Source organism: Panthera onca, chromosome D2 (assembly GCF_046562875.1).
Source record: "Panthera onca isolate mPanOnc1 chromosome D2, mPanOnc1 haplotype 2, whole genome shotgun sequence".
NCBI classification, from domain to species: domain Eukaryota; kingdom Metazoa; phylum Chordata; class Mammalia; order Carnivora; family Felidae; genus Panthera; species Panthera onca.
The window spans coordinates 55,017,894-55,088,140 of NC_138349.1; the positions used below are offsets into that span (position 1 = coordinate 55,017,894).

At 52.1% G+C, this 70,247-nt stretch overlaps 1 protein-coding gene and 1 long non-coding RNA gene across 4 annotated transcripts; one reads left to right on the forward strand and one right to left on the reverse strand.

Moving 5' to 3' along the window:
* Positions 1–8,946: 8,946 nt before the first annotated feature.
* CHST3 (carbohydrate sulfotransferase 3) lies at positions 8,947–46,460 on the reverse strand. Of its 3 annotated transcripts, none has more exons than XM_060642487.3 (4): positions 45,473–46,208; positions 16,686–16,912; positions 12,607–15,214; positions 8,947–11,270 (listed from the first exon to the last, which is right to left on the reverse strand). In XM_060642487.3, exons 2-3 carry the CDS (start codon positions 16,823–16,825, stop codon positions 13,915–13,917), a joined length of 1,440 nt encoding a protein of 479 aa, XP_060498470.1. In that variant the 5' UTR covers positions 16,826–16,912; positions 45,473–46,208; the 3' UTR covers positions 8,947–11,270; positions 12,607–13,914. The 3 variants fall into 3 exon arrangements, with proteins under 3 accessions (XP_060498470.1, XP_060498469.1, XP_060498471.1); XM_060642486.3 differs by having other exon boundaries at positions 12,575–15,214; XM_060642488.3 differs by lacking the exon at positions 45,473–46,208 and adding an exon at positions 46,253–46,460 and having other exon boundaries at positions 8,947–15,214.
* Positions 34,611–42,265, forward strand: LOC132685309 (uncharacterized). Its single transcript, XR_009613040.2, has 3 exons — positions 34,611–35,175; positions 35,437–35,495; positions 41,864–42,265. It is a non-coding gene; the product is annotated as an uncharacterized LOC132685309 (long non-coding RNA).
* Positions 46,461–70,247: the final 23,787 nt, after the last annotated feature.

Genomic DNA, 70,247 nt, shown 5'->3' on the forward strand with positions numbered 1-70,247 from the left:
CAAGTCTGACGTTTAACCAACCGAGAGCCACCCAGGCGCCCCCAGAGGCTACACTCTTAAAGGTCAAGTGACAGATGCGACGAATACATGCTTGTTAAAGAAATTGTTGAAAACTCAGATAAGTAATTTACTGTCCACGGTTTGGTTTATGTGTTTCCAATCATTTCTCTGTGCAAACGTGTTCATGTTATAGAGAATATTTTCTGTAAGTCGAGTCATATGGTTGGTACTTGCTGTTTTACAGATTACTTTTGTCATGTAATTTTCCTAAACATCTTTGTCATTAAAAAAGTCTTCTGCATGCTCATTTTAGTGGCTGCAGAGAATCCCATTTATATGTGCAACCACAGTTTATTTGACCAATTCTCTCTTATTCAACACTTAAGTGGTTTTCCGGGTTTTCACCATTGTAAGCAATGCTTAATGTCCAACAACATTAAATGTTAGCATTCAGCCATAGTTATTGCCTTAAGATAAACTCCTGTACTGAATCTGCCGGATGAAAGTGTCAGAAAAAAGGTTAAGGTGTTTGATACATATCTCCAAACTTTCCTCCTACAGTCTCCCATGGGAGGAACGGATGTTTCTCCCCACCTTCTCCAGCACTGGGTTTTTACTATTTAAAAAACACTGTTGCTGGGGTGCCCAGGTGGCTCAGTCTTTTGAGTGTCCAACTTCGGCTTAGGTCATGATCTCAGGGTTCATGGGGTTCGAGCCCAACGTCGGGCTCTGTGCTGACAGTGTGGAGCCTGCTTGGGATTCTCTCTCTCCCTCTCTCCCTGTCCCTTCCTGACTTGTGCTTTCTCTCTCTCTCTCTAAATAAATAAAGAAACTTAAAAAAAAAAAAAAAAGGAAAGAAAATAAAAAACATTGTTGCCAATGTAAGAGGTCAGTGTTGTTTTGGTTCACATTTCTTGGCTCTGCTGTTTGAGACTTATTCCTGTGTTTGTTATGGGCTGGTTTCTGGAGGGCAACAGTGACCTTTCATCTAGGAAACCTGCACGTGCTATTTCCCTGTGTCAGCTCCACGCCGCTGGCATGAAACGCCGAATTCTAGAGACTCTGGTCCCACTGCCTCTTTCTTGCCCACGTCAGGATCCCATGAGCACTATTCACACAGGCAGACAACATCTGCAGGGATTGCCCAAGGCCCTAGACAACCGGGCCAATGAATGAGTCCCTTTATTCATCCTGTCACCAAAGAGAGGGATGAGCAGGCTGACGGCCCTGCACTCACAGATGTCCCCACAACGGTGCGGCACAGCTATTCTGAGGTCAAGCTCTAGAGGCAGGAAGACCCGGGTCTGCAACCTGGACGTGCCGTCGCGTCACCCCCGCGAGCCTTAAATTCATTCAGCAGTAAAACGGGTGATAATCGAGTGCCCGTTTCACAGGTTGGGAGGGGCGGCCGGTGAGATCCTGCAAGGTAGGCACCGGGCACACTGCTAGCAGAGAGAACATGCTCCAAAATCTTCATCGTTATGATTCTCAGTCAGTTGTATCTGCGGGGGGCAGGGGAGGGGGCTTCGAGGGAGGTTTCTGGGTGAGAAACAATAACACAAATGTTCACTTGCTTGAAATGTTCACGGACACTCCATCAACCTTGTCATTTCTGGGAAGAGAACTCATTAGAAGTCCTTTTTATGCTCTTTATTCCCACCTGTGACCAGGCTCTTACCGTAATGGGTGACATTTACGAGGCCTTCCTATGCGCCTGGCCCCTTACCCATAGGACTTGACTTAATCCTTACAGTAACCCCATGAGGTACATACCATCCCTTTCCCCATTTGACAGAGGCGGAAGCTGCAGCACAGACAGGTTGAGCGCTTTGCCTGAGGTCACACAGCATGGCAGAGCCAGGATTTGCGGACAAGCAGGTTGGCTCCAGATTACGCTCTTGTCCTCCAGGCTACCCGGATGCCGATATTTGCAAAGATGGTGGCATCTCTGACTATTTGGGAAAAAGCGCCCAATCTCACTTAAATTCCACTTCAGCGTATGCTCCCAGAGTTCACACGTGTAACTGCCGGTAGCTCCTGGGACAGGCACTAAACCTCCCGCAGCCTGAGAAAAGACACACAGGGATGGGCTCTGAGCCCTCCAGCTCCTACCACTTTGTGCCTCTCTGCTGGGTCCTGACCGGGGGGGGGGGGGGGGGGGGGTTCAGTGACCAGAAGTTTTGGCAGGGTCCTGCATGAGCCTTCTCCTGCTTATGTCCTCGGGATGCCACGCTGTCCCCACAGCCACATGACCACGGGGCTCTCCAGGCACAGTGCTGAGAAATCACTAAGCCAGCCACAGGACTGGGGTCTGGTTACTCTGCTTCTGTGTCTGAGATAAAGTGCCCTGCAGGGGCGGTCCTGGACCTCTTGAGAAGACCTGTAAAGCTCCCTCGGGAGCCGTTGGTACAGATGCGGACTGAGTAACGTACTGCTGTCAATGGCAGAAAGTTGCTGGTGAGTTACACTTGAGCCGGCGAGGCCCGGCCGCTTCAACTTGGACATTCCCGTCAGTCGTAGGCGGCGGGGTGGGGGAGGTACTGACACAGACATGGCGTATTGATGGTGGGTTTTATTTTTCCCTGACTGGGAATTTTTGGGTACAGATGGTTACAAAGCCTCACTGGAGCTGTCAATGAATTTCTTTTATTGGAAAGTATGAAAGCAAGTCATACTGGGGCACCTGGGTGGTTCAGTCAGCGAAGCATCTGAGTCTTAGTTTCAGCTCAAGTCATGATCTCGTGGTCTGGGAGTTCAAGCCCTGCGTCAGGCTCCACTGACAGCATGGATGGAGCCTGCTTGGGATTCTCTCTCTGCCTGTCTCTCTGCCCCTCCCTTGCTTGCTCTCTCTCTCAAAATAATAAAAAATTAAAAAAAAAGAAAATAAAAGAAAAGAAAAGTAAGTAACACCGAGTCTGCCCTGAAAAGTCGGACGTGGGATGTCTGTCCCTGTGGGGATGGGGACTGTGCTTTCAATTTTCTACCCTGCAGTCCGGCGTGGGGTCTGGCACACGGCGGGCACGCAGCCCACATTTGTTGGGCTCCGCTATTTCTATCTCAGCAAGGTCCTTAAACCTTGCCGAGCCTCAGTTCCTTTATCGGTGAAATGGGGAGATAATTCCCATGTAGTTGAGAGCACTTAGGAGGGTTCAAAAGGAGATCATGAGCAGACACCCAGAACAGGGCCTGGGTCATAGCAGGTGTGCAGGAAACGTTTATCAAATGGAAGTGCTACCAAAAGTTGGAAACGGCCCGAGGGGGCCATTGACGGATGAACGGATAAACAAAACGGGGTCCATCCACACAGCGGACTATTCTTCAGCCTTAAAAAGGAAGGCAGTCCTCACGCATACTTGGATGAACCTTGGAAACATGATGCTCAGTGAAAGAAGCCAGATACCGAAGGCCTCATAGTGTATGGTTTCATTTACATGACATGCCCAGAGCAGGCAAATCCATAGGGACAAAAAGCAGATCCATGGTTACCAGGGAATATGGGGCTTCCTTCTGGGGTGATGAAAACGTTCTGGAGTGAGAGAGTGGTGATGGCTGTACCTTAGGCATGTACTAAGTGCCACTAATAGTAAGTTTGATGTCATGTGTATTTTGCCACAATAAAAAAAAAATGGAGGCGTTTATTCTAAGTGCTTCTTAAACTTCATCACCATTCATTCATTCATTCCGCAGTCACTTGCGCAGGGTCAGGCCCAGTGGGAGCCGATGCTGAATGAAGCCTTTCGCTGAGGCTTCATCACCCGTGAAGGACAGGAAGCGGGCGGCACACTGACATCTGCAAGTAAGCTATCGGGAGCGCTGCCCTGTAATGGGTTCCTTGGACTCTGCTTCCATGGGCCAGGCTTGACACACGTCTTCCCAACCGTTCCTCTGTTCCCCAGCCAGGCGGGACACATGTCAGGAGCAGTGGGCTCCAAGCTGAGTGTGAGCACGCCTCTATTTGGGGCCGGGGCAGTGGGGAGCAGCACCCACCGGGCACTGTTCTGAAGGCATTGACTGAAGCCCAGATCTTCTTGGTTCCCTAGCCTCAGTCTCTCCACTCACCCAGACGGAAGGCTGAGGCCATGTTCTCCCGGAAGGGATGCTGCTTGAAGAAGTCACCACCGAGCAGGGAAAAGAGAATGTTAAGGCACAGAAGGGGAATTCGTGAAAACTTACAAGAGGAAACAGGACCCACCCCTGTTCACTTACCCAAACTCTGAGAGGTGATCCGTGGGGCATCTCGGGATGGGTCTCTGAAGCTCAGCACTGGTTTTCAGGATTTGTCCTGCGGACAAATGATAATCTCTAGTTAGGGCTCCCTTCCAGCCTTCATAACATCGGTCTATTCACTGACTAACTGAGGCACTCAGCAGAGGGCGGGCATGGGGTGAATGGCCTCAAGTAAACGCAGTAGCTGTTTGTTCAGCGCTCGTCATGAACCGGGCACATGACATGCATCCCTGTCTCTCATGTTGATATTGTCCCCATTTTACATGTGAGCAACCTAAGGCCCAGAGAGGACAATGCACTGGTCCAAGGTCACACAGGCAGGACACAACACTGCTATTCAAGCCTGGAGAGCAGACTCAGGGGGCAGACTTGGAAAAGTGGGCACTTAGAAGAGAGGCCGGGCTTGTTCTGTGTGACCGCAAGGAGAAGTCTTTGGTATTGTGCTTGTGTGTCCCTGGCATTTACGTGGCCTGTGGGGTCTCAATGGATAGAAGCAGGAGACTTGAGGCAAAGGATGGGACAGAAGGGTCTGTGGGGGTGACAGGCATGGATTCACACACATCCTGACACTGCTGGTAATGTCAGCTGTCTGGGCCTCCCTCTTCTCATCTGTAAAATGGGATACAGTGATCACAGCAAGCCCCTCTGCTTCACTCTGGCTTTCAGTGGCTCCCTAGCTTGAAGGATCAAGTCCAGTCCCTTCTTACTGTTGGCCTAGAGGCTCCTGCACATTCCGGCCCTGCTCTTCTCCTCAGCTGCCTGTCTCATCAGAAGCAAGCTGTCTCTTGGGCCACAAACACTCCAAATCCTCTTTGTCCTCCGGGCCCTTGCACGTGCTGCCTCCTGGGTTAGTCACTCTGTTGAGCTTTCCTGGGTGAGAGAGAACGGGGTGGCATTTGAACCCAGGCACTGGGGATTGCCACGCTGATCGTTGCAAGAGCATGCCCAGGGGACCCGTGTACCCCACAGGTGAGCATCGCCCACTATATGCACATCTGAGACAAAAAAAGTTGAAACCTTGCCGGGGAGGGCAGCTCTGGTGTGGACTGGACACGGGTGGCCCCATCCGCCCTCTAGGTGGGCAGAACCACCTGCCTTCTTCCTCACTGCTTAGTCTGGCCCCTGTTCAGGTGGGGAGCAGCTGCTCCCGGGCCGGGTGGACAGGAGAAATCCAGGTGGGTGCAGACAGAGAAGGCCACCGGGTAGTTGATTTCAGGGTTCTGACCAGGCAGACAGAGGCCAAGCCCATGGTTTCCAGAATAACCAGCTTATTCCTCAGGTGTAAAGAGTGTTAAGGAGCCCGGGGCAGGCATTGCTGGGAAATGCAGCTCAGACCCCAGCATGCAACCGGGACTTCAAGCTGGAGGTTGAAAACGCAAAGGCCTATGGGTCCCGGGGAGCAATTATAATGAATGGAGTCACAGCAGTGGCCCTGTTGGCCTGCTGCTTTCTCACTTTGGACAGACATGGATACACAGAGATGTCCCAGTTGGAGGTAAAATAGAGCACGTGCTGTGCTAAATGCTGCCTCGGCGTTGGAGAGACCGGGGGCGGGGGGCTGGGCGCGGGCCCCGGCTCTTCTCTCCTTGGAGGGGTGCCTGCCTTCCCCCAGCTGTAGCCCTGTGTCCCTGTGGGAGCGAGGGCCCCACATCACCCTGGAGCAGGTGCTGTCAGATCCCTCCCCACCCCCACACACCTCGCTCTGCATACTTACACTATGCTCTGGAGACCTCCAACTGCCTGCATCCCTGGGCCTGACAGGCATGTTCCAGAATTCTGGAATGCTCTTCCGCCAGCAGGGCTGTGCTGGGGAATGAATACTTCCCCAAAGCAGCCTTCAGCCAAAGACTGACAAGCATTGGTGTAGGAATAGTTCAGGCTCCCTTACCCTCCCCCTCTGGTGGAATTAGGCACCTGCTTTATACCGTTTCCCAGAGGGATTCTGCTCCAATAGCCCAGGGGAGTAGCTGGCCTAACAGGGCGCCCTTCACTGGCTGTCTCGCTCTCCTCCTCCCCTGCCGGCTGTCAGCAGGTCCCGAATAAACCCTTGGCTCTCTAACGCTTGTCTCAACATCAACTCCCGGCGTTACTCAAACCAGGACACCTGATTTTCAAGAGGAGCTAGAAATCTGGTGGGGGTTTTTCGTTTGTTTTTGTTTTTTGTTTTTAAATAAAACCCCTTACTTTTTAAGTGTTGGCTTCTAATGTCAATTGTTAAAGACAAAACCAGACACTGCATGGGCCACATGTCCGCAGGGTAGATTCGGTCCGTGGTCAGCAGTGTGCGAGGCGATGCGTGCACCAGGCCTGGCCTGAGCCTGCACGCCCCCTGAGTTCTTGGACGCCGTGGCCGTGGTTATCCTCATGGGTGTTCTCTTTAGCAACTTGGCTGTCTTCCCCCCCCCCTGCACCTCATGAGGATGTGCCCTCCTTGTTGTCACTCTCCCCACGCCCCTTCCTTCCTCCCTTCTTTCTCACGGCCTGATTTTCCTGGGCAAGCCTCTCCTGCTGGGCCTTTACTACTTGCTTGTTCTTCTAATAAACTGCGCAGCAGCGTTTAGCGAGGGGTTTACTAGCTACTAGAGGATTACATCTCCAGGGAACCTGTTTACTGTTGGTAACCTTTGTCCAGCTGTTTCAGAAACGGCTCCTTTAAGACTTACCTCCAAGCTCAGATCAAGAGTGTCCTGTGGTGTTTATGCGTGGCCTGCTCCCGCAGGGTCCCCACTCTCTGTGGGGGTCACCACACCTTTTGGGTAATGCTGCAGAGGCCCTGCAGGTGTGGGCTGAGTTAAGGAAGCCAAGGGCTAAGGGTTTCAGGTGACCAGGAGGTTTTACAATAGTAGCATGGATGCCTTGGGCCGTGAACTTTGACCCACAGTGCCCTGGAGGCTGCTATGATCTCCACAGACCAACTCTTTTGCTTCTGCCCTGCAGCTCTGTGAGAATGATGCCGAGGTGGGCTGGGGTGTGGTGCCTGAAACTTGTTCCTGAACGTTTTCTTTCCACCCTCTTCACCCACGACCTTCTCATCTGCTTATCATGGCTTTTAGTCCTATATGCATACATTTGCAGGTTTCCAATGGCTACAAAGTGTTCTGTAGAATGCCAGAGTCTTGAAAATGTTGTTTGGTAAAAAAAAAAAGTTTCCATGATGAAAGAATTCCACCCATAAAAATTGTTCTGAGTGAAGTCTGGTAAGCTGGGGCAAAGGAAAGCAGGACTTCTCAGAGCCTTTACTATGTTAATGGGCACTGTAACTTCCTAAGAGCCTCTAGGTGATCACAGTTCCTCCAAACATACTTGGGGACACACGGATGCAGACTCCAGTGCTGGGCCTGCTGTAGGCAGATGACACGGGTCCCTGCTGGTGATCCCACTGCTTCCTGGATGGATCCAGCTGACTGTCACTCCCTCAGAGACTCCCTGGGTATTTGGCTCCTTCCCAGGGTTGGGTAAGTTGGGATGTAGTGGAGGAAGATTCGGGAGCTCAAAAAGGGTCTGAGAGTGGAGACAAAAGATGGTTCCAAGCCTGACTGGTGACTCAGGGGGTGAGTGGGTGGAGAGGTCTCCAGGCTTCTCTGCTCTATGATTATGGCAATTTGTTTCTCCAGGAGGTCATTTGTGGTAGGAAACATAGCCCAGAAATTAAACTAAATATACCCAGTGCCCAGAAGACTGGAGACAGCAATGGCACCTGGCTGGGGCGGGGGGTGGGGGGGGGGCGCGGAGATACTGAGGTTGGAATGTCATGGTACAGGCCTGTATTTTAAGGATTGGGAGGAAAATGGTTTGAGGTTCCCCTCCCCCCAAGGCCTGGCCTGGGTGAAATGGTAGAGGTACATGTCTGAGTTTGGGGGAAAGGGTCCTGTTCCTTCATATTATGCCTCATTCTGTTATGACCCCCCCTCATTCCCCTCCTCTTTGCTCACCAATGCTCAGCCCTTCTCTGCTTCTTCATGGTTGCTCCTGTCCCCCCCACACCCACACAGCTTTACCAGCTCTGTCTTCCTGGGCTCCAAAATGAAACTTCTCCCTTCTCCTTGGGGAAATGCCTACCAGGTGGCTGTTAGAAGACACAAGGGCCAAAGTCTAATTCGCACCGAAGTTATCACGACTGATAGAGCAATGGAATAACAATTTCAAAGGACTTCATTAAATTTCTTAGCTGAAAGGGTCTTTAGCAATGTCCTCGTGTGGGTTTTGAGACCTTGTGAAGGTCAAGGGAATCTTAGGTGCCATTTCAACATGTGAAGCGGGTCAACATGCAGGTGCTCTTTCAGCTGAATTTTGGAACAATTGCTGTAAACCACTGATTACACTCCCCATTCTCAAGGAAACTAGGGCTCAGATAAGGAAAGTGACCTGTCCAAGGTCATGGGGCCAGAAGTGGCAAATCTGGGACCTGTCCCCAGGTCCCCCGGCCTCTAGCCAATGCTCCTGTCTCTGCCCTGTAATTCCTGGGTATTCATGACTCGGACCTCACCCTTGCAGCCGGCTCCGAGCAGTCCTCACCGGCTCTGCCATTCTGGTAACATAAACAACCGTCATCAACCGCCCCCTGCGCTTCGCCAGGCTTCCCTCTGTCTGTCACTCTTGGGGGCTTACCTCTACCCTGCTTCATGTGAGAAGTCACCCCTTTTCCTACTGCTGCTAATTTTTTCTTGTTAATTTTTGATTGCTGCTGAGAACAAATGCAAAAGAAAGGCGGAGACACACTTCAGATTTTGCTCATTGCATGTTTTCATTTTTAATTAAATAAGTCAAGTAAGCCATCAAGTGATGGGTTCACATTCTGTTCCGCAAAGCAGACCCTGAGCGGCGGTGGCCGCCAGCTCTCTGAAGGGCAGCCCCTGCGTTTCCAGGAGACGGCAGATTGTAGCCACGGCAAGGACATCTGGGACACTGATGGAAAGGGGGCGGGAGCAACGTACACACCATTATGTACACAACTTGGCCACACATGGCCATGAAGGGAGTGTCCCGTACCATGTGGCCATGAAACAGGACACAGGGTCGAGGTCTTGGCAAAAAAGACAGAGTTTGCAGGATCCAGGAGGGAGCAGGGGAGCCAGGCGAACTTGGCCTGGAACATACAGACGAGATGGAGACTCCAGGGGTGCCCAGTTCAAGCCCAATGGTAGAGGAAGCAGGGTATTTTCCCAAATGAAATACCTGGTCTACTGTATGAGCTGGGTCCATGGGGCTGGCACTGCATTCATATCCGTGGAAACACATACAACCAATTCGTCCCCCAGGCATATAGTCATGGAATGAGGGGACATGGAGACCAAAGGATCTCAAAGCTCTTAAGACATCTGAATTTGCCAATTCTGCTTTGTCCTTTTGAGGTAAAGAGCAGCTTCCAGTATTCCTGAAACTGTGGGCAGCTGAGAGGCGATACGGTTGCATTCGGGAAGCCCTGGGCCTTCTGCCTCTTGTCCAGCTGGACCACGTCCTGGGAATTTTCGCTAGCAAACCCACCAACCTGGGACCCCTGGATTTCAGTGGGTGCTCCTTTCACTTAGTACAGATCAGCAAGGCCTACTTGGTTTCTGCAGACATGCTTCCCCACCCCCACCTCTCCCCAACCCAGGAATCCATCCCCCCAGGACCTGCCTTTGTTCTCAGCCATGGGATTGGGAGCGAGGGATGGCCTCAGAGATGCAGCCGTCTGGTCTTCTGCTCCTGTTCTCCATAATCCAGGCCCTACAGGCAATTAAAATAGGCCCTAATGTGCAAGAGGACCACCAGGGCTGGAAGAGACCTTCCGGGTCGGGACCAGACCACCTGATGCTTCCATCTCTAGACCAGGCCCCCATCTTCTGGGACAGGGATCCCCTGACCTCCTGTTGGATCTCACTCGTCATCAGACAGGGCAAAGGACAGGACAGAGGTGGTGGGGAAAGATGTCACTGGAATGGGTTGGGTGGGCCCTCTGCTCTCAGGGGTCCGGTCGGCAGCTGCCCCATTAGACCGGCCTTTGGCAGTAGCTTCCAGGCTGAGCATACTGGCAGACGGGGAGTAAACTCTTCAGTAAACTTTTTTTTTTCCTATTCATTTAGTTATTTATTTTCAAGTGTGTGTATCACATGAAGGGACCAAAGGCTAGAATTTGTTCATGTCTCTCAATCTCAGTAATAACTTGGTGATAACCCACTGCGGGAGGTGGGGGTGTGCCACAGAGTTGTGAATCTGCTTTCTTTCCTCTCTGTGGGGACTCAGGAACCCTGCTCCCCACCGACTGTTCCCAGAGACCCCTGCCCCCAACCTGGTGCCCTCATCCTCTCCGAGGCTTACAAACAAGGCCAGAGGAGAAGCCAGGAATAGGCAGCAGTGGTGACAGCCTGTGGGTGTTAGACACTACCCTGTCTCACCAAGGCCTGGAATGTTCTGAACTATTTATATAGGCCGGGCTAAAGAGGTCTTCATCAAGAAAAAGAAAATGAGTAAACACTCATTGCTGAATGGGCCTCTTGTTCCGGGGAAGCCGGCAGCCCCAGAGGTGAGGCCTCAGCTGCTCCCTCTGTCTGCGGGCAGGTGGATGCCATACAGGGGAGAGGCTCCTGATGGAGCAGTAAGAGTAGAGAAGCCCGGACTGGCCTCACTGGAAAAGGAGGCACTGGCCCAGCTGGACCACCTTCTTCAGCCCAGCTGCCTGCTGAAAACCACAAGTGCGTAACTCCAACCGGGCCCCCCCATAGAATAAAGTCAGTAGTCGCCCCCACCCCGTCCTTCCCCAAACCCCGAGGGTTCCCGGGAGCATTGCCGAGTCCCAAGGCAACACTCGCTTGAGTTGTGCCCTGTTTCAGACACCAGGGCAAAGGTAATACAGCAGAAAGGGCCTTAAATGCCGCATCTTCAAATCAACAAGAAGAAACCAAGGTACCTCCCTAAACAACACCCTGGGGCCAGCACAACTCCGTGCCCTTGGTTTTAGTCTTGTGCTCTGAATCGTCTTCGAGTGTCCTTGTGTGTATGGAGTGAGTCAACGGTTTCTAGTATTATTTTGTCTTTCTCGATTTGGGTACAGCTTTGCGTCCCTGCAAAAAATAAGGTATTTTATGTCTCTTCTTTGTCACAAAATAAATAAATTAAGTCAACTTGCAGTGTACAAATTGTCAATGTCCTGAGAAGTCCCAAAGGTCCATTCTCCGCACAGTCCTCGGAGCTCACGGGTGGAGACCTTGGCCGCAGAGGCATAGGAAGGAAGGAAGAAGTTTGCTGTCCACACCAGGAGGGCCCCAAGAAGAGCCCCAGATGGAGGTACCTGCCTCCGTCCCTGCCCCAGCCCCCACCAACCACAGGTGGGGAACCGTGTGGGGAACAGTGTGGGGAGGGGAAAAACAGCTAGTGCTTCCGGGCTTCCAGAAACATCCTGGTCTCTCTCTGCCCCAGGGTCAAGTTTTCAGAGCTGGAGTCCCTTTGGACCCCAAATCAGAGCCAGCTCCCTGCACAACTTATTTCGGGACTGGAGACCCTAGACTGGAGGCCTCCTTGAACGACTTGAAGTTCACGGAGACCCAGCAGCTCAAATGTGGTGATTGTGAGAGACCCCACAAAATGGCTACAGTCCTCACCGTCTCAAACAGCAGCTTCTAGCTGCTGGGAGGACACACTCCTCCCTTCCCCACGGCAGCACCAGCTGGACTCAGATCCTCTCTTTCCCTCGTGTCCATATTACTCAATCCAAAACTCAGCCCTCTGGGTTTGACAACAGGATAGATCTGACATAGAAGTTGTCCAGGAAATCAGAAACAGCCCTAGTGAACTGGGGCAGCTCTTCGAGTTCTGGGGTGGACTGAGCTCTGCTCCCCAGTTTGGGCTGGGGGTAGAAAAGGACCTCCACTGTGGGGGCATCTGCTGCTTGGCCATAGGCCCTGCCCCCCCAGGAAATGCATTTGGACCTGAAAGAGATGTTCAAATCTGGCCTCGTCTCAGGGAGAGGATGAGGGCTAATTTATGTTGCTTCTGGACACACAGCAAAGGACACTGGTGGTTTCTGAGATTCGTTCCACATGGGGTTCAAACAGAAACGCCCGTGGGGCACTGTGGGTTGCCATGTGGCCGCCCAGGCTCTGGTCCTTCTGGGAAAAGGCTCTTCCTCCTCCTCCTCTCCCTCCAGCAAGAGCCAGAGTGCTCCCTGCTGGTCCTCCCAGCCCCCTAAAGCCCAGATTGCTGTCACGCAGCACTTCTGTAGAAACAAAATAAAAAACATAGCCACAAGATACCAAACTATAAATAACTTTAAAAAAAAAAAAAAAACCACCCAGATAAAATACCCAGCCTATCCCAAGTTGAGCAACACTTTTCCCAGGGCCCAAAAGGAGGAATTACAGATACGAACATGTAACCATGGTGACCAACCATGAGGCTGACCTCTGTGTCCTGTCTTCTTGGGGGAGGGGTATCCTGATGTGACTTCTCCCCCAAGGGCACTCTGCACTCTTCTGGGCCCTGCCCCACACGAGGCCTGGATGGAAATGGCAGGACTCCTCAGCGGCCTTTTGCCTCCAGTCAGACCTGAGGCAGCCTTCAAATATGGACTCGCTCTCAGGGAGCCAGTGGAGCTGGGCCTTTGGGCTGCAGTCATGTGAGGACTGGCCACATCATTTCAAAACATCCTGCCTGCCAGCAGAGAGGATGTGAATGGGCCAGAGGAGGTAGCCAGGAGAATCTAAGGCGGGCAGGGGCCGCGGACTCGGAGGTTCCGTATCCGCCGCTCAGTCCTAAACCTGGTCAGAACAGGGTCATGGCCCATGACTGTGTTTCCTTCCATGTCCCTAAATAATTCTAAAACTGTAACTAAAGGCTGCTCTTTAGGTGTGTGATAGTTCAATTCCGTGGGCATAAAGCAACAGGGAAGCCTGTGATGGGTATGTGCGTAGGTGTGTGGACTTGTGTTTCTATGATGTTTCTGGGTCTGTCTGGTATACGTAGGTATCTGTCCTTTACACGTGTAGGTGTGCTTTGTAGTTCTACGCAGGGCTGATGTCAGTGACCCGCACAGCGATTCCATTCATGAAAATACTGAATCATTCTTGGTTGATAAGCCCTGGCTGTCATCCTCTGACATTCTGGGCTGTTCCAGCCCCTCCCCTCCGACCCATGCAGATTCCACACTGGATTGTGTAGAAATCCAGAGACTGTCAGGTGAACAGTGAGTACGGCAGGAGGTCTGACTGTGGCTGGTGGGTGCCCAAAGCCCCTTCGGGTTAAACATCTGGACTCTGGCCCACGGGGTCTACAGGCATTTATGTAGTTTTGGGTGTATGCTTGTGTGTGTGTGTGTGTGTGAGAGAGAGAGAGAGAGACAGAGAGAGAGAGAGACAGAGACAGTGACAGAGAAAAAAAGGCTTGTCAAAATTTCCAGGCCTGTCCAGGCCTGCGGGGAGCCTGCTCAGGAGACCGCAGCCCCTCAGGTCTGGGTCTGGCGGCCCTCACGGACGGGCACTGTCCTGTTCTCGGTGAGAGACCCCGGGCCCAAGGCTGCAGTGGGGGAGCTAGCTGGCGGGGGGCCTACTTCTACGGTGGAAGGGCGGCCTGCCCCGCGCGTGGCCGCCGCCCGGCCGCCCGCCCTCGGCGAGAGCCACCGTGTCACCGCCCGCGGGGGGAGGGCTGGGGGGTGGTGCGAGGAAGGCAGGGCGGGCCTTTCACAAGGAGGGGCGCGCGCGGCCGCGGGCCCCCCTACGTGACCCAGAAGGTTCCGCGCTCCTCCAGCAGGCTGACGGAGCGGTTGGTGAGGGAGGCGGCGTCCCGCGCCAGCCGGTAGCCGAACAGGTGCATGGCCGGGGCGCAGGCGGCCTGCACCACCTGCGCCAGCTTGAAGGGCATGCTGAAGCGCCACTTCTCGAACTGCTCCGAGGAGTTCTTCTGCGTGGAGTAGATGCCGCTGCCGTCCTGGGCCGCCTGCGTGTTCCTCCGGATCCAGTCCTCCACCTGCGCCGTCAGGGGGATGCCGGCGAAGCGGTACATCTCGCGCGCCTTCTGCAGCGGCCAGCGCGCCACGTCCTCGTAGCGCACCAGCATGTAGCGGCCGCGCAGCCAGGCCGGCTGCCGGAGGCCCAGCTCGGCCGACAGCCGGATGCTCTCGCAGTTGCCCCTCAGCCGCTGCACCTCCTCCTCCCCCAGCCGCGCCTGCCCCTCGGCCAGCCACTTCTTCCAGCCCTCGTACTTGCCGGCGAAGGCCACCATGCGGGAGGCCAGCACGGCGCGCGGGTCGCGCACCAGCTGGATGACGCGCAGGTCCAGCCGGGGGTCCTCGGCCAGCGGCTGCAGGAACTCCAGCTGCCGGATGCGCACGGCCTTGAGGGCCATGTGCTCCTTGCGGCGGCAGGCCTCGGCCGCCAGCGTCACGTTGAGGGGCCCGCAGCGGCGGTTCTTGCAGTGGTACTTCTCGAAGACCTTCTTGACGAAGGGCGTGCACACGGGGTCCTCGCACAGGGAGCGGCTGGAGCCGCGGCGGAACATGAACTGGGTCAGGTGGTCCTCCGGCAGGGGGCTGATGAAGTGCTCCAGCACGTACAGGTCGCACAGGAACAGCTGCTTGAGCACGTCGCGGTAGACGAGCGCCGAGCCCGCGGCGTTGGCGCCTCCCGACTCGAAGGACACGGTGCGCTCGATGTGCCACAGCGGCTCGAAGAGGTAGAAGATGTTGCCCTGCTGGTTGAAGAACTCGCCCACGAACGAGGAGCCGGTGCGGGTGGTGGCCATGAGGAGCACGTGGCGCCGCGGCCGGGCCTCGCGGGGTCGGGGTGGCTCCTTGGCCTTGGCCTCCGCCTCCCCCTGGGCCCCGCCGGCGGCCTCCGCTACTGGCTCTACACCCAGCTGCAGACTGAGGTTTCGCAGGCGGCCCTGCAGCTGGGTGAAGGCTGAATCGAGCTCGCTCAGGGACAGAAGGGACGCATTGTCGGCCAAGATGAGGGCTGGGTCGGTGCTGTTGGCGTCTGCCAGGGGTTGTGGGATCTGCTTCAGCCTGTCTGACACCCTGGGGGGACAGAGGGAAATCGGAGTCAGTGAGTGACGGGGACTCCATCCCTTGGGCACCCCTAAGCACCCTGCAGGGCTGATCACCCAAAGCCTGTCTTAGTTGGGTTTCCCCAGAAGCAGACCATGAGGCAAGGGTTTGGGTGTGAGTAGTTTATTTAGAACATGATCACAAAAAGAACTGGCAGAGAGGCAGAGAAGAGGGGTGGGAAGAAAAAAGTCGGTCTAGGGTGAGCGGGCTGTCTCTGTGAGCAAACCAATCCCACTAGGGCACCTGGGAGGACACACCTGAGGATTCTCTTGCCTAAGGGATATGAAGCTCCCAGCTGGCCTTGGCTGAGGGCTGCTCCCAGAGGCATTTACTCCCTGCATTCCTGGCTTGCTGATGTACAGGTGGAGAGAAAGTTCTCTGGTGGAGAGCTGCAGAGGCTTGCAGCAGGATCCCATGGGCACGAACTGGAACAGTTCATGCTGAGAAACCCAGGTGGGGCAGTGACTGCCTGCTGCACAGTCCAGTTCCTAATCTATCCATGTGGCTGATGCTTTCTTGCAGGGGTTGTGCTGGGAGAGCAGGTCTAAGAAATCTTTGTACGTCCAGCAGGCTCACCAGCAGAGGCACTTACTGCACACAAAGGTACACCGCCAACTCCATGCGGCAGCATTCCCAGTGTAGCTGAGGTGAGTGCACACCCCTGGCGTTTAGCAATACACAACCTGAACAACTGCACATGGGAGGCAGCACCTGGTAGGCAGCCCCACCTACCAGGTATGTGTGCCAAAACCCTGCCTTTCCACATGGGCTCACCCTCATCCATGGCTTCAGGCTGGTATAGGAGGTGTGCTGATAATGTGAGGCTTTATCCTAGCCAAGAAGTAAATTAGTAATAACCATGGTCAGCAAATTCTAGATACCAACTGCGTGCAGGCACTGAGTTAATGTTTTACATTTCCTCATTTAATCTTTACTAGGAAGACCCCATTGTTAGCCATATTTTTAAAATATTTATTTACTTTATGTGTGTGTGTTTGAGAGAGAGAGAGAGAACAAGTGGGGAAAGGCAGAGAGAAACACAGAGAGAGAATCCCAAGCTCTGAGCTGTCAGCATGGAGCCCAATGTGGGGCTCGATCCCACGAACCGTGAGATCAAGACCTGAGCCCAAATCAAGAGTCGGACGGAGCCACCCAGGTGCCCCGTCGTTACCCATATTTTGCAGAAGAGGAACTTAAGACAGAGAAAGTGATTTTGTCCAAGCTGTCACAGCTAGTGAGGGCCGGAATCGGGATTCCAACCCAAATTGCGTGAATCCAGAGCCCAAGTGTTACCCCTGAGCAGTGATAAGGACGTACGCAAGACCCACTGCCTGGGCAGGGGAGGGGCCTGGTGATGACTGGTTGAAGAGCTGCCTTTGTAAGACATAGAGCCTCCACCCACCCCTCCCTGATAAGGAAGACGTGTGCTGGCACCCCTCACCTTGATATGATTTTATTTTCCTTTTCAATGAAGACAAAAACCACCACCACAAAAGCCAGGAAAAGGGCATATTTGCTCTTCATCCTCAGGCTGTGCAGAAAGTCCCGGCAGTCCTGGGGGAAAGCGAGTCCTTTCTCCATGGGGAAGGGGTGGGGGGCGTGGGCTCTCAGCTCAGGAGCATTGCTCAGGACCTGGCTCCGCGTCTTCAGGTGGGGGACACCCTTGTCCTGTGAAGAGACAGGTGGTCAGGACACCCTTGTCTGGAGATGAGGAATGAAGAGGGGTTTTCCCACCAACTTCTGAAGGTCGTGGCCCTGCTTGGCAGCCAGAGCCCCAGAGCCACTCTCCCATAGATGAGAGAGCAAATCAAGTCATTTAAAACGCTAGTCAGCCCTTTGATTAATTCCTCCCACTTCCATGAATTTATCCTTTGACCTCACACATAACTCAAGGGCAAGTGCATGGAAGAGTGTTCCATGTACTATAAATGTTTGAAACAAAAGACTACAAATACCAAAAAAAAAAATGATGGAGGTGGACCTATAAACGCTGATGTTAATAGCCTAATATATATATTAGATCCTTCACTTGGGTCCTTCCAAAATCCTTCTCGTGGCCTCAGCCTTTCACGTCTCAGCTTCCGGGAGCAGCCTCCCCCTGACTAGGTTAGGGTCCCCTGGCCCCACTGCCATGCAGACTCCTATTAGTGCCTGAGACTGTCGTAAGGTGAGCCCACTTGTAATAACTTGTTCAATGCTGATCGTCCTTCGTGGAGTGCAGGGAGTTTGTCCAGGCCCCTCATTATCCCTTAGCACTGGGCCAGGCACACAGGACATACTTATGCATGGTTGCCAAATGACAGAGTGGATAAAGGAACAAATGACCCTCAGCGGAAGATGTATATACATTTCTACACACACACACACACACACACACACACACACACACACACATACCTGTCCTGCATCATGAGCCCGATTCCAGCATAACACCCTTCATCCCATAATCTACCCCTTCTCCTTAAGGACCTTCATCCATGGGATACTATCTGCTCCAAGTTTGGAAAAATCTTATGACCTGGTACAGTGCACCCAGGATCATCTCTCTCCCTCTGGAAAAGGTAGATTTTCCCACAGAAGCAGCTGACATTGACGTGAGGGAGAAGGAGGGCAGGAAGGCAGGTCCTAGGGTTGACCTTCATCACATAATGGAAGTGGCTAGAGGGACAGCCAAATCATCTGTCCTTTGGGGAAAACAGTGGGGCAGGGGCTCTGCAATACGAGGAGGCAGATGTGTAGCCGGGCAGCCGAGTGGAGGGCCCTGGCTGCACAGGGTAGAGTGGTGCTGAGGCTTCCTGGATGTGGTTGGGTGAAGAGGGGCCCAGGGGGGAAGAGTGGTGTGGGGTCAGCTCCAGGGCAAGTGGAATACTCCTGCCTCTTCCTAATTCTTCCGGGCCTTTCCCCACACACTCATGAAACAACTATTTCCTGAGCACCCACTATGTGCCAGCCTCCGGTCTAAGCACTGGGGATACAAGCAGTGAACAAGCAGACCTGGCCCACAGCCCTCATGGGGCTTACGCTCTGGTTGGAAGGGCCATCTGGAATGATGTGGTAGCTGAAATTTATTGAGTGCTTACCACTCTGCCAGGTGCTGTGTTAAGCACTTGATTGGCATTTCCTCATCAGATCCTTACAGAAGTCCTATTAGGTAGCAGCTCTCCCATTTTACAGATGAGGAAACTGGGGTTGAGAGAGGTTAAATAACTTGTCGAAGATTCCTCCAGCAGCCGCCCTCATCACCCACCCGAGATCAGGTCACTCGAGCCTCTCAGTGCTCCCCAGTAACCCCCACTGTAGCCCATATGGTTGGGCTTTCCAGCGGATGGTCTGTCTGTCCTCCTTTCCCAGACCCCGTGCCCCTTGAAGTAGAGACTAGCATCTAAAATGGTACCCAGAATATATCAGCTGCCAAAAAAACCCCACTACTGATCAAACCTTTCAAAGTTGATGCCTGGCTCAGTGCCTGGCAGGCTGTCAGCATGAGTGCAGAATGACAGAGCCAGGTTCCTCATACACCCTGTTTAGCCCAGGGTGGGGTGTGAGGCCGCCTGTCGCTCTGGAAGGGTGAGACCCAACAGAGTCTGCAGGGCAAAAAGGACTGAAATCTGACTTTCTGCCCTCTCATCTCTTGGCTGAGAGTTGCCTGTGTCTGATGATGTGAGGGAAGCAGAAGGAGCTGAGACCAGAAGTCCTGGATTTTAGTCTTTCCTGCATGTCTGCCATGCTGTGCAACCTTGTATGAATGACTTAACCTCTCTGGGCCTCGGGTTCTTCACCTATAGCATGAAAAACCTGTACATAAGGCTGCTGTGGGGAATGGAATCTGGGGCATGGTAAGCGTTCATTAAATCCAAGAGGGGAGAAAAGGCAGGGGTGGAGTGGGGGGACTTGCCTTCACTGTCGTCTCCCTTCTGGGTCTTTGGTAAGATTAGAAGTTTGGCTGCCTTGATGACAAAGCTCCTGCATCTTCTCCTCCCCTCCCTACCAAGCACGGTTTCTATTTGAGTTGCCATCCCAGTCCCCTCACCCCCCCCCGGAAAAATACAGGGTTCCCAAGAACCTTCTCGGCATTGCCCTAAAAGGAAGCAATGGTGAGGACTCTCTCCCACACGACACACAAGGCAGACTGTTGGCTCCTTTGCCCTGTCCCAGCAGGCTGGGCCTAGCTTTAGCTTTGGAAGCCCAGTGGATGGTGGGCACGCAGGTGAGAGAGGTTTGGCGGTCCCAGGGGGAATGTGGGAGGTCCCCAGACCCAGGAGTCAGGAGAGGAGGTCCCCAGACCCCCAGAGAGGCCAGGAGGTCATAGGGTCATGAGGGAGGAAGACGGGGCCAGGATGGCGGTCACCTGACAGAGCTCTAGGCAGAGGCCATCGGTAGGAAGTAGGTCTGTGACAGCTGTGAACACTAGTCAAACCTTGGTGCTGCCTCCCTCCCCAAACCCGTGCTGCACCCTTGCTTAGCTCATGGGAAGAACGAAGCAGCTTTTCCTCCTCTTGGGAGATGCCACCTCCCGGGGGAGTACTTGATACCCTCCCCCCACCGCCCCCAACACCCAGCAAGTGATGTGACAGCCAAAGGCAAAGGTGGGATGCCAGCCAAGGTCCCGTTTCCAGGGCACCAGGGCCAAGAATGAAGGAGGCCAGAAGCACGGGCCAGCCCAGCTCTGCCTGGATGCAGCAGGTGGTAGGACAGCTGCCCTTGGCCCTGTTATACCCAGTGCTCAGCTCTGGAGTCCTCCTCCGGAGCCCTTCCCTGACCACCGACCTCACACTGACCATCTCCCCTCCCCCATCATTTCCCTTCTCAGCATCCTGCTTTATTTCCTTCCTGGACCGAAATGTGCTTGTTTCTTGCCTATTTCAGCCCCTGGAGTGGGTTCCATGAGAAGAGAGCTTTGTCGGTCTGTTCCACCTTCGTTATTCTGTGCCCAGAATCCCAGTGCCCTAGTCTGGGTGTGTACTGGGCACAGGACAGGTGCTCCGTAACACTTGTTGAATGAATGGATGAATGGATGAATGCCTTTTCCAAAGCATTTAGCCCAGCGTGAGATGCTTACTCATTCTACGTGGATGGGAAGTATGGAGAAGAGAAAGCAGGTGTTTCCTAAATGAGTGAACCATGCACGTGCTATGAGCATGTGCATGTGTGTGCTGAGTGTGTGCCCTGAGTGTGTACTAGAAGGATGTGCTGAGTGTGTACTACAGGCCAATACTACAAGTGCGTACTATGGGCAAAACTTCAGGCTTTGGGGTTTCACATACATCAGTCTCTGGAATTATCATTATCAATCCGGGATGTCATTTGGGGATGAAGAAACTGAGCCTTGGGGCTTTCAGTTCAAGCCTGTATAGCTATGTGCTAATGATGGGAGGGCAGAAACCTGCCACGAGTAGCCCAGGCAAAGCTTCGTGAGGGAACACGGAAAAGGAAGTGGGCCGAGCTGAGGCCCTAACTCTAGGCACCGGCTTTCCTGCCCTCCTCTTTCCTCAGGGGCCTTTCTGCTCAGGCCTCCCTCCTGCCTGGCAAGGGGCCCTCACTAGACAACAGTTGTCTACTTGGATGCCTCCCAGCCTCCCCCTGCCTCCCCTAGGGGGAGGTGGGGTCCTAGAGTCTGCTGTGAATGGAGCTCTGATAAGGGACGGGCCCTGCCAGGCATTGCATCAGGCAGCAAAACTCCACTCCCCTCACTTGCTGGGCCCAGGAGCGCAGTGGGGGCTGGGCCGCAGCGGTCACAGGCCCCGATCCCACAGCTGCTCCATCAGAGGAAGAGCCACCCAGAGAAGAGAAGCTGAGGGAGGGGGGGGCTCCGTGGGAGCCGTGAAGCCCACTGTGGGGAACTCTACACCAACAACCCGTGGGCCACAGCCCTGGGGGGCCAGGAGGTGCCCCAAGCGTGCCATGCCACCAAAGCCCATAAGGAGAGTTTCTGTGAGTTGTCTCCAAATCCCCCAGAGAGCAGGACAGAGGGCAGGGCAGGGAGGAGGAGTTCAAACGCCGGCCTGCCCATGAGGTAGGTGATCTTTGCTTGGAGAACGCAGAAGCCCAGCCAGGGGCCTGTCCAAGCTAGGTTCCATTCCACATCAGCAAGGATGGCTTGGGAAGGACCAAGGCCCCCCTGCATCTCAAGCTTAGTGTCTAACAGGAGAGTAAATGCCTAGGGGGGCTGTTAGATGCATCAGGGAGTGAAGGAAGAAGGGAAGGAATAAAAGAATGAAGTGAACGAACGTCTGGCTGATGCTCCCTGCTGCAGCTTGGGGCTGTCATTACTCCTCGGGCTTGCTCACATTCCAGGGCTCCAGCTTCCTCTCCCAGGAACAGACCCCTCTGTGACTTCCTTACGGGCGTGCGCTCCGCCTCAGCCAAGACAGAGACAGAGTAGAAGCAGCCAACGGTGAAGGTGTGTATCACCTGAGCGGCCATGGACAGCCAAGAACTTGTGAGAAGCTGAGGGCCACAGCCACGAGGTGGACCATGGGGCTGAGGGCCAGCCTGGTGGGGGCAGGGCTGCCACAGACTCTCGGGGAGCCCGCCCTGTTTCGCTCTGTGGGGATGAGGGGGAACACACGCTCTACCCCCATTTGAGAGTCGCTTCATCAGGGCCTGCTCAGCCCTGTGGGCAAAACATCCTGCGTAAAACCCCAGAGCCTGTGTAAAACAGGTTCGTGAAATACAGGGCTCCAGAGAATGGTCCCAGGCCTCCCTGTCAGCAAAGACACTTCCAGCACCTCTCACACTGAACCTGGGGCCCTGGGCTGGGTCGGAGCTGAGTCCTGCTCTGGGCTTTGCTTCACTTGCCCAGACAGGGGCTCCAGTGGAAGCTGGTGTCCCGGATGTCCAAAAGAAATCTGTCCTGCATACCACCCCATGGATCATGAAAGAACATGGCTCTTGCCCTAAAACTGCAGAATGTCATGACTTGGTGATTTTCTTATCCACCCTTCCTCATTTTTCATCTGTAGAAATTCAGGCTCAGAGAGACCAAGGCATACAAAGTAGATGGTGACAAAACTCGACTACGTAGGTCTCCTGTCTCGCTGGCTAGTGCTGGCCCTGCCCCGCTTCATCGGTCTGACTCTCACAGCTCGGCCCACTTAAGAAGCATCTGTACAGGGATGGCAATACGTGGCACACGTCACCACTCAGCAGCCCTGCGCCCGAAGCAGACATCAGTAATCAATCAACGTCCCCTTTTCAGCTAAGACTGGATGTAGCCTCACTTCTCACTGCAATGCCAATCCATTCGGGTCATCATGTGAGATAAAACCAATTTGCCCTCCCAACTTTACAGGATCCTTCCTGGCTACCAAACAGAATTCCTCACCACCCCTTTGTTTGGCATGCTACGATCTGACATCACCCTGCAATGCCAGCCCAAATTCCAGGTCTCCTCTTACATAAACCTTCTATTCAAGCACATGTGCCTTGTATATCTATCCTCCAAGCCTTTGATTTAGTCCATAAAGCCCTTTACTGAACAAAACACCGCAGGTTATAATTAATGGTGAGGTTACTAAGAATAGTTAAGGCACCAAAATTTGCAAAAAAAAAAAAAAAAAAAAGGCCTTTTGAAAACAACTGGAATGGACGCAAGGTTCTTAGAATTCCACCTTCTCCCTCACTTGGCTTGTGCTTCCATGAACGAGAGTGGAGGCGGAGTTACAGAGAGCCTAGGAAATTGCACAGAACCACTGCCAATCCATTCCATACCACAGCTGGCAAAGATCTTTGCACGGCTAATTTTATATTATTACTCGCATGCCTTTATATGTTTTTATGAATAAGAGCCAAAATTTAAAAAGTCTTAGGGCTTCCCCACAAAATGTTTTTTTGGGTTCTGGGAAAATTGGGGCAAGCCCACTGGAGTGCGTCTTGAATGTGAACATAATCTGCTAGGGGAACAACGGCAGAAAAAGGCTGAGGCCAATTGCCTAAAGCATATAAGGGCAAATCAGAGTAATGCATGGTGCCCGTTTTCTCACATATCAGATCAGAGGACAACGTATTCTGGAATATACTGTGCAGGTCAAAGGATGGGGAAACGACTAGCAGGGACCTGGTGCCCATCACGTGCCCACGTGCCCTCCACCTTCGCCAGCCCGTCGAGGCACATGACCCAGATCGGATCAGTGGGACGTAGGTTAAAGTGACGTGAGCCGCGTCAAGGCCTGGTCCTCCAGATGATCCCACACATTCCTCAGGCCCTCTCTTCTCTTGCTGTGGCAACACGGGAGGCCACATGTTCCAGCTGGCTGAGCACAGATCCTGAGCTGCTGCCTGGAGAGCCCCCCAACCTGAGCCAGATGTAGCGTAAGTGAAAAATAAGCCTTTGTTGGGTGTAGCCACTGAGATCGGGGGTCTGACTGTTACTGCAGCACAGGGTGTTCTGTCCTGATACGTAGGACCCTCTTGTTGATAGGAGTATCCTTTTTTTTTTTTTAATTTTTTTTTTAACGTTTATTTATTTTTGAGACAGAGAGAGACAGAGCATGAACGGGGGAGGGGCAGAGAGAGAGGGAGACACAGAATCGGAAGCAGGCTCCAGGCTCTGAGCCATCAGCCCAGAGCCCGACGCAGGGCTCGAACTCGCGGACCGTGAGATCGTGACCTGAGCTGAAGTCGGACGCTTAACCGACTGAGCCACCCAGGCGCCCCTGGGGAGTATCCTTTTTGAAGGACAATTTGGCAAAACCATCACCAATTTTAAAAAATTTAATTTATTTGAGAGGGAGAGAGAGAATGGGAGAGAAAGGTAGGGGGAGAGAGGGAGAGAGAGAAAACAGGGGGAGAGGGGCAGGGGGGAGGGAGAGAGAGACCCTTAAGCAGCCTCTATTCTCAGCACAGAGCCCAATGCAGGGCTCAATGCCACGACCTTGGGATCATGACCTGAGCCGAAATCAAGAGTTGGATGCTCAACCGACTGAGCCACCCAGGCGCCCCAAACCATTACAGTTTTAAATACGCACTCCTGGGGCGCCTGGGTGGCTCAGTCGGTTAAGCGTCCGACTTCAGCTCAGGTCACGATCTCACGGTCCGCGAGTTCGAGCCCTGCGTCGGGCTCTGGGCTGATGGCTCAGAGCCTGGAGCCTGCTTCCGATTCTGTGTCTCCCTCTCTCTCTGCCCCTCCCCCGTTCATGCTGTGTCTCTCTCTGTCTCAAAAATAAATAAACGTTAAAAAAAAATTAAAATAAAATAAAATAAAATAAATAAATACGCACTCCTTTTGACCGAGCAATACCACTTCTAGAAATTAATTCTGCAGATAACACTTGCAGATACACTGCACAGTTACAAGGATACCTACAACAGTAAACTGTTTCTAATGGCAAAAGGCTGAACATAACCTTAGTGTGTGTTAATAGGCAAAAAAAAAAAAAAAAAAAAAAAAGAAGAAAGAAAGACCCACACCCAAAACAAAAAACTAGTTAGATAAATGATGGTACCTTTATCAGCACAATACTCTGTGCTGATTAAAAAGAAAGAGGCAGCTCTCTATGGGCTGATGTGAAATGCTGTTCAAGATATGAGTGATACAAGCAAGGAGCAAGAACATGTGAGGTATTACTACCATCTGTGGAAAATCGGGGGTGGACATGCGCAAATGCTGGTACACAGAACGCCTCTAAGAGAGAAAAACAAGAAACTGGCAAGAGTGGCTGAGGGAAAGTGGGAAACGGGGGCGGGAATGGGGACCCACTTTTCACGGATACCTTCTCGTATTGCTTGAATGTGTTACCATGTTAATTACCCTTTCCAAATAAAAAAAAGGAAGTGGTTATGAAATAAACTGGAATAAAAAAGAGTATATGGAATTGTGTTCTAATCCACTGCCTGCTACACAGTTAGTGCTCAACATGTACTTGATCGACCAAGTGTGTCTAAGAAGCTCTGGGAGAAACTTAACCCAGCAGGAGGAAGAGGGAGCCCTGACAAAGATGGTGACTGTCCCAGGTTTCCAGTATCTTAAACCGAAGAACGCTGTTAAGCTGAGGACAGCAAATAATTCTCAACCCACGAGCCAAAGCCATGAGCCGAAGATTGGTATTGACTGCCTAGAGCCCTGTGAGAAGACTGAGGTCAAGCTTGTTTTCCATGAGAAAGAATGTGGTGGTTGATTAGTGATGTCTGCCACGTGTGTAAGAGGGGAACGGGGTGACACGTGTGTCACATATTGGCCATTCCTACTTCAGGAGGAGCAGCCTAAGAAGGCTAGGAATCTTCTGGGCCATGGAGTTCTTTTCCTCCCTCATTCCGTATGTGCCCTTTGATTTCTGTTTTTGGTCGTGCTCGTTACTACAAAGGGCTGTGTTCATTTGCGGGTTTGGGGGCTTTTGTTAGTTTTATTGATCAGCAACCTTTCAACCAGAAATGTGTGCCAGTATGTATACACGCATACGGGCACATCGTAGGTGAACACGCTCAGGAGAAGCCTGTGGCTGCAGCGGGGGGGACCGGGGGTGCCCCTCAATATGGTCACACAGCTTTCCCACCTCACTCTGTGCCTTTGTGAAGAGAAGTCCACAACAGCATTTCGGAGATCACCGGGGAGGAAAAACTCTCAATACATAAGCCCAGGACCCCCTTCCTGCTCTATCCTACTTACTGAACTTCCTAACGGGACTCCAGAACGTTCTGTGCCCAGAAAACCTCCAAGTACAGGACAGGATGGACAGAATTTCTTTTGTTCCCTATTCTTCCAACCCTCCTGGCTTTTGTGCAGAAGAAACAGAGTTTGGATCCTCTGGGGTACTTGTAGTCCTACAGTTTCCTCAAGCCCCCATATAATGGTGCATTAGCAGTAGGAAGGGGCTTTATTCCTTGTGACAAAAAAAAAAAAAAAAAAAAAAAAAGGGACCCAGCCTCTTCTCTTTTTCACCAGGGAGTTCTGCCCACCATCCAACCAGTACTGCATCTGTGGGGGGCAGCCAGGGGTAGGAGAGAGAGGGGCAGAGGGGTCCTAGCCCACACTGACTTCTGCTATGGTCTGAGCTGATCTATGGCCACGTCGGAGCCTATCTGTACCCGGCCCTGGGAAAGGAGAGTCTGAGGGTGGGGAGAGGTCCAGGCAGTCAGCTGCCTACTCTGAACACTGGACAGAGGACCCTGGACTTAGAATCCGAGTTGGATCGGGTCCCTCTTCTCCCACTCACTCTGGTGACCGTGGGCAAGGTATTTAACTGTTCTGAGCTGTTGCGAGCATCGGGTAAGCTTGTGGGAGACTCTGCATACAGGCTGGTCTTTATAAGCCAGAGCCTACCACGCTAGGAGTGCTGTTGGTGTGCACTCCCCTTGAGCATCTCTCGCTCAGCTGGGGTGTAGGCTGCTGCAGGGGAAGGGTGCGGGTGGATTCATTGCTTTTCCTGTGGGACCAGCCCAGACAATCCTTGCCTACTGTAGCCGTTGCTGCCCCTGTGACTACTGGTCACTAGAAAGCATTATTGGGAGGGACACTCATGCAATGCACCAGGCCTCAGGCCTGAACATGGCCATCGCCAAATAGTTTCAGGCTTCCCAGCTGGGAGGGCAAGTCAATTTCAACTCCTGGGCCAAGGCTGATAAATTGGAAGTGGCTGCCCAGCGCGCTGTATCTGAAAAAGTACGTCTCACAGGAGAAGAGTGCTATCTGTGATTGCTTGGTGACGTCTGCCATGGCTAGAGGGACAGCATGGCTCTTGGGCCTTTGCTAAGAGTCAGCCTGCGCTCTGCTTGGTAGCAGGTGAGAGTCACCTGGCTGGGGCAGGGGTTTGGGGGAGGGGGTGTTCAGAAGTTACTGAGGCCTGGGTCCCACCCCCAGGGATTATGAGTGAATTAGTCTGGGTATGGCTTGGGCATTGATTGTTTAAAGCTCCGCGGGTGGTTCTAACCTAGAATGGGCAAGGACTGAAAGCCAGGCTTTAGCCCATCCAGCTTGCTTAAGGAGCACCTGCCTGTGGCACCAGCTCAGGAGCAAGACCAGACTGGTGGTTGGGTGGGGGGGGGGGGGGGGCTGGGGGGAGGGAGGGTTGCTGATCCCTTGCTGACCAGGGACAGATGGCCATGCCAGGTGAACAGGTCTGTGTTCCCTGTTTCACTCAGGACACAAGCACTTGGGGGAACTTCTAGGTCTGTGTTGGAGCAGTCCATTTGAAACCAGCTCCCCTAAACCATGGGATACTACTCAGCCATAAAAAGGCATGAACTGGGGTTCCTGGATGGCTCGGTGGGTTAAGCACCAGACTCTTGATTTCGGCTCAGGTCATGATTTCACAGTCATGACTTCGAGCCCCAAGTTGGGCTCCGTGCTGAGTGTGGAACCTGCTTGGGAGTCTCTCTTTCCCGCTCCCTCTGCCCCTCCCATTTCCCCTCAAAATAAATAAACTTAAAAAAAAAAAAAGGCATGGATTATTACTACACACAACTTGGATGCATTCCAGGGGTACTGAGCAAAAAAAAGCCAGTCTCAAAAGGTTACGTACTGCATGATTCCATTTATATAAAATTCTAGAAATGACAAAACTGTAAAGACGGAAGAACAGATTAGTATTGTCAGGAGCTAAGTTAGGGGTGGGGGCGGGAGGGACGTGGTTAGGGCTATAAAAGGCAACATGAGGGATCCTTGCGGGGCTCTGTCTCGACTGTCAGCGTCACTGTCGGCCCCTGCTTGGCCCAGAGCAAGTCTGTGTCGTGATCTTGTGTAAGACTTTTGTACGATGTTACCATAAGGGGAACTGGGTAATGGTTCATGGGATCTTTCTGTTTTACTTCCTAAAATTGCATGTATACCTGTAATTGTCTCAAACCTCAAAAAATTTAAAAATTGGGGACTAAGGAGTAGACTTGTCACGATGAGCACCGGGTGATATACGGAATTATAGTATCACTGTATTGTACACCTGAAACGAATATAACACTGTGTATCAACTAAGTAGACTTTAAAACTTAGACAATTTAAAAAGTTTAATTGAACAGCAAAAGAAAGGAAACTGGCTCTCACCACAGAGGCAGGGTTGAAAGAGGTCTTTGAAAATGCTGCTAGAGGTGGGTAAGAAGCCTGAGCAGAAACGGTCTTCCTGGGGGCAGGAGAGTGAACCGGTTGAATCCAAACTGGAACTCTGAGTCTGGCTTTTTGTAGAACCATGAACTGGTGACCCCCCTGGGATCTATTCATGTGCAAGGATAAACCTTGGGGGCTTTTTGCGGGGCAGGCTGAGTGAGGAAGTAGAACCTGATGAGGAAGCCCCATCCTTACAGAAGGAGAAAGCAAAAGAGGGAGGCAGGACTGGAGGGACTGACATGGTCTGTGACATCCCCCCCACCCCCCCATCAGCTGGAAGGCCTGGCTTCCCAGTGGAAGAGACGCTGGGAACAGGCACAGGGTCCAGGAGAGGCCACACAAGACTCGGTGTGCAAAGAGTGCTGCCACAGGGCCCGGACCCCCGGGAGAGCTTGGCAGGGCCTTCCCAACTGTGTAACACGGGCACTCACGGTTTGTGAGAATTGGGCATGCCCCTGGCTTCTTTAGGGCCATTCTACAGCTCCCAGGCAAGAAGGAGCAGGAGAAGGGTTTGAAGAACTAAGGTAGAACTTGTAACAAGTTAAAAGTCTGGGGAAAGCACCTAGGGAACCTCTCTGGATGATAAAGGCTCACATTGGACAAGTTAATTCATTTGCAGAGTACTTGCTCTGGGCCAAGCAGGGGCCGAGGCACTGGGAACAGAGTGGGGAAGAGACAGCCTGCGCCCCAGGGGAGCTGAATACTAACAAGTTAACCCTGACCAGAAACAAGGCACCTCACACATATGTGTTTAGTCCTCAGGACAACCCTACAGGAAGGTAGGGCAGTACCTTTCTAGGTACTGATCACCATCCCCACCTAGGCCAGGAGAGGCCAAACAACCTGCCCTCAGGCACAAGGGAGAGCTGGGGTTTGAACCCAGGCAGTCTGGCTCCACAGTTCATGAATGCAACCACTATGCTGAATCACTGAACAAACCGGTTTAGCCAAAAGGTGGGAGGCATATAGCAGAGGGCAGCTGAGAGTTCTAGCTGGGACTGGTCTACCAGGACCTGTCACCTACTTGCTGTGTGACTCTAGACAACCCTCTAGACCCTCTGTTTGTCTCACACTCCTCAAAGAGACACACGCGACCTCAAATAACAGGGTTCTTAGAGTCTTGGAAGAAACATCCTTTGAAGGCACAAGGCCACTGCCGGCCTCCCAGGAAATAGGAGCCTGCTGGCTGTCCCAGATAAGCAGCTGGTGCTGGCTGCGGGTGACATTGAGTGGAAGCTGCTCCTGCCCAACCCTGTGGTTCTGAACAGGGGCTGGTCTGCTGTAGTAGGGCCAGATCCTAGAGACTGCGTGACCTTGAAAGATGGTGTCATCTCCTCAGTAGAGGAGACCGGGGACAGTGCCCGTGGGCACCATTCCTCCAGAATCGAACGAAGTTCAAACAGGGCATTCCACTGGGGGACAACCTGGCCCACCCTAGCTTTCCTCCACCCGCCCGCCCACCCCTGCATATATTCTCCCTGGCCAAATGGACCCCACCATTAGCAAAGGACACCAGAAAGAATGGGTCGCAGCTTGGATTCAGACCCATGTCTGTCTGGCTGCAAAGAGGGGCAGTGCAGTGAGGTGGAGAGCACACTGAGTGAGGGGTCCGACACACCTGAGCTCTTCCTGTTCCAGCTCTGTCACCCACCAGCTGTGTGACCCCAGGTGACTGTCTCACCTCCCTGTGTCTCACCTGTAAAACAGGTAGTAATAGCCCTGTATTCATTTCCTATAGCTGTTGTAACACCCGACCATCAACTCGGTGGCTTCAAACAACACCTATGTATTACCTTAAGAGTTCTGAATGTCAGGGGTGCCTGGGTGGCTCAGTCGGTTGAGCATCTGACCTCAGCTCAGGTCATGATCTCACCGTTCATGGGTTCGAGCCCCATTGTCTGGCTTTGCACTGAGAGCACAGAGCCTGCTTCAGATTCTGTCTCCTCCTCTCTCTGCCCCTCCCCCCCGCTCACGAATGCGTGCTCTCTTTCAAAAATAAATAAATGTTAAAAAAAAAAAAAAAAAAGTTCTGAATGTCAGAATTCCAAGGTCAGTTTGGACTAAAATCAAGGTGTCAACAGGCTTTCATTCCTTCCAGAGGCCTGAGGGGAGAATCTGCTTCCTTGCCTTTTCCAGCTTAGCTTCTAGAGGCTTCCTGCTTTCCATGGCCCATGGCCCCCTCATCCATCTTCAAAGCCAGCAATGGCTGGTTGAGTCTTTTTTTCTTGAGGCATCACTCTGACTTTCTCTTCTATACTCAAATCTCCCTTTTTTAAAAAAAAAAAATTTTAATGTTCATTTATTTTTGAGAGAGAAACAGACAGAGCAAGAGTGGGGGAGGGGCAGAGAGAGAGGGGAGACACAGAATCCAAAGCAGGCTTCAGGCTCTGAGCTGGCAGCATAAGCCGACGTGGGGCTCAAACCCATAAACTGCGAAATCATGACCTGAGCTCAATTCGGACACTTAATCAACTGAACTACCCAGGTGGCCCTCAAATCTCCCTTTTATCAGGACCCTTATGCTTACATTGGGTCCACTGGATAATCCAGGGTATCTCCCAGATAATCTCCCTATCACAAAATCCTTAACTTCGTCACACTGCAAAGTCCCTTTACCATGGGGAAGTAACACATCCAGAGTGGGGTTCATGTGTAGACATCTTTGGGGAGCCATTATTCAGCCTCCCACAAGCACCTACCTCATAAAATGGGTACTACAAGTTCAATGCTTAGCACAGTGTCTAACCAATAGTAGGCTCCACTGGGAATGAGAATCACTCTGAGAGCTTTTATAAAACATCAGGGCCTAAGATTCACTCCTGAAAATCCGGGGTGGAGTGAGCTGCACACTGAAATGTTTATAAGCTCCTTGGTGACTCTGCTCGGCAGCCAGGGATGGGGTTGACCATAATAAGCATTGAACCCATGTCAGCAGCTAGTCTCACTCCCCACAGCTACTTAGCACTGAGCCTCCCTGCCCAGCAGCTGTTCAATAGATGTTTGTTGAATCACACTGAACTAAATCACTCCTGGGGCCCCAAACTACCCCTGGGAAGGGATAGGAAGGGTGAGAGGGTCTCTCACTGCTGCATCAGGGCCTGAAGAATGAGGTTCTGTGGGCAGAGGCCAGCACTGGAATCAACTTCACACCCAGAAATGGCTGCCTGGGAGGGGGGGGGGGGGCGCTGGAGTCCTTCCTCCTCCCCAAAGTCCAGTCAAGGGGGCCGTCCTGGGCTGAATCCAGTCATCAACGGGCCATTGTTAATGGAACAGAGGGGCTCTGTGCCCATTTAACACTTCCCTCCCTCACGAGGCTGCTCCCAGCTGAGGGCTGGCTTCTAGAGGATTGCAAGACTGGGGAGGGGGCCCCAAGGCTGTGAAGGGGGAGGATTAGGCGTGGGGGCTGAGAGTTCCCTGGTTGGAGGAGCAGAAGCAGCGTAAAACATTAGGCCAGTCTCAGAAGTCAGCAGGGCTGGGAAACCCCAGTGCTGATGCGCGCTCAGTTACAGTGTCAGGACGAGGTTCTGGTGAAAGTTGGGAATCCAGCGACAGCCAGTGAAACCCACCAGACCCCAACCGGAGTGGGAGGAACAGCTTTCCCCATGGGGTGGTCATGCTTGACTTACCTTCTTCCCTTTAAAAAACCAGAAAGGTGAATTCTGCATAGTAAATGGCACCTTTCATTCCCTATAGAAGAACAGTGTTTTCAAAAGGGCTGGGAGGGTTTTATGTTCTGTGGGTTTGGGATTTAAGAGACAGGTAATTCAACCAGGGCTGGGCATAAATGTCCCTTTGCTTAGCAGACCTTTTCTGCATGCGGCACTTGACATTAATAGAGTAAGCTGGATTTCAGGAGGGTGGCATTTAAGATCCCAAAGATAGTGCCTGACCAGCACCTTCAAAAATGCCAGAGACCTAATTCTCGTGTTAGCCATCGGCAATTCTCATCTGTTGAATAAAGCAAGTCCTCTGGAAGTCTCTGCCAGGAAGCACCTTGCTTTAAAAAACAATCTAGGCTGGTCGGATCTCAAAGCGGGGTCCGGGGCCAGTGGCAGCAGCAGCTGGGAACTTGGTGGAAATGCACATTCTCGGGCCCTTCCCCAGACCTCTTCAATCAGAATCTCTGGGGGGGCGTGTCCAACAAGTTCTGCAGGTGAGTCTGCTGTAAAGTTTGAAAATCACTCTTCTAGAGCAATACTTTTAAAACTCCAGCCTGCCATCACTTTGGTAGGTCAGCAAACTTTTTTGTAAAAAATAAAATAGAACTGTATAGAACCGAAAATATCAGAGTGCACGTGTCATAAAGATACACACGGGTTTCGTAAGAGTTTTGTTTCAGTTCTGCGTATCTTTGAGGTTTTAGTCTGAAGGTTAATAAGCACTCTTCTGGAGCCAGTATGTACCTATTTCAGCTGGCTCCCCTTTTGTAAGGGGTCTGAATTAGGAGGCTTTAAAGATCACAGCGTGTGAGTTCCCTTCCCCCACACAATGCCCTCAGGGAGGCCTTGAACAATAAGAGGGACTGCTTTGGAACACGGCCTCCTTACAACACTGGTCTAAAACTTAAACTAAATTGTGCATTTCCCCATGTTTGTAAAACCTTCTCTCCACCGCCCCCTCTTCCATGTACATGTGCCCGGAGAAGTATGTGGATGAAATAACTAGCTGGGTGGTGGGACTGGTGGCGGAAGGAGCGGGGGGGGGGGGGGGGGGGGGGGGGGGGGGGGGGGGGGGGAGTTGTTGCTTTCTTCTCTGCATTTGTCCATTTTACTTGAATTTTGCACACTAAGCATCTATTTTGCACACGATTATAAAAACTATAAAGTCAGTACTTAAAAAATAACAAAGCTGAGGGTCCATTACTGGGTGGAGACAGAGAAAAGGCATTCCCACGGGAGGGCAGGCAGAACCCAGGGGTCATCCCCTCCCTCATTGTGTCTGGCCAAAGTCTCTCCTAAGGCTGAGGCCAAACCCCACCTGTCCCCAGAGCCCTCCTTGATCCAGCCCCCACAGCCATCAGCCATCATCAGTCCCCCAGAGTAAAAGCACTGCCCCCTCCCACCCCCACACATATGTCACCTTCTCCTCCTTAGAAAGCCTTTCTGCTACTCCTGGTCCTCATGCCAGCCCTGTGCACAGTCTGGATCCTTACCGCCATCCTTGCCTTCATTATCCAGGTGAGAAAGGAAGTTTCAGAGAAGGTAAGCAACTTGCCCAAGGTCACCCAGCTAGAGATGGAAGGCCACGAAGTGAAAGGCGGGGTCGGCTTACAGCAAATCTCTAGCACGTTGCTCTCCTGGCACTATTTCTCTGCCTTGCTCCATTCATATATATTAAAGTTAACGTTCGCTATACAGCACCAAATAAACATGTAAGGAAAGGAGGAGGGATGAAGGGAAGGAAGGGGGAGAGAGGAGGGGAGGGGAGCAAGGGAGGCCTAGGTCACACTCAGTCACACTCCAAATAGCAGTGGAGAAGGGTCGGCCTGTCTATGTGAGCCCCCACGCCCAGGGGACTCTGAACATGCAGTCTGGCCAAGAGGCAGCATGTCCGGTCCGATCACCATGGTCAGGCCCTGACCCCACAGGCCACAGCTGCAGACCCCAGCCCAGCCAGGCAAGAGGGGAAAATGGAGAGGCGGCAGCTGGGAGCACAGAAGAATGCTCCCCTGGAAGCTGAGGGGCCATGCTGGGGCTGGAGGGGATGAAGGACGTGGGAGCCTTTGTGTCTCGTGGGTGGAAGAGTCGAAGGTGACTGCTGGGGGAGGAGGGGTGGCGGGAGGCTGGGATGCAGCAGCCAGCACAGCTTGGGAGGGAGCACTCACTGGCCTAGCAGTGACCCAGGACGGTGATCACACTGTCTGGGGGCAGCTATTCTCTGGGTAGTGCCTCAGTTTGAAAGACATTTCACCATATACCCTTTTGTACCTTTCCAATTTCGGACCATGGGCATGTATTACTGAATTCATAAAACTTAAACTAAAAAAAAAAAATTAAAAGCAGGTACCAGTTTTCTACCTGTAGAGGTAGAGGCAGAGTTCTTTTGAGGTGAAGACTCCCATTTTAGAAGTCATTTTAACAGGCCTCTGTATGAAAATTTAAGCAGAGGCAAAGCCCGAAAGGAAAATTTGGAGGCAACGGGAAACAGAATTGTCCCTACAGTCAAACTTAACAGTCTATGTTCCCCGCAAGAAAAGCAACAACTCTCCGGAAATTGTTACTATGTTGGGGGGGTGGGGAGTCACTGGTTTGGGTCCCCTCCCTTCTAGGTGTGAGGGGGGCGTGGCCACCCCTGAAGCCCGAGGGGTCCTGGGGGCTGGGGGGGGGGGGACAGTGTCAGGAGGACCCACCCTGCAGGCTGTGGAATCCTGGGGGATCCCCACATAGTTGTGGGGAGGGCCATTGGACTTGTGCTAACCTGGGACTTGGGCATTAAAAAGGGGATAGGGACCCCTGAGAATCCAGCACCGGTCGGTTGAGTCACATGCTGGGTAATCAGCACTGGTCAGTTGAGTCACATGCTGGGTAATCACCTAAGCCAGGTGTCTCGTGGAGGCCCTTAGTTTCCAGGGCAGGACTCGGGCGGGGCTGGCTATCTGGTGTAGAAGGAGCCAGCGCTGGAGGCCTGAGGAGGCCCCTGTGGCTTCAAAAGTACTCCTGAAAAAATGGTAACTCATAGCCCAAGGGAAATCTGAGCTTTTCTCTCTCACCCAGAGGGCCATTCTCTCGGCAACACAGGGACGCGGTGACTGCAGAATGAAGCAGAAATGCAAGCCTGAGAACAGAGCTGGCCTGTACTCTCGGTGTCAGAGGGCAGCTGAACTCCTCCCTCCTCTGTCTCCGCAGAAAAGAAGACTTAAGAGTGTCCGTTTCTCCCCTTTCCAGCCCAGGGAATTCAGGTGAGCCAGAAAACCTCTCTAAGCCTCAGTGTCCTCGCCTGGAAGATGGGGGTGACCATGCCTCCCTTGTGAGGTTGTGGAGGGGGAGGACACCGTTCAGCACAGGGCTGGCCATGGGCCCCTCCTCCCAGCTGGAGCGGCTGGGGTGGGACGGGGCTGGGAGTCCCAGCAGCAGCTGCGTCAGCCTGGCATCCTGCGCCTGCAGACCGGGCCGAGGAAGCTGGCACTCGGCCCCTCTCTTGACTCACTCTCCTTTTCCAGGTCTGGCCCACCAAAAACAGAACAGGCATCCTCTGAGCCCCCGTGCTCCTTCCAGAGAGGTGAGTCTCACCCTAAATGGCCATGTCAGCAGGGTTTGCATGGCCAAGAAGCTGGGTGCTCCCTGCCGCCTCCTAAATGGATCCACAATCTCCAAGAAACTCTGGGGAGTGATCCACACTGAAGGATGAAAACTCTTCCTGGCACTTCCTGTCTGCACCACACTATTTGGCAGACATAGGTTCATACGCCCTATCTCCTATGATTCTCTGATGGCTTTGTCGTGCAGCTGGATGGTGGAGTGGCTAAGAGCATAGGCACAGCTTTAGTTGGACAGCTGAGGGTTTGAATCTTGGCTGTGTGGCCTTGGACAAGTCACCTAACCTCTCTGGGCCTCAGTGTTGGCATCTGTAAAATGGGGCTACCTCATGCAATCAGACAGATGCAAATACATCACTCAGCCTGAGGATGCTTAGTACACACAGAGCTCTCAGATACTCAACTGTACCTACAAGGAAGGCAGAGGCCTTTGGGACCTGTCAGAGTGCTGGGCACACAGCTCAACCAGACTTTACTTTTTAAAAGTGATTCCAACACTGGGATTCCCAGAATTACAATCCGAGGCCTGGCAAGGATGTACTTTTGGAAGCTCTTCATGTCCATCACCACTTCCAGAAGCTCCTGCCAAAGCTGAGCTTATGAGTGGGGGTACGGGAGACCCCAGGCAGGGAAGAGAATGCGGGGAAGGTGGGAGACAGCAGCCGGAGAGGAGAACTCAGGACAGGAAGCCAGAAGGCTGACCTGGCTCTGCTACCCGAAGGTCCCTTGCAGGACTTTGGGCACAAGGACACCAGAGAACCCCAGAGGGCAGGCTGGCAGGTAGGCAGCAGACCGTGAGACTCAGTGATGTCATGCTTTCCCAGGATGACTCAGTGGTACCCCTGGGCTGTGAATGGGAGCTGTGTACTGGGCCTCTCACCCTCCCTGTCTCCTTGCCCTTCAGGCTTGCATGGTATCTCTCCTTCCCCTGGCACCTCCTGTCCTCCCTGCCCCCGGGACCCCACGGCTATAGCATTGGTGCTCTGCTCCTAACTGTGACCCCCATGCTCCCTGTCATGTCTCTCCAATCTCCACATTGAGGGAAGACCTAACTGCCAGAAAGACCTGGATTTCATTACTGCCCCTGACTCCTTCTGGCCAAGTGATCTTGGGTAGGTTAACCTGCCTCTTTGAAGCTGTTTCCTCGTCTATAAAATGGAAACATTGCTATCAACCTTGCTGGGTTGTATGGGGCTTAGTGAGATGGTCTGTAAAATACTTGGCACACAGCAGGTGCTTAGCAAATGTAAAGTATGACATTCAAGGGCCTCTATGATCTGACCTCAATTTACTTTTCTAGCTGCATTTATTAAAAAAATAATAGCTCATTCTTCTTGATGCTTACCGTTGTGTGAGGCACTGCTGTAAACACTTGCACAGGGACACATTTTATTCTCCTATCACCCCCATATGGTGGGTATTATTAGCATGTCCATTTTACAAATGAGAAAACTGAGGCACAGAGAGGTTAAGCAACTTGGCATGGTCACACAGCATGTGGGGAGCAGGGTTCCCTTCCCTTGCAAGCAGCCTGGCTCTACAGGCTGCACCTGCAACCACAACTCGGTCCTGCCTCATCTCTCTTCGTGCATCCTTCAAATTACAGTTCAGTCCAAATGGACTCCTTGCCACTCTCTGCATTCGATCTGAACTCTCCCATCCCTGCCTTTGCCCAAGTTCCCTCCTTGCGCCTGAATGCCCACCTCATCCATGAAGCCCTCCCCAAGTCCTCCCTCATGTCCACCTTTGTGGGCTCATCACAGTTGGACTCCAGGGTGGTTATCTGTGCCCAAGTCTCCTCTCCCCGTCTGGCCCGAGGGCACTTTCTGCTACCCCCAGGCTACCCTGCGCAGTGTCAGGCATGAGCAGGCATGTAGTATCTGGACAGGCGATGCCAGGGCTGAAGCACCTAATGTGTCTCCCTGGGTGGCCTAGAGGAGAGCTTAGCACTCAGGGCTCCACTACTTCTGCAAGAGTAACTTGAGGGCTTCAGCCGGAACCCCCACCCCCACCCCCAGGCAGCTGGGCTTCCTTCTCTGGGGTCAGGGGAAAGGACTCAGCCACAGGAGATCTGCGTTGCCTGGGGGTGGGGCTGAGTCCCGGAGGGGCTGGAGGGGCTGAACGGACATCAGTCCACAAGGGGACAGGACTGAGAAGCACTTGCTGATGGGGCTGGGGCTGAGTCATGGTGGGAGTCATGGTGAGTTGGAGGGGGCAGACTCAGACCACTCCCTAACAAGCGCATCCCATCCGGGAGGCTGAGCACTGTCCTCTCCTGCACGGTGTGGCTTTGTGTCCTATCCACTACTCAAGGTTCCACAGTCAGGTGGGGACTCACTGGAGCTGTGGAAGCACTGGGGACACCAAGGGGGACGAGGCAGACGCTGTCCTGCCTCACAGGGCTCACTACCCATAGGAGACCACAGACCATGAAACCATCAATGGCCACACAGTGGGGTAAAGTGTGACAAGGGGGAGACATGCCGGCAGCTGACCTAGGCTTCCAGAGGTGACACCTAAGCTGAGGCCTGGGGCTGAATGGGAGCTGGCCACCAGAAAAGAAGGAAGGAGAATGTTCTTGGCAGCTGGAGAGGCAGAGCTGGATGCACTGTCTGGGGAAAGAGGATAATTTGGAAAGTGGACGAGTGAAGATAAGGTGAGGGCTGGGGAAGGGGAAACTGGGGCATGCTATCCACCGGGAAGATCTCAGGGCCCATGGAAGCCGCTGGCATCCCAAGCAGCTCGGCACCTACCCCAGGGTGGGGCTCCTCCTATCTTGTTGGACCGCCCCAATCTGCTAGTTCCTCCTTACTTGTTTAAATCCCTTCTCCTGCCATCTATGCCAGTTCCTGAAGCCAGATCATTGCCAAGGGGAAGCACATGGCCGGCCTCGCAAAAGAGGCTGACGGACCATCACAAATGCCCCGTCCGGGTCAGCCTGGGGAAGGCCGAGGGCTCGAACTCCCACCCGCAGTGCCTTCACGGAGCTGCCCCTGAAGCCAGCCTCCCCAGAGCTTCCTGGCCAGAGCGCAGTGGCACGCCCTGGCCAGTTATGAAATGTCTGCTCTTGCGTGCGCTCTCTCTGTCCCTCCTCGGGCCGCAGCCACGGCAGCGCGCAGGTTCACACACGGCAGGGTTGTGGCAGGGTTCCGGGTACTGGTTACGGGAGCCAGGCCACAGGGCTCAGACCCCGCTGTGCACTTTCGAGCCAGGGGATGTGGGCAACGCATTCTGCCTCTGGTTCTGTCTGCCTGTGTGTAATATGGCAATAACAAGAAACCTCCCTTAAGAGCTTCCTGTGAGAACATGGTCTCAGGCCCAGAAGGTTCTAAGAGCACGGTGCTGTGCATGCTAGCTGCCATTACTAACGCCTCCCGTGCCCCTGACCCCTGGGCACCTGCACCCAGATGTGCAGGTCACATCTGGAACCGTCAGAGAACAGCTCCTCAGAGCAAAAATAAGATAGGGCGCCTGACCTTCACGGTCATGGGTGTTTCGGTTCTTCATCCCCCCTGGGAGGCTGACTTCCCCTTCCTCACAGGTGCTATAGCTTTCTATCTGAGGCCTCTTCAGGTACGTCTGTCCTTAACCCTGCAGGCCCCAGGCCTTGTCCAGAGGGGAGCCAGGCCCATGTGCCCCAGGCGTGATTCGAGTTGTGAAATTTCTTGCTGAAAACTGGTGTAGTCTCAGCCAGGGGGGGTGGCCCAGTTTGTTTTCAAAATATTTCCTCAGATAGCGCTGCTTTGGCTCAGACTTGTTAGCACTTCCCAGAATTCTGCAGATGGTGAGGCAGCTGGAGGGCAAGGGAGAAGAGGGAAGAGGGGAAGAGATGGGGGAGGCCCGGGGCCCCACCTCAGGTGGCTGTGTGGGCTCACACCGGCACCGGCTCGGCGTGTGTGAACAGGCATGCACACACACAAGAAGGGAAGCAGGTCTGCCTGTAGAGGGGGGCTTTCAAATGGCTGAGCTGTGGAGACTTCTGAACCAGAACTTCCCTCAGAAGCCCAATGCATACCACAGACACGGCGGGGAGAGGCCTGGAGCCCCCTCCCGTCAGGCCTCGGAGGGGTCCCCACTGAACTCTGGGGCTCCGTGGCACCTAGTCTGAAAACCTCTGCTGCTAAAGGAATCTTGGCCTTCTCTGGGGGAGTTAGGACCAACACTGTGTTAAAATAATGAGCTTTCTGAGGGAAGATGCAATTATTTTCCTAATAAATTCTAATTTGTGTCTAGTATAGCAAATGCCACACATTCTGAGAAATCAGGGCTCAGAATGTGCAAAGTGATTGATTCCATTCACTAACAAGCTTTTGAGCACCTCTCTGGGAAGTCTTGTGAATGCAGGACTGAGTATCTGGGGCAGAGAGTATGTGGTGAATTATACTTATGACACAGACCTAGTTCAACGTACAGGCATGTTTCTAAACTCCTCACAGATATTAATTCACTGAGAGCCCTATCACCTAGGACCTAGAGCTGTCAGTGAACTAATCTCTTACCGATTAAGAAACTAAGGCCCAGAGAGGTTAAGCAACTTGCCCAAGGTCACACAGTCACTAAGCAGTACTGCAGGCACTCCGGCTTTAGGTTATGTGCTCTTAACCATTACATAATTTGCCTTTTGGAATGAGTGTGTCCCTGTGTTTGTGTATTTGTGTATGCACGCACTTGTGCCTACAAATGTTTTGGTATATACTATGTCTAGCTGTTTACTGAAATATTTGTGTTTGGCGGGGAAGGGGGACATATCTGAATGTGTGTGTGTGTGTGTGTGTGTGTGTGTGTGTAGAAATGCCCATGATGATACGCGTGATGGTCTGTGAGTACATGGGTATGCATTCTCTCTCCCACCAACCCACCAAGGCTGCAAGTTATGGGGCTCACACCCAAGTACTCTCTCTGTTGTAGCCTGGCAGCAGCATGACAAAGGGACTCCCTGGCCAGAGGCAGGACCCAGAGCCTTCCGGCAGTGCCTGCTCCCCAGATTCCGGAGGTTTGCATTTGCTGACCCAGCTCACATCCAATGGAAAGGCCCCTCAGCCACTCTCTAGGTCCCAGCCAGCAACTGCCCCCACAGAGAGCCCCAGCTGGCTCTCCTCACTAGGTGCTGGGTTTTAGAGTGGTCAATTAAATGCACTGAAGTCCTGAAGCGATCATGAATTTGCTTCCTACCCTATAGGCATAGTAACTTACAACAGTGCTGGGACTTCTTGAAACCTTTTAGACCACCAGCACCCTAAGCTGATATGGCCTAATCTGATATGACTCCGGCCAAAAGCAAAGAGCCTTGACATTCTAGTTAGTCCAGAAAGCCCTTCAAGCTAAATGTATGGGTTTTGAAGGTTTCTTCACAAGTGAGCCCCACCTTGGATGGACACAAGAGGGGGAAGTTAGCTTTGGTCCAACTACTCGAAACTGACATTTAAGACACAAAGCTTCATCAGGTGCCACAAAGCTGGAAAAAGCCCCACCGTTCTCCACCATCAAAGTAAAACTCACCAACGGAGACACCACCTTCTGCCTCGCTGAGTGGGACCAAGGCTGAGACTTGCTCAGATGGCACAGGATTGAGCTGGAACCCTAGGCGGACTTTTCTCCCACATGTTCCTCCTGGTCCCGGTGGCCAGTGTGCCAGCCTCCCGCAGCATAAGAACAGCCTGGTGGCCCGGTGTGTTCCCTGACTTTTGAGGCTCCCAAAGTCAAGGAGGAGGGGCTGGACAGGGAGGGAATAGGGAGGAGGGAGCTGGTGAAAGCAGCCAGTAAGCCAGGTGTAACCACGGGAGGCCCGAACAGTGCTTCCCAGGCTGGCCTCCGAGATGGCTGTTTACTTGTGGTATTTAGGAGACGCTGAACTAGGACCTGGCTTATTTATTTTCCACACTTTCCTCCAAATCCTTTTCAGAGTCCTCTAGAACCCCAGTGATAAATTTCCCAGGGCCTAGAGAAACCCACAGTCCTTCAGCACACAGACATCTTTGTGGAGCAGGGGAGAGGAGGGGAGGGAGGGAAATATGAAGGGGAGAGACAAGAGGGCGAGGAATGGAGGGTGGATATGAAGCTACGGGTGGCCGGGCGCTCCCATGGCCTGCCTGCCACCTCTCTCTCCACGGTGGTGGATAAGGGCAGGGGGAGCAAGCAGCCAGATTTGGGGCAATGGAGCCAAAGACTGAGTGTGTCCACCTCCAAGCACAGAACAGACTGTCCAGCCCGCCAGGGACCGCCCCACACCCAGCTGAGGAAGCCACGTGCTCAGGGCAGGACAAGCAGCATTCTATCATCTAGTTACTCATCAGGGAAGAAAAGGTGACATTATTTCTTATTTCTGTTTAAGGAGTGAAAAGGAGAGCTGTTTTCTTTTCCTCCTACGTGACTTCATGACGCGCAGAGACTTCTGGGTTTCCTCACGGCTAAGATTCCAGCTAAGATTCCCTTGGCTCCCCTTGCTTTATGACTTCCCAGCAGAGGTGCTCGCTCGCAGCCGCTCCCTGGGCTTCACCCATCACCTGACAGTGTTCCTAAGTGCCTCCACGTCTCAGACACTGGGATGGAGCCAGGGTGCACAGACGAACAGCCCCTGTCCCTCGGGTGGGGCAGTTTCTCCCCACACTCAGTCTCCCAACCTCTATCCTGGACGGCGTGTCCACTCCACAATGGAGCCAGAAGACGATGCCGATGCCTGCAGCTCAACACTGTCAAGGCTCACGGAGCTCACCCCAGTGGGCTTCCTGGGGAAGGTGGGAGGGGCCAGCTGGGTAGTTGCTCCTTTTTCTTTTTTTTTTTAATTTTTTTTTTTAATGTTTATTTTTGAGACAGAGAGAGACAGAGCATGAACGGGGGAGGGGCAGAGAGAGAGGGAGACACAGAATCGGAAGCAGGCTCCAGGCTCTGAGCCATCAGCCCAGAGCCCGACGCGGGGCTCGAACTCACGGACCGCGAGATCGTGACCTGAGCTGAAGTCAGACGCTGAACCAACTGAGCCACCCAGGCGCCCCAGTTGCTCCTTTTTCTAAGGTTGCCAGTTTTTCCCGTACCATAGACATGCTGGCCGGAGATGGGAGTGGGCAGAGCAGTGAGAGGTAGCCCTCTCAGCCCTTGGGGGGTACACAGTACAAACCAGACTGAGACCATGGCGGCCCCTAAGTGCCTGCAGGGGGGCCTGAAGGCAGATAGTTTGCCAGCTCCTAGCTTCGTGACCTTAGGCATCCACTGCACCTCTCTGAGCCTCACTTCCTCATCTGTAAAGTGGGGTTGATAACCGCTGTCCCTCTGTGGGGCCCATGTGGGAAAGCATAAGCTAGGGACCAGGTGAGCCATGCATTATCACTCCCCACCCCAGCTCTGTCCCACCCATCTCTCTTGGGGACCAGAAACTGCCCCGGGGCACATGATAGGTGTAGGAAGGACAGCCACAACATGTCCCTCTATATTCACCAGGCAGGCGGGGGCAGGTGAGGGCTGATTTCCCCGTGTAACAGATTTCCACTCTGGTGAGGGCCGGAAAAAAAAAAAAAAAAAAAAAGAGGAAATACCATCTGAGGATGTCTACCTGGCAATTTCTCCCAAACCCAAACTTATGACTTGTATGGTCACAAGTGACAGCTTTGTCTTCTCGGAGAAGCAGCAAATCATCTCTCACTGGAATTACTGCAACATCTCCCTCAATTCACTTCCAAATCTCTCATCATTTCCCAACTCCAGCTCTACACGGAAGGCTCCAGAGGCCTGAAGCCACCCAGAGTTTAATTTCCCATGGCCCATGGTGTAGCCCAGTCTGGGCAGAGAGTGTGGAAAAAGGACTGCAGTCAGAGGCCCCAGGACCACGTTAGTAAGTAGCCAGTGTGGCTTCTTTGTTGCCATGGAGAACCAGTAGGGACCTTGGAGACAGCCTTCCATGGTGGAGACAGCGTGAGTTCCAGAGTTAGACCGTCCAGGTTCAAATCCCAGCTTTGTGCCTCATCAGCAGTGCGACTGCGAAAAAGTTACTTAACTTTCTGAGCCTCGGTTTCCTAATCTGCCAAATGGCCACAAAATGCTAACTTCACAGGGATGGAAAGGCTTAATGAGATAACGTATGCAGGGCTCTTGATTCACAGAAGACACAAGGTGGGAAGGTGATACGGGGAACAACTGGTTGTGGCACGCCACCCGAAACCGGAGGTGGCCAGGTCCAGGTCACTCCCTCTCTCACCTGGGGCCACCCACGTAGTTCTGGTGCTGCCCACGTGCTCTGCTAATTTCAGCATTTAGGCCATGGAGAAGCTAGAAATGCAGACTGAACCTATCACGAAGGGGTAGGGGAATGACACATCTCCTTGTGATTCCTCGGCCAGCTTGTCCCATACCCTTGCACCCTCTCAATCTCATGCCGGTAGGGAAGCACTCCCAAGACTGCTTGGGATCCCAGTTCCGGGAACATGAGATGTTTCAGCTCCTCTGGGAAAGGCACGCCCGCGGGCACACAGAAACCCACCCAACGTTCAGTACAGGGACTGCGACTAGCCCCTCCACCTGCTGCCACCAGAGCCAAGCCCCTGCCGGAGGACACAGCCCCTAGACCTTTCATGAGACCCATTTCCAGCCAGGCCAGCAGGAGCCAGGAAGAAGCGTGCAACACCATCCCCTGCTTAGCCAGGTATAGACATGGAGGCTTTCCTGCTTCCCCTCTTAGGAGAGCATAGGTCAACAATGAGATTCAAGACCGCAGGGCCAGCCCACAGGGCACAGTGGAAGATACCGCTGGGGCCGCTTCTCCAGACAGCTCAGGCAGGGCTCCCTGGCACCACTCAGGGCCTCCTCCTCTGCAGGAACACCAAATCCAACCCAGGTGAGGCCACCAGGCTTGGCTCACAGTGAGTCCTTAGCGAACGTTAATATTGGTGCCATTAATCATCAAACAACTACTCACTGAGTACCAGCTGTGTGCCAAGCACTGTGCTTGGTCCAGGACAATCCTTGAAATATCCCAGGGCCCCAGCACACTAGGGCACCTGAAAATAAACACAGCTTCAGGTGCAGTGAAAATGAGAAGGGCTCCAGCACTGCCCAGGTTTCTTCAAGACCTTGGGAGCCTTAAACGTCCCCCACCCCGGTTGACACACCCATCCAAGGCTGGAATCTCCTTCGCTGGTCCTCCTGGAAGTCCCTCTGAGGAAGCACATCCGCCCGGGGTGGGGGGAGGGTCTGTGTGCTTTCCTCGCAAGCCCTGTCACTGCCACCACCCAGCTGTCCCGCGCAGGGCAGCATCGGCCTGCTGCTTTTTCCACTCTGCTCAGAGCCCAGCATGCCGGGTCTGAGTTTTATGAATCACTCCCTCCTCTCTCCCGGCCTCGCCTCCGGAAGGGCTGCGCACACCCAGACACATCACCAAGACACGGACTTTCCACACCAGACTCGCTTCTGCCGAACCCCGAGATCCAACTGCAGTGTCTGGTTTCCCCCTCCCCACTTCTAGCCTCGGGGTGCCGGCCACGACTTGTAAAGACAAGACAGCTCTTCCCCGGCCCATCACGCTGTGGGGGCTCCTCACTGGGGGGGCTGCAGACAAAGACCGTGGATTTACTTGAGGGCAGGCGGGAAGAGGGCATGCTTGGTCTAAACATCCAAACCCTGGCGCCCCCGGAATTGTACATTTCGGCCTGCGCGGGGTGCGGAGTCCGTGTGGCGTGTGCTCAGAGCGAGTGCGCGATGTGTCTGTGGCTTGCATGATGATGAGCTGCGAGTACCTGGCAGCTGTGAATCTGGGTGCGGGCTGGGTCTAGGGACTGCGGGTGCCTGCGTGGAGTTTTCCCTGGGCCGGGAACTCCCTCTCCCACGCTCCGTTTCGCCCCCTCTTCCTCCAAAGTTTGGCGGGCCGCCCGGACGGGGAAGGTTGGGGGGCGCACGGCTGGGCGGCCTTGCCCGGGCCTCGGCGGCGGTTCCGGGACGCCGGCGCCCTACTTACCCCGGCCGCCGAGCCTCCTCCGGCGGGGGCGGATCCGACTGTCAGCGGCTGGGGTCCGGCGCTTGCAGCATCCGCTCGCAACTTTGCCCTCCTCTGCGTAGAGCCCGGCAGAAGCAGCTCAGCGGCTCCGATCCCTCGCGGCCCGGGCTCTGTGCCCCCACCGGAGGCGGCGGCGGCGGCGGCGGGGAGGGAGGGAGGCGCGGCCCCGCCGGTTCGCACGCCGAGCGGGAAGCGGCGCCAGGCGGGCGCCGTCCTGCGCAGCGAGCGAGCGAGCGGTCCTGCCTGGCGCCCTCCCCGCTCGGGCCCGAGCCCGCGAGCGGCCCGCGGCGGCGGCGGATTCCTGAACCGCGTCCAAGGCGCCCGGGGAGCTCTCCTCCTCCTCCTCCTCCTCCTCCTCCTCTCCTTCCTCACCCCACCCAGCTCCCAGCCCTGCGCGCCCAGCAACTTGGGAACCGTTGGCGAAGTTGGCGCAGCTTGGGCAGCGCGCCGGCCCGGCCTCTGGCTGGAAGGAGGGGAGGAGAGGGAGGAGCTGAGGGGGGAGGGAGGGGGCCCGCCCCCGCCCCCGGGGAGCCGCGCTCTCCGGGACCCCTCTGTGGGCCTTTGTTCCGGGCACTGCACCTCGGCCCGCCCTCCCCGGGGACTCGCTGGGGGCCTCTCGGATCCCCCACCTCCTCGCAGAGAGACTGGGAGGAGCTCCCGGCCCCGGGGTGGGTAGGTGGGGGGAGAGGCGGCGTACGGATCTTCGCGGTTTCACCCTGCCAGAGCCTCCCAAGCCCTTACCGGCCTCCCATCCTATCCCTCGCCGGAGACATCCCCCTGGCTGCGCTGGTTTTAGGCCGGGGGTTGGGGTGGTGGATCCAAGTGACGGTCCCCAGGGCTTCCAAAGACCAAAGCACACCCTCTCTGGGCGGTCACAGGTCACCCTCCCGCCCTACCGCTTTCTCGCGCCTCCAGTCCGGGGCTCCCCTAGTACGAGACCCGCGAAGCAAGGGGGAAGTAGGGTCCACGCGGACCAGCCAGAGCGGCTTCGCGTAATCTTCCGACCCTCCTGGGGGTGGCGATCGGCGCCTCCCGCGGAGGGTGGGGTGGGTGCTGCTGGACGTCGGGCGGGCAGCGTGTTGCCTCCCACGCGCGGGGCAGTGCCCGGCCGGGCAGCGCCGGCTCACGGGTACAAGGCCAACTTAACCTGGAGCGTGGTGAAGTGCTAGGCATTGGAACACAAGCCGAGACTCCTTGTCAGCTGCCTGCATCCTGTGGTGCCCCGGCCTCCCGGGCTTTGAGCTGGGCTTGCTAGGTTTTTCTCCTGAGGCTTCTCAACGCTTAGCGCCATGAGCTAATTCAGGCCTCTTTAAGACAGTGGCCCTGACATTTAATGGGATAGTCCAGGGCTTAGACACAATAGGTTATTTCCCGAAAAGAAGAAATAGGAAAATTTTTAAAAAAGCAACAACTTGAACATCTACACACTTTTGCCGCCCTGGTCATTTTCACCACGTGTAAGAAAGAAACCTGAACAGAATGGAGCATGGCCCCGGCCTAACCTGGGCTGAAATCCTCACAGGTGGCGGAAGTCAGAGGGCCCTGTTTATTATCTGGGTCCAGCCCAGCCCAAGCTTCCACCAGGACGGTGGGCTGGAGGGACCTTGGCAAAGTGCTCCAGACAGTGAAGTGAGACCTTGGTGTCTCTTTTGGCACAGTTCTGTGACCTCCAGGGGACTGGAAATTTGGTGAGAGCTCAGACCCTAAATCACCTCCTGGGAAAGCATCCTGAGTCCCTCTCCCTATCTCCCTAGCCTCAACATCCACAGGGCGAGGACCTGTGCTCTGGAATCCGTCTGCATGTTCCCCCATCAGTTTCCGGGAGGTGGGGGGGGGGGTGGTTCTTCAGACTCCATCATCTCTTCTCTGAAGGGAGGGCCTCCTTTGAGCCTCACAGATCTGTCAAGAAGCTATGTTTAACTGCACCTGCTGGCCTTATGAGGCAGGCCTTCCTGTCAGACACATGGAGTCTGGGATTTTAGTGCCAGGACTTTGTAAGCACGTCAGGGAATACAAAGGCTGAAACCTAGGACTGTGTCATCGCCAGATTATAGAGAACGGATTGTGCTACTGACGTGGGGAGGAGCAGCACAGGTGGCCACTGGGAAATTCCTGTGTTCACCCCATACTTATTGAGCACATTCTAGATACTGGGACCCACAGAGGTAGATAAGTCGTAGTCCCTCCTTCTGTCCAGAGGAGACAGATCTAAGTCTAAATAAATACTAATGATACAATGTGCTATGCGAGGGGAGGCTGGGGCTGGGGGTAAGGGAGTGGATGTCTCCAGAACAAGATCACAGGCTTGCACAGCTCCGGGGCAGGTAGAATGTGATGTGACTGTCAGCCCTGGGAATCATTCAGTGCTACAGCCTTATTCTCAGAGCTGAAGACCCCAGGCCTGGGCTTCCGAGATGAGCCAGAATTCTGCAGGCAGAAGAGAAGTCAGAGATGGGACAGAGCTTTCTAGGTAAAGCGACCAGCAATTGAAAGAAACGAGTTTCTCTGGGCTGGCATGACAGCTAATAATTGGGCCTTCGTTTGAGGCTGTCTTGATTGCAAATGAGAGGGACAGGGTAAACGTCTGACGGGACATTAGGAACTTGCATCGTACAATAGTTTCCAGGCTTAACTTCTTCTCACAATTGCTCCGCTGAGAGATTTGGTCTTGTTTTTTGTTTGTTTGTTTTGTTTTGTTTTTTATTACCCTGTTTGAAAAATTGAAAAATTGTACCCTGTTGAAAAAAGAACTTTCCAGGCCAGAGGCAGAATTGCAGAGTGGTTAGAGTGTGGAGCCTGGGCGCTTGGGTGGCTCAGTCCAGTTAAGTGTCCGACTTCCACTCAGGTCATGATCTCCCGGTTCGTGGCTTTGAGCCCCGCGTTGGACTCCATGCTGACCGCTTAGAGCCTGGAGCCTGCTTCAGATTCCTCTCTCTCTGCCCCTCCCCTGCTCACACTCTGTCTCTGTGTCTCTCTCAAAAATAAACATTAAAAAATTTTTAAAAAATAGGTAAACATTAAAAAAAATTACTAATAAAGGCACACACCAACATCTTGTACCTCCTGATGTAATACATTGGGAAGGTTACAATGTTGAGTATGAAGCATTCCTGCCAAAAAAATGCATCACTGGAATCTAATCACAAGGAAACATCAGACAAACCCAAACTGAGGGACATTTATAAAACAGCTGGCCTGGGGGGGCGCCTGGGTGGCTCAGGTGTTTGAGTGTTCAACTCTTGATTTAGGTTCAGGTAATGATCCCAGGGTCATGGGATTGAGCCCTGAATTGGGGCTGAGCAGGGAAACTGCTTGGAATTCTCTTTCTCTCTCTCTCTCTCTCTCTCCCTCTGCCCCCTCCCTGCTCACGCACACACTGTCTCCCTCAAAAACAAAGCAAAACAAAAAAAAAAAAACAGCTGGCCTGTAATATTTAAAATGTCAGTGACCCAAAAGCCAAAGAAAATGACTAAGAAACCACTCCAAATTAGAAGAGATGAAGGAAGTATGAGCAGGTGAGCACTGTGGTAGGCAGGCTTCTCAGATGGTCCCAAAGACTCCCCTCCTGACATTCACACACTTGTGGGATCCCTGTCCTTGAGTGGGCCTAGACCTGCTTCTAATGACTACAGCAGAGGTAATGGAATGTCATTTCTGGATTACAAAAGACGGTAATGTAGGTTACAAAAGACTGTGACTTCTGTCTTGCTACATTCTCTCTGGGTCCTCTCAGCCTGTTGGAATTACCAGATTCCCTGTGGAAAGCCCCGTGTGGCAAGGCGGTGAGGCCCTCAGGCCAACATTCTGCTGTGACCTGAATCTTGCCAACAACTGCTGAATGAGCTAGGAGTGGATCCTGTCCTTGCTGAACCCTGAGATCGCAGTAACCCTGGCCAGCACCTTGACTGCAGCCTTGAGGGACCCTGAGCGAAAGAGCTAAGCCACATCCAGATTCTTGGCCCACAGAAACTGAGGGATGATAAAAATGGTTGTTTTAAGCCACTAAAGCTTTGGAGTGACTTGATATGCAGCTACATACAGCCGATAACAACCGCTAAGTACAATGCATTATCCTGATTGCATCTTGGAACTGAAAAAAATAAAATAAAAAAATAGAGACTAAGAAAGACATTGTTTAGATAATTTAGAAAATACGAATAGGGGCCAAATGATTGCGAATATTGTGTCAGTGTTCAATTTCCTGCATTTGAGAACTATACTGTTATGTGGGAGGATGTTTGATTCATTAGTGATACACACTGTGATATTTAAGGTCATGATTTCTGCTGCTTCCTGTCAAATGGTTCAGAAAGACTAATAAAAATAAACATTACGGGCGCTTGGCTGGTTCAGGCGGTGGCGCATGTGACTCGAACGCGGGGTTGTGAGTTCGAGTCCCATGTTGGGTGTGGAGATCACTTAAAAAATAAAATCTTAAAAAAATAAACATTACACATAGTATATATAACATAGGTGTTATAGAGAAAGAATTTCATTTATCTATTAATTAAAAACATTTTTAACATTTATTCATTTTTGAGAGACAGAGAGACAGAGCCTGAGTGGGGAAGGGGCAGAGAGAGGCGGAGACACAGAATCCGAAGCAGGCTCTGGTCTCTGACCCATCAGCACAGAGCCCGATCCGGGGCTTGAACTCACAAACCATGAGATCATGACCTGAGCTGCAGTGGGACATTTAACTGAGCCACCCAGTCGCCCCTATTTATCTATTAATTTATCTCAAAACTTAATGACTTAAAACAACAAAAATGTACTATTTCCCACAAATTTGTGGATTGACTGGATACATCTGGAAGGTTCTTCTGCTCCATCTGGCATCAGCTGAGGCTACTCACCCTGCTGCCCCCAGCTGGCAGCTGGCAGCTGGGCTGGGCTCGGCTGGAAAGCCCAAGAAGGCTTCACTGCCAAGGGTGTCACCTCAACACAGTGCTCCTCAACACAGCCTGGGTGTCCTCATATTATGGCAGTTTCAGGGTAGACAGACCCTACATAGCAGCTGGCTTCTGAGACAGGAAGCATAAGCTGCCTGTCCTCCTAAGGCAGCCCAGTCATGTGCTGGGCCAGGGAATTGCTGAGCCATTCTTGGGATCTGGGGTAAATCTTCCTCTCCGGGTCCAGAAGAGCAAGTTGGCAGTGACTTAAGGAAGAATTCTGGGGGTAAAGGAGGAGGGAAAGAAGAATATAAAGAGGTTCCCCAGCTGGAGTAAAAGGGCCCAGAGACTCAAGAACCGAGAGTAAACTCTCCCCTTTCCCCACCACCCTGCCCCATCTCAGCTTCCTCTACTCCCTGATCATTTTAACCAAAGAGCTCACTTAAAGATGATAAGGGGCAGGGGGCTGGGTGGCTCAGTCGATTAAGTGTCCATCTCTTGACTTCAGCTCAGGTCCTGATCTCAATTTTCACAGGATCGAGTCCCACATCGGGCTCTGTGCTAACATCTCGGTGCCTGCCTGGGATTCTTTCTCTCCTTCTGCCCCTCTGCTGCTTGCACGTACACTCTACGTCTCTCTCTCACTCAAAATAGATAAGCAAACTTTAAAAAAATAACCCTTATATATTAAAAAAAAAAAAAGATGGTAAGGGGCAGAGATGGTAAAAAAAAATAAATAACGCTTATATATTAAAAAAAAAAAAAAAAGATGGTAAGGGAAGAAAAATGTCACTTATTGAACACCAAGTGCCGGGAGCTTTCCCCACATTATTTCATTTATCCTCGTAGCAACCCCACAAAGAAACGATTACGATGCCCTTTGGAAAGAAGACATAGCAAAGGTCTGGGGTGGTGCAGTGACTTGAGCCAACCCACACTGCAAAGGTATTGAATCAAAGAATGTCTTTGCTGTTCTATCCAACAAACAGGTTTGGCCCCAGGACTGCCCTGGGCTTGGGAACACAAGGATGAATGATGTTTTAGTCAGCTATTGCTGCAATAATGCTGCAAAACAAACATCCTCCAAATCTCAGCAGCTTGCAACAAGCGTTGGTTTTCTTCATTCATAAGTAGGTCAGCAGTTGAACAGGGATTTCTGCTTCAGGCCACGAGTTGACTGGGCTTGGGGTCAGCCTTTGTGCTGGCTTCAGTTCTACTGTTCACGTCCCCACATTCTACGTGGTCCAGTGGCTACCTGCGACACTTCTCAGGGTAGATCACAGCAGTACAAGAGACAAAGCAAACCACCCGCGCACTCTTTTTTTTTTTTTTCTTTTAACGTTTATTTATTTTTGAGACAGAGAGAGACAGAGCATGAACGGGGGAGGGTCAGAGAGAGGGAGACACAGAATCTGAAACAGGCTCCAGGCTCTGAGCTGTCAGCACAGAGCTCAACGCGGGGCTTGAACTCACGGACCGCGAGATCATGACCTGAGCCAAAGTCGGCCGCTTAACCGACTGAGCCACCCAGGCGCCCCCACCCCCGGCACTCTTAAAAGCTCTGCTGACATCACTGGGTAAAGCAAGTGCCATGCTCAGACCCAAAGGCATTAAGGCAAAGAAGTCATCATACCCACTATGAAGCCATGGTGACGGCCTAGATAGTGAATTCTGGGACCAGGGGAATAAGAACTGGTCTGTTCTTATTCCAGGTGACGGGGTGAGACCTCTCACCTTCCGGGAGCTCCCAGCAACCTGTGACTACTCAGAGGGAGACACAATTGCAATGCAGTCAGGTAGGGTGCAAGGAGCAGGTGTGGGTGGGTGGCATGGGAGTGTGTATGTGACTATGTGTCTGTGTCTGTGTTTTGTGTCCTGTGCATGGGAGTGTGTGAGTGCCCACATACATGCTATGAAAGCATGGAGGTGGGTCCCTGCCACCAGCAAGACTTTTAGGAAGATATTCTAGAGAAGATGCCGAGGTGAGGTCAATGCTACAGGTGGAAATAAATAGGAGCTCTTGAACTCGAGAGAAGTGGGTGGGGAAGTGAGGGAGGGCATTCCAGGTAGTCGTGACTTGGTGAACAAGGGCAAAGAGGCCAGAAACAGGATGGTGTGCTTGGGGACCCCGAGAAGCAGTTTGTTGTCTCCAGAGCACCTGGGGAAAAAAACCAGTGGGTGTCAAGAGTGGGCAGGAAGACATAGGTAGAAGCCCAGCCACCGAGGGCCTTTGTCATCTGCTGGATGCCTTCCCTTCACCGCCAAGAGCGTTGCCCACCCTTCTCCATTCTGCTCCCTGTCCAGGGGGACTGGCCAGTGTGGACTCCAGCCAAACAAAGCCTCTCTTCTTCTGGAAAGATGGCAGAAGATAGAATGTCTGTGAGAAAATAAATTTCTTGGGGTTTTTTTAGCTGTTTTTTTTAAATTTTTATTTTATGGAGAAATAGAGTGTGAGTGTGTGTGGGGGGGGGTGTGGGGCAGAGGGAGAGAGAGAGAGAGAGAGAGTGAGCGAGAGAGAGGGAGAATCTCAAGCAGGCTCCACACTTAGCACAGAGCCTGACACAGGGCTCGATCCCACAACCCTGGGATCATGACCTGAGACAAAATCAAGAGTCAGATGCTCAACCAACTGAGCTACCAGGCGCCCTGAGTAAATAAGTTTAAGTCACCCAGCCTGTTGTGTTTTATGATGTCAGTCCTAACAGATTAATACACCAACACCCCCACCTTAAAACAACAACAACAACAACAACAACAACAACAACAACAACAACAAAAAACTAGGTTAAAAAACTAGGCTAGGTAACCCAGAGACTCAAGTCTAGGAAGACTGCTGGACTTTAAGAAAACAGGGTGCCTGGCTGGCTCAGTCGGTGGAGCATGTGACTCTTGATCTCGGGGTTATGGGTTCAAGCCCCACACTGGGTGTAGAGATTACTTAAAAATAAAATCTTTAGGGGCGCCTGGGTGGCTCGGTTGGTTGGGCGTCTGACTTCGGCTCAGGTCATGATCTCGCGGTTTGGGAGTTCGAGCCCCGCATCAGGCTCTGTGCTGACGGCTCAGAGCCTGGAGCCTGTTTCGGATTCTGTGTCTCCCTCTCTCTCTGCCCCTCCCCCACTCACACTCTTGTCTCTCTCTCCTTCAAAAATAAACAAACATTAAAAAATTTTTAAAAATAAAATAAAAGCTTTTAAAAAATAAAATAAATAGAGGGAATCCTAGCCAACAGACCACATCACTGGCGAAGGAAAGAAAAACAAGTTGTCATCTTACTTTCGACAGCAATGCTTTATGTCAGAAGACAATATAATGTTTAATGTAAAACAATATAGTATTTCAGGACTTGTGAGCCACTGATTTTATGGAGTGAAACTGACCATCAAGTGTGGGAATCAAGCTGTTATGAACATAGGAGAGCCAGAGCAATACTGTGCTCTTGACCCCTTCCTGGATAATCCACTAGGGATCAGATGTAGAAAATTAAAAAAGATTGGTGAATGATTGGCATTAAGTCTTAGAAATATCCCAGGTGTGTGACACCAGACTAGACCTCGGACAAATCCTCCATGATGACCTGGCTGTGATCTGAAACTTTGAGCGCAGCCCCCCTCCCCACATTCTTTCCTTTTGTTTAACCACCTCGCTAAGCACACCTTCCCCTCTGGACATAACGTCCTTGATCTGCCCTGGAGATATGACTATTATGCCTGCTCTTAAACATTCTTCTTTTGGGTGGTCTTAAGGGAGGTGGGGTTACAAATCTACTCCCCTGCAGATGGCCCCTTAATAAATCATTTCTTGTCAAGCTGGGGCTTGTTTGGCCTTTTTCTTTGATCTTAACAGCTCCTTTGGCCTTTGGAGGTCGTTTTGCATATGCTTCCTTTTTCCAGAACACCAGCTAATAATCGAAGAAGGAATCCTAGGAGGGCGCCTGGGTGCTCAGTCAGTTGAGTGGCTAACTCTGTCAGTGCAGAGCCCGATGTGGGGCTCAGACTCCAGAAACGGAGATCAAGACCTGAGTCGAAACCAAGAGCCAGACCGTTGCTGGATTCTTTGTCTCCATACCCCGGGTTCGTTGTCTCGCCGCTTCTTAGAATGAAGAGGTGGACACAAAGTAAAATGAGCAGTAGGCAGAAGTGTATGAGAGCATAAGGTCAGAAAGTAAGAATAGTATGAAAGCTCTTTGCGGAGAGGGGGACCCCTGACTATAGGCAAGGGACTTTGTGTTACAGGGTTTTGGTCAGTTCCCTTCCCTTCCCCCTTGCTCCTTCTTTGCAGGTTCTACCCCTGCTGGCTTGGTAACTCTATTGCTGGGCTGTCCATTCCTCATTGACTAGATTCCATTGCGTGGGGAGTGGTCTATGGCCTTACTGGTTTTTTTTGTGGGCCATAGGTTTCAAGATCTACTTATTTTGTCAAGGTCACAGTGACCTTTTGTCAAATTCCTGAGGAAAACCTGAGGGAGAGTAGGTGGGGTCGGTCACACTCTCAAGAGGAATCTTATGCCTGCCCGAGGGGGTTTGCAATGGTCAGATAATGCCAGCATTTTTCCAAAATATGTGTTTTTCCCCCACCCAGGGACCTCAGGTCCTGACCTTTCCTCTCTCTGCCTATTTTATCCTGTTTTTCCCTGTTTTAAGAAGCTTAATCCACTGAGTCACCCAGTGGCCCAGTGACAGGCGCCCCGGGGCAGTGACTCTTGATTTCGGCTCAGGTCCTCATCCCTGGATGATGGGATTGAGCTCCGTATCAGGCTCAGCCCTGGGCGTGGAGCCTGTTTGAGATTCGGTGTCTCCCTCTCCCTATGTCCCTCCCCTGCTCTTGCTCTTTCTCTCTCTAAAATAAAAATTTTAAAAAGTGAAAAAAATAAAATAAATAAAAAACATTATTTTAAAAAAAAAGAAGGAATTATCAAATCGAAACATCACCATTTTGCATCCCTAATGAGTTAAAGGATCCGTGGCTGCTAATGTCACAAAAAGAAAGGTTACCAGACATTGTGCATCTTGTGATGGAAGAACAAAACATGGCCCATTAAATAAAGAAACTCGAATCTTATCAAGCCTATAACCTAACTACTAATTTAAGGAAATACAAGGAAAGAAGGAACGTTGCTAAAATGATACCATCAAGATCGACAGAATCCAGACTGTGCAATTTTTTTTTTGTTGTTAGTTTTTAAAAAATATTTACATTGAGAGAGAGAGAGCAAGCAGGGGAGGGACAGAGAGGGGGAGAAAGAGAATCCCAAGCAGGCTCTGCACTCTCAGTGCAGAGCCCAATGCAAAGCTCGATCTCACAAACCCTGAGATCATGACCTGAGCCAATACCAGGAGTCGAATGCTTAATGGACTGAGCCACCCAGGAGCCCCAGATTGTGGAAATTTCTATAGACAGAAGACCCAAGTTTTTAACAACAACAACAACAAAAAAAAAAAAATGCAAGAAAAAAAAGAGAGAGAGAGACGGAGGGGAAACTTATAAATTAAAATAAATTAAATTGGGGCTCCTGGGTGGTTCAGTTGGTTGAGTGTCCAGCTCTTGGTTTCAGCTCAGGTCACGATCTCACGGTTTCATGGGTTTGGGCCCCACATCAGGCTCTTGCCAGGCCCCGCACCGGCAGTGCTGAGCCTGCTTGGGATTCTCCCATTCTCTCTCTCTCTCTCTCTCTCCTGCTCACCCTGCCCCTCCCTCACTCACACTGTCTCTGTCTTTCTCGAGATGGATAAACTTAAAAAACAATTTTTTTTTTTAAGAAGAAATTGAATTGAAAACAAGAAATCAAAGAGGCACATGAATCGAACACAATGTATGGACTATTTGGATCCTGATCCAAACAAACAATTTTTTTTAATTCCTAAAATATGAAATAAGAACTCAGAACATACTTAATGATTTAAAGAAACTATCGTTAAGGTTTATAGATGTGATTATGGTGTTGCGGTACTGTTTTTGTAAAAGAGAGTCCTTAGAGAGAGGTACACAGTGAAATTGCTACAGATGAACTGATATGCCCGATGTGTGGGATTTCCTTCCAGATAATCTGAGGAGGAGGGAGGAGTGGTGGGGAGGGTATAGCTGCAACATGATTGGCCATATATTGATAATTGCTGGGCACATCAGGTTCATTATACTAATCATTCCACTGTATATGTATTTGAATTTTTCTTCGATAAAAAGTCCAGTGAAAGCTGCCTGTTTCTTGTGATGCCTGATGTCACCCTGATGAAGAGGGAAACAGGACAGGCAGAGGTTGTTCCAGGTAAGACAATGCAGGTAAAGAGCTGAAAGGAAGCGAGATCTGCTTGGAGCACAAGTGGGGGACAGGGGTGGCCATCAAGGAACCGGGAGAGCTGGTCTTGGGTCTCCTTAACGCTGAGGAGCTTAACCAATTTTGAGGAGCAATGGGGAGAAATGGCAGGATTGAAAGCAGAAGCGTGGCAGACCAGATTTTTACTTTAGGGAGGTCACTGCGGATGCAGAGCGGAGGAGGGCTGCTTCCCAGCAGAGGAAGGCTGGAGTCAGCACCCAGTTTGGTCCAGGCGAGGAGCTGGTGGTGGCTTGAACAAGATGGTGGCTGTGGGGATGGAGAGAGGTGGGCCTTGTCAAGATTACTTCAGGAGGTAGAGTGAGTGGGGCCTTGTGATTGACCAGACATGGGAAGGGGGTGGGGGGGAGTCGGCAGTGGTAAGACACAGGGCTCTCTGATGGCATACCCTGATCTAAACCCTTTACACTTATGAGCTAATTTCACCTTCTCATGAGCTCTCAGAGGAAGATAATGGTTGTCTTGCCTGGATGCCTATAAAACAAAGCCTAAGAAGCCAAGGGCTGATGCTTACTGCTTTGTTAGGAGGTGCACCCCTAAGGTGCAGGAGGGAGGGACAGACAGGAGTGGAGCAGGGAAGGAGGCAGAGTTCATATAAAGGTGCCTCTAGAGCAGATGAATGAATGTCCTATCCCCTGGGAATATCCTTCAAGAAGGCATATAGAATAGACCCAGGACAGTTGGACCAGGATAAAAAGGAGGATGAATTTATTCACTAGCTCCTGTCTCGCATTGGCAATGTCCACCCCAGAGGGCTTCCCCCACTACACAAACACTTCTTGGTTACGCAGGGTTAGACACCAAGCGGAGCTCTGCAGCATCCATGCTTTGATGGCCTCAGAGAAGCCCCAGGACAGGAGACCAGAGGCACGCAGTGTGGACAGGAGACCAGATGCTCCCAGGTTGCACCCAAGCGAGGCTCTTCATAGTCCACGCAGAGCTGGTCACCACTGCAGTGGTTAGAATGAGTAACAGCAGAGGCTCAGGGCATCTGAAGTCACCCCTAAGCGGTGTCGGATACACCACCATCATTAATATCACCACCACCATCATTATCCCCATTTTACAGGTGAGAAAACTGATGCTCACAGAGGTCACCCAACTAGTCCCTAGTAGACCCAAGATTCAAACCCTGGGAGTTGGACTCTAAAGATTGCATTCTTAGCCATTACGACCATTATGCTAAGCTGCAGCTCTACCCTTGGGAGGTCTAGAGATTCCAAAGCCTTTCCGGATGTAAAGGAAATAGAGCCACCAAGATGGGCTTAATCGTTAAGGGAGGATCAAGGTTAGGGAAAAAGGAGAGAGAAGAAATAAAAATCAGGTACTGGAAAAGAGCTTTGCAATTTATATTCATTCATTCATTCAGCAAGTATCTGCCTGGCACCTGTTACATGTCCAGCCCTACGCTTGGTGCTGGGGAGACAGAGGTGGAACTGAGACACTGTCCCTGAACTGGAGGGCTCGCATGCTGGTGGCAAGACGGACATGCGCTAAGTTTTCCAGAGCAAGGCAACCAGGATGAGAGGCAGGATGCCTCATCTGTCAGATGGGGCAGCAGCAGACTTTGCAGCATGGGTACCAGCACAGAGGGCGACCGTGCGTTTTGTAGTGCCACCGTCATTACGTGAAAGATACAGTGGGGGGGGGGGGGGACACCTCTTTATGCTCAGACCCCATGCTCTGGATCAGCAGCTCTGCGTTCCTCTGTTTCCCAGCCTTGAACACAGGCCTCCAGCCACGCATACTTCCCTGCCAGATGAATCAATGCCTGGTGTTCTCTCCCTTCTTCGAATCTTCTTCTTCTTCTCCTTCTTCTTCTTCCTCCTCCTCCTCTTCTTCTTCTTCTTCTTCTTCTTCTTCTTCTTCTTCTTCTTCTCCTTCTTCTCCTTCTTCTTCTTCTCCTTCTTCTCCGTCTTCTCCTCCTCCTCCTCCTTCTTCTCCTCCTCCTCCTCCTTCTTCTCCTCCTCTTCCTCCTTCTCCTCCTCCTCCTCCTCCTCCTCCTCCTCCTCCTCCTCCTCCTCCTTCTTCTTCTTCTTCTTCTTCTTCTTCTTCTTCTTCTTCTTCTTCTTCTTCTTCAAGTAATCTCTATACCTAACACGGGGCTCAAACTCATAACCCCGATATCAAGGATCTCATTCTGTACCCACTAAGCCAGCCAGTTGCCCCATGGGATCTTGATCAATAGGTCAACAGGTCATCCCGGAAGCCCTGGAGGCCTCAGCCCACTTGGAGCTCTCTCAAGGGTCAGCTTGGGAAGCGGTGGCGGGGGGTGGGGGGTGGGCTGGGGATTGTGGGTTGATAGGATGCTGTTCAAATATATTTTCAGAAGGAAGCCAAGGGGCCCAGTTTCTATGATAACAAGAATGCCTTCCAAGGACTACTGAAGAGCACAAAGGCCCATCTGATTCTTACTATACGCTGGCGACAGGGTCCAAGCTGGCCAGGAGTCTGCCTCTTTGGCTGTGGAGTGGGAGTTTTGGACCATGGTGCTCAGATTAGTAGCCCCCATCCTGCTGGAGCCCTTTGAATAGGCAGGCCCTGCCGCCCTGCTCAGAAATATCCCCAGTACCCACCAAACACTCAAATCCCTTTGCTTGGAATTTTCCAGGCAGAAGAGAGGAGGAAGAAGGGAGGTTGGAAATATCCCCTCTTGGCCTCTTTTGCCAGGAATCTCACCGGGAGAGCCTGGAATTGGGGGATCTGGGTTCAGATCCCAAGATCTACCTCCTGCTGGTTCCATCCATCACAGAGCCTCGCTGAGCCTTGGTTTCGTTGGCAGGACAGTGGGATGGAAAATGCACCCACTTTGGAATCAGGCAGACCTGTGTCTGAATCTAGGCTTTGGCCCTGAATTTATTCAGCAAAACCTGTTGTATGCCCACAGAGGGCTGTGCATGTTCTGGGTGCTGGGGAGCAGCCGTGATCAAAACCAGCCAGCGAGCTCCCTGACCTCAAAGGCTTCAGTTTAGTAAGAGCCGCAGGCCACAAACAATCAAATAATATAATGGAATGAAGAGGAGTGTGGTGTGACAGGCTTGCAAGTAGAGGGTAGGGCTAAGAAGAAATACAACCGAAGGCAAGGGGCAGAGAAGGATTCACAAGAGGGGCGGGGGCTGGCGAGGGAGATTACTTTAGAAAATGTGCCCAGAAGGGGCTCTGGCCTCTGCAAAGCTCCTGGCCCAAATCTGAGCTTCGCCTTCCTCATCTGTGACCCGCAGGGAAGCACGTCTGCCTCCCAAGGATGTCATGAGGATCAAATAACACCACAAAAACCTTCACCAAGCAGAGTAAATGACACCAAAAAAAAAAAAAAAAAAAAGGACCTATTTCTCAGCCAGACTCACTACCGGTGATAAACAAAGGACAATGCACCAAATAAGTCCATCCAGTTTCTGACTTTTTTTATTAATTACAAAGTCTTTTTTTTCCCCTTTTGTTAAGGTTTCTGTGTATATACTCATTAAATAAATGAATTTCTGCCAAAACCAAACCAACTGTAACTGTGTCGGGCGCTCTGTAAGTTCTCAGCAATATACTAGATTCCCTTCCGCATGAGCAGTTGGGGCTCATCTTGTGGGTGTTAGAGGGGTGGCATGGTGGAGGTTGAGTTTCTATGAAAGAACGTGACAGGCACCCAGAGAGTCCCCGGAGTCTTCCTTGAGTCAGGACAGCATGCGAGCATGTCATCGATGCCATACCAGGCTGGCCAGGGAAGTCGGGACCTCTGCAAGTGAACACGTACCCGGTGGGGAAAACCAGGGATGCACTTCACCAAAGGTAACCCCGAGCTTGAGCCGCGTCCCCTGCTGCTCCCCCAGCCTCACCGTCGTGAAGCCAGCCCCACACTCAGCCCCAACCTGTCCCTTTGAGGAGAGAGAGCACAAGCGTGTTTGTAAGATAACCGAGTCCAATTTGGTGGTTGAGAAGAAGCACTTGCAGAAAATGCAGAGGCCCCAACATCCTCTCCTACCCCCGTTTTGATTGCATCACCCCGAACCCCGACTTTAATTTGCAGAAGAGGCCTATGGCTACGGAGCATCACCCAAGTGCAAGTCGAAGGGGCCGTCTCGAGTTCTGAGCATCTGCGGGGGAACTGCCCACAGAGGTGGCCAGGCTCCCAAAGTACAGGGCTGCAGGTTAAGTGGTGATTGGGATGGATACAAATAATCTATGGCCGAGGTTGGGAGGTGAGGGACGGCATCTCCCCTTGCAAACTGGCTGCTGGGAACAGACTGTCCTGAGTCTCTGCTGGAGGGCCAGCCCCACTCAGGGTGGCCTCTGCACCCCAGTCCTGCATCACCTGCTGGTCCTTTCGGCCCAGCCAGCTGAAAGCCACCTGTCCAGAGACAATCTAGGCCAGAAAGAAGATTTTATTTTATTTTATTTTTTTAACGTTTATTTATTTTTGAGACAGAGAGAGACAGAGCATGAATGGGGGAGGGTCAGAGAGAGGGAGACACAGAATCTGAAACAGGCTCTAGGCTCTGAGTTGTCAGCACAGAGCCCGACGCGGGGCTCGAACTCACAATCTGTGAGCCGAAGTCGGACGCTTAACCGACTGAGCCACCCAGGTGCCCCCAGAAAGAAGGTTTTAAATTCCAATAGTAGTTATATCACTCTTGTCCCATCTTTGGGTCTGATTTAAAAAACAAAAACAGGACAGGGCACCTGGGTGGCTCAGTAGGTTAAGTTCTGACTCTTGGTTTCAGCTCAGGTCATGATCTCCCGGTTCATGGATTCGAGCCCTGAGTCGGGCTCCATGCTGACAGCTCAGAGCCTGGAGCCTGCTTTAGATTCTTGCGTCTGCCTCTCTCTCTGCCCATCCCCTGCTCATGCTCTGTCTCTCTCTCAAAAATAAACAAACATTAAAAAAATTAAAATAAATAAATACACATTAAAAAATTAAATAAATAAAAACGTTGACACGGAAAAACATTCCCATCATTGTTGAGGGGGAACGGCACAAAATAAAGCAGTGTGGATTGTATGACCCTCTTCACATGACATTTCTGTTGTTTAAGCCACCCAATTTATGGGATTTTCTTTTAGCGGCCTGAATAGACGAAGACAGTGGGCCCGCCCATCATATCTGCGACCTGTGGTAAATCCTCAGAAGTAAGCCACATATTCTAACCTCCACACCCTCATATGTATGTGTTGTTCCCTGAGTTGGGGACACCCTCCTGCCTCTGCCCATGAACATGCTCAGTTTCCAGACCCTCTAGAGATATAGGGGAGCCGAACTGAACTCCGTTACAGGAAGAAGAACTCTCTGCCATCTGGCTGGGCTCCAGAAGGCTTGGGGGATGGGGAGCGGGTGTGGAGGGAGGTAAAGGACCCCGTTCAAAGGGAGGAAGTAGGGCCTCCCTCGTGGGAGAATCAGCACAGAAGCAGGAAGGAACCTGGTGCGTTCTGGGTGTGGTGAGGGGACCAGAGTGTTGAAAGGGCTCTTCCAGAAAGAGGGCTTGGGAGCTGGAGAGGCTAGCAGGGGGCAACAGGCAACTAGCTCTATGCTTGTCTGCTGTATTAGTTTCCTAGCGCCGCCATAACAACTCATCACCAGCTTAGTGGCTAAAAGCAACACGAAGTCATTGTCCTACAGTTCTCTGGCCAGAAGTCCCAGCTTCTGGGGCGCCCTAGCTAAATTCAAGGTGGCAGCAGGAACGCGTCCTCTTCTGCAGGCCCCAGGGAGCAACCACGTCCAGCTTCCACAAGCCACCCACATTCCTTGGCTCACGGCCTCTGCCTCCATCTGCAAAGCCAGCAGCTTCACATCTCTCTGGCCTTTCTTCCATAGTCACCTCCTCCTCTGACCAAAGCCGGCAAAGGTTCTCCACTGTTAACAACTCACCTGATGAGATAGGGCCCACTCAGACGATCCAGGATTGTCCCCCCACCTGAAGGCCTATAACCTTCATCACATCGGCAAAGCCCTTCTGCCCACGAGGTAACATCCACAGGTCCTGGGGACAGGGACATCCTGGAGGGGGCATTATTCAACCGGCCACACTGCCTCACTCAGCCTCCTCCATCCCACCAGGGTGGCCTCAGGTTTTACGAAGCAGAAAGGGGAGCAGATGGCTCAAGGACTGATGGAGCCCAGTGTTGGGTGCCCGTGAAGACATGCACATCCATCCTCTGTGTGGGGCTATAAATGGGTCCACTCTCTTAGGGGAGTCATTTGACGGCAGGCACTAAAATTTATTTCCATGTGCCCCTTCCATGGAATTAACCATCCTACTTCTAGGAATGAATCACCTTTAGAAATATAGCACGCCTGGAAATACCAGTCAGAGATTGGTACAAGTTTATAGTTATAGATGTACATGTACATGTTTGTTGCAACATTGTAATACTGAAAATAAAGGAATTCTATGCCATGATTTAATGTTTATTTATTTGCGCGCGCGCGCGTGTGTGTGTGTGTGTGTGTGTGTGTCTGTGTGTGTGTGTGTGAGAGAGAGAGAGAGAGAGAGAGAGAGAGAGAAAACAGGGGAGGGGCAGAAAGAAAGGGAGACACAGAATCTGAAGCAGGCTCCAGGCTCCGAGCTGTCAGCACAGAGCCTGACACGGGGCTTGAACCCATGAACCATGAGATCGTGACGTGAGCTGAAGTCAGACACTTCATCGACTGAGCCACCCAGGCATCCCTCTATGCCATGATTTAAAAGGATAAAGTAGATCTATAAATACTGGCCTGAAAGAAATGTCCGTGATGTATTACTGAGTGAAAAAATGCAGATCATTATTAATAGCATAATCCCATTTTTGAAAAGAAAGGGAAAAATGTAGTCTGCTGTGTACTTCCTATAAACTTACATGTAAAGCTACGTCTGCTTAAACCTGGGCAGGATTTGAGGAGATCATGCCCCAACCTGGTAACTGGTTAGAATGGGGTAAGGGCAGGGGATGGGAGGGTGGACAAAATGGAAAATTTCACTTCTTACTGTATACTTTGTAGAGTGGTGGGATTCGGGGTGACTTTGGAGCTACTTTTTCCCTGTTTCTGAGCATTAAGGAAAAAATTAGGGACACTTACTTAGCTTCAGGCCCACATGAGTGGCTCTGAGAGGACGTGTGTCCAGGGGGGGCAGGGGACGGGCCCAGGAGGCACTCCTGTAGGAGCTTGGGTCTTGGTTACTTAGCAGAGCTGACAAAGGACTCTGGGTCTTACATACTCTGGAGAGCAGGCAGTGGGAGCCTGTCCAACAGGCAGTCAGCCCTCTGCCCTCTCTGCTCTGTGTGGACGTGGACGTCCCCAAGGTCCCCCATGGAGGCTGGCCCAGAGTCCTGGACAAGAACAAAGGATCCGTGCCCTCTGACTCGTCTCCCATAACACTAGGAGGGCTGGGTTCAGTTCTGGACACCACCCCTCACGAGAGATAGAAACCTGTCCAGGGGGACAAAGGGATGTGATAGATTAGATAAAGAGCAATAGGCAAGACCAGAAGGCATTAAGGAGACGTAGGGGATCCCCAGGGAACTCAGCCTCCGACTTACAGAGGGATCGTTGTGGGAAAGAGTACAGCCTGCCCAGAGGACAGTGTCACCAACGTGCAGAAGGTGCAGACTTCACCTCGAAATAAGGAAGTGCTTGTCACATCAGAACAGCCCGATGACAGAAGGGGCTGTGTGAAAAGGGGCTGAGTTCCCGTGACTGCACCTGGTGCGACACAGGACAGGTCTCCAGGCAGAGTGCGGAATGGGAAGCGTAGGATTCGCCGCGTCTCACTGGCAGCTGACCCCCCTCCCCTTTGCCCCACCAGGGCTCGGAGCTCCTGACTCAGGTGAGGTCCTGGCCATTCTTCAGAGGACAGTGAATGGAGCTGCCTCCTCTGCCATGACCCTGGGTCATCAGCTCTGACCTGACTGTCGGCCCCTTGTGTCATCTCTTTCCGCCCAGCCGTCAGAGTGGTCACACGGAGCCTGTCCCCATTCAACCTTCAAGGGCTTCCTCATCCCTGAGCAAAAACGTACTCCTCCCTGCCCTCCCAGCCAAGCAGAATCTGGCTCTGCCTTGCCGCCGTTTCCTGGCCCGTCTCCCTGTACCTTGTTAAACTCCACCCCCTGGACTCTTTCCTTGAGGTGAAATTCACATAACAGAAGCTCCATCATTTTCAAGTGCACGAGTCCGTGGCATTTCGCACCTGCACAACGTTGGGCTACCATCACCCCTAGGTAGTTTCAAAGCACTTCCATCACCACCAAAGGAAATCCCACACCCGTTCGGCGGTCGCTCTCCTGCCCTGCCCTGGCCCTGGCCATCTGCTTTCTGTCTGCGTGGATCTGCCTAGCCTGGATATTTCATCAAAAGGGAATCATACAGTGCGTGACCTTGTGTGACTGACCTCTTGCCCTTAGCATAATTTTTTTGAGGTTCATCCATGTTGCAGCATGTATGACCGCTTTGTTCCTTTTCGTGGATGACTAACACTCTAGTGAAACGGGCCTCTTTCAACTCCTGGAGGGCACCATGCTTTTTCTCACCTCCAGGCTTTTGCACAGATGGCTTGCTCTGCCTGAAACTCTCCTTTTCCCATGACCACCTGATGAACTCCTACGTCTTCTTTACATCTCTTTCTTTTCAAAGATTTTATTTTTAAGTAGTCTCTACACCCAACATGGGGCTTGAACTCACAACCCCTAGATCAAGAGTCACATGCTCCACCAACTGAGCCAGCCAGGTGCCCCTTTATGTTTCTTTCTTGACTCCCAGGATAAACAAGGCCTCTTGCTCAGGTGGCCTGAGTACTTGTGCTCCTTCACAGCCCCTAAGTAACTGTTGGTTCCGCCTCCTCCTCCCCCTCCCCTTCTCCCCCTTCTTCTCTTCCTCTTCCTCCTCCTCCTTCTGCTCCTCCTTCTCTTCCTCCTTCTCCTCCCCCTCCTCCTCCCACCTCCTCCTCCCCCTTCCTCCTCCTTCTCCTCTTCCCCCCTCCTCCATCCCCTCCTCCTCCTTCTCCTCCTCATTTCCCCTCCTCCTCTTCCTCCCCTTCCTCCTCCCCCTCTTCCCCTCCCCCCTCCTCTTCCCCCTCCTCCCCCTCTTCCTCCTCCTCCTTTTCCCCCTCCTCCTCCCTTTCCTCCTCCTCTTCCCCCTCCTCCCCCTCTTCCTCCTCCTCCTTCTCCTCCTCCCTCTTCCTCCTCCTTCTCCTCCTCCTTCTCCTCTTCCTCCTTCCTCCTCCTCCCCCCTCCCCCTCCTCCCCCTCCTCCTCCCCCTCCTCCTCTTCCCTCTTCTCCCCCTCTTCCTCCTCCTCCTTCTCCTCCTCCTCCCCTTACCCCTCCTCCCCCTCTTCCCCCTCTTCCTTTTCCTCCTCCTCCCTCTCCCTCCTCCTTCTCCTCCTCCCCCTTCTCTTCCTCCCCCCTCCTCCCCCTCCTCCTCCTCTCCCTCCTCCACTCCTCCTCTTCCTCCCCTTCCTTCTCCTCCTCCCCCCTCCTCTCACTCCTCCCCGTCCCCCACCTCCTCCTCCTCTTCCTCCTCCTCCTCCTCCTCCTCTTCCCCCCTTCTCCCCCTCTTCCTCCTCCTCCTCTTCCCCCTCCTCCCCTTCCCCCTCCTCCCCTTCTTCCTCCTCCTCCTTCTCCTCCTCCTCCTCCTTCTCCTCCTCCTCCTCCTTTCCCCCCTCCTCCCTTTCCTCCTCCTCCTTCTCCTCCTCATTTCCCCTCCTCCTCCTCCTCTTCTCCCCCTCTTCCTCTTCCTCCTCCCCCTCGTCTCCCTCTTCCTTTCTTCCTCCTCCTCCCCCTCCTCCTCCTTCTCCTTCTCCTCCCCTTCTTCCTCCTCCTCCTCCTCTTCCTTCTTCTCCTCCTCCTCCCTCCTCCCCCTCCTCCTCTTCCTCCTCCCCCTCGTCTCCCTCTTCCTCTCTTCCTCCTCATCCCCTCCTCCTCCTCCTTCTTCTCCTTCTTCTCCTCCTCTTACTCCTCCCCCTCTTACTCATCCTCCTCTTCCTCCTTTCCCCCTCCTCCTCCTGCCCCTCCTCCTCTTCCCCCTCCTCCCTCTTCCTCCTCCTTCTCCTCCTCCTTCTTTCCCCCCTCCTCCTCCCTTTCCTCCTCCTCCTTCCCCTCCTCCTCCTCCTCCTTCTCCTCCTCCTCCTCCTCCTCCTCCTCCTCCTCCTTTAATTTGGGTGGTTTTTGTTGCTGGCAGATCTCCTCTACTAGATTCTAAGTCCCATGTGGGCAGGGTCTCGGCCTTTCTTGCTCATCACTGTGTCCTCAGTGACTAGTATAGTATCTGGCACTTCGTAGGTGCTCAGACATCTTTTCTTCATTAAATGAATGAGCAAATGCTTTTGTTAAGCACCTATTAACAACCAAAAGTCTTATATATATATCGGATTTTCCCAGAGCCAAGGCAAGAGTGGCCAGAGTTGGCATCCAATATCTCTCTGGGTTGCTGCTACCCAATTCTGCATCCTCTTCAGCCCCTCTGGGTTTCGGGGTCTGGGGGGTGGGGGTGTGCCCTTTCCTAGGGTTGCTTATGTGGGAGCGGGAGGAGATAGCTTAGCCCGCTAATGGAACACTTCACACATCACTACTATGGGCAGCTCTGTAAGGTCACTCTTGCTGACGCTTCCTAGCCCAGTCCCTGTCCCTGGGCACCTGACTGGGCGTGAAGTTTCAGATTAAGAGCAGTTTCTCCAAGGTTAGCCAGGCAACTGTTGTGTTCTTCTGTCCTCTTGTGGTCAGTCCCAGGATAGCAAGGGCAAGTTCCCTCACCTTCCTGATGCTATGCTGAAACTGGCCGCCAGAGGGCAGGGTTCTCAGCACCCTCCCACACCATCCTTCCCACGTACAACGTCCGCCTTTTTAAAAAGTAGGGTTTGGAAAAAAAAAAAAAAAAAATTAAAAAAAAAAAAAAAAAAAAAGTAGGGTTTGGTTTTTTTTTAGCAGCTTTATTGAGCTATATCATATAGTGTAAACGCTTCACAGATTCAAAGCATACAATCCAGTATTTTTAAGTCTACTCATACAGGTGTGCAACCCAAATCTAATTTTGGAAGATGTTCGTTCCTGCCGAAAGAAGTCCCCCCACCCTTAAGTTGCTTCCCCCATCCCTGCCCCACCCCCAGCCGCAGGCAACCACTAATCGGCTCCCTGTCTCTATAGATTTGTCCATTCTGGGCATTTCGTAAATGGTATCATACAGTATATGGTCTTTGTGGCTGGTGTCTTTCACTGAGCACAGTGTTTTCGAGGTTCATCCGCGTCCTCGCATGGATCACTACTCCATTCCCCTTGATCGCAAAATCATATTCTATGGCGTGGATATACCACACTTTGTACACTCATGAATTGAACATTCGGACTTTTTCTACCCTCGGCTATCATAAATGATGCTGTTATGAACACTGGTGCCCAGATTTTTATGTTGGAGGCATGTCTTATTTCTCTTGGGTGTATATACTCAGGAGTGCGATTGTTTCTCTCTGTGTGTAACAATCTCAGAAACTGCCAGACGTTTCCCCACAGCAGCTGTACCGTGTGGCATTCCCGCCTGCAGCGTATGGTGAGGGTTTCAAGTTCTCCACGTCCCTGCCAACACTTGCTACTGATTTTTATTACAGCTGTCCCAGTGGGTATGAAGCGGTGGCCCGATGTGTCCTTTTCCAAAACAAACATTTTGAAAAGTTCTCTTGCAATTTTCAAATTAGATGCATAGATTAGTGGTTCTCAAACTTTTTGTGTTGGAACACCTCGGCACTTTTAAGAATTAATACAGACCAAAAATACTTATTAATTCATATGAAAATAATAATAAACCTATGCATATAGTAGGTTTATTATAAACCAAAATGTTGTTAAGAAATATATCCATAAAACAAAACATATTCATGAACAATGACCAGATTTTTACAAAAGCTGTCTACATTTCCGCAACTTCCAAGAAGTTGTGAGAAGATTGGCAGTTTTCTACATGTTTGCAAATCTCTTTAATGACTATCTTAATAGAAGACTGTTGGATCTTTGTACCTGCTTCTGCACCGGTGGTTGTGAGATGCTGTTCTTTCTTTTTTTTTTTTTTTTCCAGTTTATTTATTTTCAGAGAGAGAGAGAGAGAGAGAGAGAGAGCATGTGGGAGGAACAGAGACAGAGAGAGACAATCCCAAGCAGGCTCTGAACTGCCAGCACAGAGCCCAATGCGGGGCTTGAACTCATGAACCGTGAGATCATGACCTGAGCTGAAACCAAGAGTCAGACGCTTAACACATTGAGCCACCCAGGCGCCCCGAGATGTTGTTCTGATTAAAGAAAATCTGACCTCATAGACATGTAGTCAGAAAAGAGAGGAGTGGGTTTAATAGTGTTTCCCATAATCGTGTGTCCTCTTTGATTCTACACCAGAACTCAACAAGTGGTAGTTTCTTAAAGATTCGTTGCCATGTGGAATCTGAAACCGCATCCATGAATATTTCATACACTCTTATTTAAAAACAATGCATGGGTCTATTTCGCACTTGAAATGGATCTTTTACCTAGGTATGATCTTGTAGTATCATGCGTTGGTCATTTGGAAATTTGTCATTCGCTGAGTGGCACAGATCTTCCAAAAGATGACGCATCATTAAACAATGTAAAAACTCACATTCATGGGGCGCCTGGGTGGCTCAGTCGGTTAAGCGGCCGACTTCGGCTCAGGTCATGATCTCGCGGTCCGTGAGTTCAAGCCCCGCGTCGGGCTCTGTGCTGACAGCTCAGAGCCTGGAGCCTGTTTCAGATTCTGTGTCTCCCTCTCTCTCTGACCCTCCCCCGTTCATGCTCTGTCTCTCTCTGTCTCAAAAATAAATAAACGTTAAAAAAAAATTTAAAAAAACCCCTCATTCATTAACATGGCCACTCATCTCATCAGGAAAGTCTTTAAATATTGGCAAGCTGTCAAGCTCACAGTAGTGGATACAAGTTTTCCAAAATTCTAACTTCTGTTTCACAGCTCAAATTTCATCATTGACAACAAATGGGATCAACTGTTTTTCCTTAGAGGGAGAGCTCATTTTGCTCCTTTTTGAAAAGCTGCCTGTTAGATAGCAAAGTCTGAACACCCACAGTTTGTGGGTTGTGCTTCCTAGTAAAAATGGTGATCTGTGGACAGAGAGGCTGGTTTGCCTCCAACTCAGACAAGCTCACAAGTGCTTGTCCCTGCAGTCTTCCACGCAGGTACCAGCCCAAGTGGTCTAGACACACGGCCGATGTCATCACCCAGGATATTAAAAGTCAGGCACTCAAGGGCTGAGATTCAATGAAATTTATCATTTTTACTGTTTCACCAAGGACCCTCTTAGACGACGCTGGCATTTTTTGTCACTCTGAGTGTGTGCCTATGCAGGATACTGTAGAGACCCCCTCCCCCCCACCCTCCTGCACAGCTTGGGGCTGCTGCTTTGCATCTTGCTGAGGTTCCAGCCAGTTAAACTGACCTGGCTTCTGCATCATCAAATGTCCGTGATGAGAAAGGCAGTGTCTTAGTACTGTCCTGAGAGGGTCTCAGGGGCTTCACGATAAAATCATCCACACAGATAATCAAACTTAT

Excerpts from the sequence above, each read along its gene's own strand:
- CHST3 (XM_060642488.3), bottom strand. The coding sequence starts at position 16,825 with ATGGAGAAAGGACTCGCTTTCCCCCAGGACTGCCGGGACTTTCTGCAC. Across the intron at positions 15,215-16,685 it reads GAAAATAAAATCATATCAAG|GGTGTCAGACAGGCTGAAGC; the intron begins GTGAGGGGTGCC and ends CTGTCCCCCCAG.